We start from the raw sequence: 72089 nt of genomic DNA, 5'->3' as shown, positions 1-72089 counted from the left end.
CTGTTACATAAATATATTTACCGACACAATTTTATATTTTTATTTTCCTAGATTGTACCGTATGAAGAGTTTGATGAGAAAACTTGACTACACTCCCGAATTTTGAAATACAATTTCATGTTCGAGTCTTCCAAATCACAAGTTAAGATTGAAAGTTGGATTCCGGTTATGTTATTGAGAAATATGAATCAGCTCATGGGTTGTGCAATGATGTTATAGATGTTACAATTTAGTTTAGAAGGAAAAGTAATATTATGAAGCAATATAGGCGAAAAAGTTTTTATTCCATATTATCTTTGACACAATCTGACGTCAGAATCTCTTTCATTTGGCATGACTATTAACAATAGTCAAGGTCACTCACTGAAAAATATTGGAGTGTATCTTCCGCAATTAGTATTTTTACATGGTCAGTTATATGTTGCTGTGTCCAGAATCACATCGAGAAATGGTTTGAAGATTTTAATTGTTGATAATAACGACAACCTTATAAATACCACTTCAAATGCAGTTTATAAAGAAATTTTTCATAATTTGTAGTTGGACTGGGCAATGGGCCTAAAGGCAAAATCAAATTAGCCCAATTAATATAAGAAAGGAAACAGGCCCAAAACAATTAAATTCCAAACGCCCATTTGGCGATACAAGGCCTTGGCGAGGTGGGTAATGACGGATAACGCCCATAAGACGGATTTGCATACGACAATAAAATATCTTCATCCTTCCCTGTCTTAGCGATTAACTTGGGAACGAAGAAACCAACTCCTTGAAACCGCCATGGCTTGAAGATCAAGGTTTTATTCCTACTTTCACGCTACATCACCGGAAAAGACGCTGAAGACCGGATTTGTAGGAACCCTAGCTTGGAGAAGAAGGCTTTAATGGTCTATAAATAGTTTGATATTCTCATCTGTAAGCAGGAAAAAATTCTGACTTATTAAACTCCCAGGGTTGTTGGGATTGAACTGAGTGTAATCACACCATTTGATCAATAATACAAACCCCCTCGTTTTTTACCAGAACATTTTGGCGCCCACCGTGGGGCTGCGGTAAAATCATTTGATCCCAGCCTATCACAGCAACTAGACGAAAAATCAAACATCTTCACATGGCTGGAGAACACGAAAACCACGACAACTCTAACGTTAACACCCTGCAAGCCGCCGTCGTAGAGATTCGGCGCTTACAAACTCAGATTGCGGCCATAGAAGCCGAAAGAACTAATGAGAAAGAGAAAGCGAAGTTGATTTTGGAGGAGGAGGAGGGAGAGGGCGTCATGGATGTACAACCCTTAGCACAGCACCTGTGGGATGCCCAAGTGGTGGAAACAATCAAGGTTCCTCACCTTCCTACCTTCGACGGAAAGACGGATCCAAGGGAGCACCTGATGGCAATTGGGACACAAACTGCCATAATCAATGCTCCGGAACATCTAAAGTGTAAATTACTAGCCGGCACCTTCAAGGATGTCGCCCTGCGTTGGTACATGAACCTTCCAAGAAACTCAATTGAAAGTTATGCTGACTTTCATAAAAAATTTATTCACCAGTTCGCTGGATCGAAACACGTGAAAGTCACATCAACCAGTCTTTTCTCTATCCGCCAAAACCCTGGCGAGTCATTGCGTAATTTCCTCGCCAGATTTAGCGAAGCCACCATCAAAGTCTCAAATCCAAATCAGGAGATGTTTGTGGCAGCCTTCCACAATGGGCTAAGAGCGGGACATTTCAATGAGTCCTTAGCCCAAAAGCCAGCCTCGTCGATGCAAGAGGTAAACAAGAGGGCGGAGTGTTATATTAGGGGCGAAGAAAGTAACGCCGAGAAAAGGCAAAGAGACGTTAAGGAGAAGGAATATGTGGGACGTGCCACTAGAGCGCCCGAACACCCACGACCGAAATCGGGGGGCCACCAAGGAGACCCATGGCAGAGGCACCATGGGAAGCCCTACCGCCAACCGCCCAGAAGAGAATTCAGGAATCATCCCGCCAATGAAGACTTCACGCCATTAAACGCCTCAAAGGTTTACGTCTTAAATGAGATTCTGGCCACTGGTTTGGCAAACCTTCCCCCAAGGAGAAGCAGTAACATCCCCATGGGGCTGGACGATAACGCCTGGTGCGCATATCACAGGTGTAGAGGTCACTCCACGGAGAAATGCTTCCGCTTAAGAGATTTAATCGAAGAACTAATCAAAAGCGGACACCTTCGCAAATTTATTGACGACGCCGCCCAAGGGCGGGTTGTCGTGCCAAAAGTTCCCCGGCAGGAGCCACGAGACCCTCCTGGGCCAAACAGAGAGCCTCCCAAGGGGAGGATCTCCGTAAATACAATAGCGGGGGGATTCTCAGGCGGGGGCGAATCAAGCTCAGCAAGGAAAAGGTATGTACGCCGAGCCATCTCGGAGATATACCTCGTAAGTCAACCTCAGCCATTAGACGTACCGGATTTGGCATTCACGGCAAAGGATGGTTTGGAGGTAGCACCCCACGACGATGATCCCTTAGTGATACAAGTCCAAATTTTGAACTGTGATGTGAAAAGAGTACTGATAGATTCGGGAAGTTCAGCGGACATTATGTACTGGGAAGCTTTCAAGGCCATGCAATTAGCAGAAGAGCAATTGCAACCATACTCCGGAACCCTGGTTGGGTTCTCTGGCGAACAAGTGGACGTAATGGGTTACGCCTCCCTTCTTACCACGTTTGGAGAAGGCAGCAACGCCAAAACTATCAAAGTGCGATATCTGGTAGTTAAAACTCCTTTTACCTCCTATAACATTATTATAGGAAGACCCGCCTTTAACGCATTAGGGGCGGCCATGTCCACTTTATACCTAGCAATAAAATACCCCCTCGAGAATGGGGGAGTAGGAACAGTAAGGGGCGATCAGATTCTCGCCAAGAAGTGCTACGAGTCTAGCTTAAAGATACGACACCGAACTTCCAGCGCAAGCGGAAAATTCGAAAGAAGACAAGCCGCAACTCCAGGCGGCATAAACATGATAGAGAGCGCGGATATGGATCCAAGGGAGGAATTCCAAGATCGAAGGGTAAGCCCTATAGAAGACCTGGAGCAGGTTCAAATTGGCGATTACCCTCACCAGACAACTAGCTTGGGAACTGCGTTGCCCAGCGAGGAGAGGAGACGAATCATCAAAATCCTGAAGGATAACGCTGACCTATTCGCATGGAAACCTTCAGATATGCCAGGGATTGACGAAGGGGTGATAACACATAAACTCTCAATATCACCCAGCACAAAACCAGTTTCCCAAAGAAAAAGGAAGGTGGGAGAGGAAAGACGAGTCGCTATTGCAGAAGAAGTAGAGAAACTAAAGGAAGCAGGATTCATCGAAGAAATAAAATACCCCTCATGGTTGGCAAATGTCGTCATGGTGAAAAAGGCCAACGGGAAGTGGAGAATGTGCGTGGACTTCACAGACTTAAACAAGGCGTGTCCCAAAGATCCATACCCCCTACCTAACATAGACAGGTTAATTGATGGCGCCTCGGGGTGTAAGATGCTGAGTTTTATGGACGCCTACTCCGGATACAATCAAATAAAGATGAACCCCTCCGACGCCCGCCATACAGCCTTTATGTCGAATACCTGCAACTACTTTTACAACGTCATGCCTTTTGGACTGAAGAATGCGGGAGCAACATACCAAAGGTTGATGGACAGGGTTTTCGCTGAGCAAATAGGGAAGAATTTAGAGGTATATATCGACGACATGGTAGTAAAAACTTCCGAGGGAAGTCGCCATGATGATGATCTGTTGGACATCATGGGATCAGTAAGAAAGTACAACATGAGACTAAATCCAGCAAAGTGTTCCTTTGGGGTACAAGCCGGAAAATTCTTAGGGTTTATGCTCACCAGCAGAGGAATAGAGGCTAACCCCGAAAAATGCCAAGCCATCATAGACATGAGGAGCCCTACATCCGTGAAAGAAGTACAGACCTTGACAGGCAGAATAGCCGCACTATCCAGATTCCTATCATGTGCGGGCGAAAAGGGTTTCCACTTCTTCGCATCTCTTAGGAAAAATGAGAGATTTTCTTGGACGCCAGAATGCGAAGAAGCCTTCAAACAACTAAAAGAGTTCCTGGCATCACCGCCCATCTTGACACGCCCATTACCAGGTAACACCCTTTACCTATATCTCGCAGTCTCGGATAGAGCTTTGAGTTCAGCTCTAGTTCAAGAAATAGAGGGCGAAGAAAAACCCATATATTTTGTAAGTAGAACCTTAAGGGGAGCAGAAACAAGGTATCAAAGAATAGAGAGGTTATCTCTCGCGGTAGTTGTCACAGCAAGAAAGTTAAGGCAGTATTTTCAAAGCCACCAGGTAGTTGTTAAAACAGATTACCCTATCAAGAACGTCCTCCGAAAGCCAGACTTGGCAGGAAGGATGGTGGCGTGGTCCGTGGAATTATTGGAATTTGACATCACCTTCTCACCTAGAGGGGCCATTAAGTCACAAAGACTAGCTGATTTTGTATTGGAGATGTCTACTCCGCCAACAACAGAGAAAACGGCGTTTTGGACACTCTCAGTTGACGGGGCCTCCAATGTGCGAGGAAGTGGAGCCGGAATAGTACTGGAAGGACCGGATGGCGTGATGATAGAACAATCACTACGTTTCGCCTTCAAAGCTAGCAACAACCAAGCGGAATACGAGGCTTTGATAGTAGGAATGAAGTTGGCAAGCGATATGGAGGTAAAAGAGCTAAAGGCCATGAGTGATTCCCAGCTGGTAACCAACCAAGTATCTGGGAAGTTTCAAACGAAAGAGCCGCAGTTAATCAAATACGTGGAGAAGGTGCAGAACCTAGCTAAGCATTTCGATTCGTTCGAATTAGTTTACGTTCCCCGCGAACAAAACATGAGAGCAGATCTATTGTCAAAATTGGCGAGCACCAAAAAACCAGGAAGCCATAGAACCGTTATCCAAGAAACCATAAAAACTCCCAGCATCAACGGGGAAGAGGTAATGATGGTAATAGAAGAAGAAGACTGGAGGTCGCCCATTATCCGGTACCTCCAAAAGGACGAGCTCCCGAAAGAAAGGGAAAAGGCTTTTAAATTAAGGAAAATGGCGGCATGGTATTCAATGGTAGGGGATAAGCTATATAAAAGAGGATTCGCGTCCCCCCTCCTTTTATGCGTCAGTACTGAAGAAGCCAAGCGCATCATGAATGAAGTACACGAAGGATCATGTGGTAGTCATATCGGTTCAAGAGCATTAGCAGGAAAGATTTTGAGAGCAGGATTTTATTGGCCAGATATACATGATGATACCGCCATGTATGTAAGAAACTGTGACAAATGCCAAAGACACGCCAACCTGCATCACGTTCCGGGGGAGCCACAGAAGTCAGTATTATCCCCTTGGCCCTTTTTCATGTGGGGTGTAGATATCGTTGGTCCATTTCCGGTTGGCTATAAACAAGCGCGATGGATCATCGTCGCCGTAGACTACTTTACAAAATGGATTGAAGCAGAGCCGGTATCCAGCATCTCGGCGGAACAGGTAAAAATCTTTTATTGGAAGAAAATCATCTGCAGATTTGGATTGCCCAAATACATCGTATCCGACAACGGTACACAGTTCGCCAGCGAAAAGGTCGTTGAATTCTGTCGAAGCAAAGGAATCAAAAACACCTTTATATCAGTAGAGCATCCACAAGCTAACGGACAAGCAGAGTCAGCAAATAAGGTGATACTAAGAGCTTTAAAAAGAAGGCTAGATAGTAAAGGCGAAGCTTGGGTAGCCCACATCTCACCCATCCTCTGGTCGTATCACACCACTCCCCAATCCTCGACAGGAGAAGCGCCATTTACAATGGTCTATGGTTCGGACGCGATGATCCCGGTGGAAATAAATCCTCCTAGTTGGCGCAGAGAAACCACGACGCAGGAAGAGAACGACAGAGCTCTGGAAGAGAACCTAGACATGATCGAGGAAAGAAGAGAAAGAGCGCATTTCAGGGAATTCGCCATAAAGCAAAGAGCCGCTAGGCGTTATAATACGAGAGTCAAACAAAGGAGTTTTCAAGAAGGCGACCTGGTGCTGAAAAGACCTATGGGAAAGGATAAAGGAGGAAAGTTCGCAGCAAACTGGGAAGGCCCCTTTCGGGTGCAAGAAGCTTTCGAAGGAGGAGCATATCGCCTAGAGACCATGGAAGGAAAAATCCTCCCAAGGACATGGAACGTAGCAAACCTAAAGTTCTACTATAGCTAATCACGGAGCATCACCTTATCGGTGGAAGAATAAGTAAAACCATTCTCTTCTTTTAGCAGTATTTTTAAATGATGTGTAAGAACCGTTTTCATAAATGAATAAAAAAAACAATGAGACACTCTTTTCCCCTGTTTCAACGGGGGTTTTTATCGAGGCTCATTGAATTTCAAAATTCTAATAGTTTATATCTTCCTGCATATCCCAAAATATTTGCGTCAATAAAGGTCAACCTGATTAAGTTACGGGCTCTGAACCAACAAAAATGGTTATCTCAAACTTGAGCTCTGAATCTTTACTTAAAGATCAACTCAGATGTGAGCGCTGAACCAAAAACAAGGGTTACAGTGCCTTGGCGTCACCTACGAGTCGGGTACGTCAGAAAAAAAAATATATTATTAAACAAGGGTTACAGTGCCTTGGCGTCACCTACGAGTCGGGTACGTCAGAAAAAAAATATTATTAAACAAGGGTTACAGTGCCTTGGCGTCACCTACGAGTCGGGTACGTCAGAAAAAAAATATTATTAAACAAGGGTTACAGTGCCTTGGCGTCACCTACGAGTCGGGTACGTCAGAAAAAAAAATATATTATTAAACAAGGGTTACAGTGCCTTGGCGTCACCTACGAGTCGGGTACGTCAGAAAAAAAAAATATTATTAAACAAGGGTTACAGTGCCTTGGCGTCACCTACGAGTCGGGTACGTCAGAAAAAAAAAATATATTATTAAACAAGGGTTACAGTGCCTTGGCGTCACCTACGAGTCGGGTACGTCAGAAAAAAAAATATATTATTAAACAAGGGTTACAGTGCCTTGGCGTCACCTACGAGTCGGGTACGTCAGAAAAAAAAAAATATATTATTAAACAAGGGTTACAGTGCCTTGGCGTCACCTACGAGTCGGGTACGTCAGAAAAAAAAAATATTATTAAACAAGGGTTACAGTGCCTTGGCGTTACCTGTAAGTCTTACGAGTTGGGTACGTCAGAAAAAGAAAAATTAAACAAGGTTGAGAGGCCTTGGCGTTACCTGTAAGTCTTACGAGTTGGGTGCGTCACAAAAAGAAAAATTATACGAGGTTGCAAGGCCTTGGCGTTACCTGTAAGCCTTACGAGTTGGGTACGCCAGAAAAAGATACAGCAAAGAAAGGCGAGATTATCAATACCGCCAGAAGAAGCTTATACACAACCAAAGCAAGGCGATTCATTATAACGCCAAAAGACAACAGGTATAAAGTTATTGTTACTGATTTACAATTATTATAGAAAGTAGAAGATGTCACAGGTGCAAGGACGAAGTTTCCTAGACAAAGACGACAGAAGGCGTTACCTCACAACGTAATGCAAAAATAATTCGTAAAGTTATGAAAAGAAGAAATCAGGCAAATAAAGAACTTTATAAAGGACCCAGCCAAGGGGCAAAATTGTTCAAAGCCACAAAAGGGCATACAAAATAATTACAAAAAGCCACAGAAGGGCAGAAACAAGATCATTACAAAGAGATCATTCATTGAGGAGGAACATAGGGAACGAGCTTGCCGTCAACAATTTGATTCATTGCATCAGCTTCGCCAAGGCGCTTAGCATCGAGATCCGGGAAAAGAAGCTTGACCTGTTCTATAGCAAAAGAAAAGCCCTCGTCATATTGGTTGGCGGCATAGAGCTGAAGCTCTGTGACATCACTCTCCAATCTAACTTTCTCATCAGCTAAGGTCCCAATAGACTGTACCGCTTCATCCTTCTCCTTGGATAGTTTAGAGAGTTTCTCAGCCTGGGCAGCAGCATTCTCCTTGAGCTTAGCCTCCGAAGCGGCATAGCTTTCTTTAACTTTAGACAGCTTTTCTTCATACTCTTTCTTCAGTCTCTCTGTCTCGCCCTCCCTTTCTTCCTTCAACTTTTTAATGTCATCCTCCAGCTTCGCCTTGGTTTCAGAATACCTCTTCTCAATATCAGCGAGGTTATCATCAACCATCTTCACCTTCTGCCTCGCCTCCATAACCTCTTGCTCCTGGCGGTTTGTCAACAGATAATTGAGAAGAGTACCCTTGACTTCATACTCTAAGGCTTTCTTCCTCAGGTCTTCCGTCGAAGTGTTGGTGAAGCGAGTCATGTCACCCACCATGGTTACTCCTCTCTCAATGAACTCCAGAGGATCGAAGGAGCTCCAGGAAAGGGGCGCAGCGGTTTCAGCATCTTGAGAAGGAGGCTGAGAAGAACTGGAAGCCGCACCTTTGCCCTTGTCGGCACCCCCAGCATTTTGAATAGTTTTCTCTATCTTTTGTTTTTTGGGAGGAGGAGGAGCAGCACCCCCGTTTCCCTCCGCTTCAGCAGCTGTCTTTCCAGGGATCTCAACACGGATCCGCCCTTCATGCTTCTTCTTGCTCCGCCCTTCCTTCATAGCAGCTTCCTCCACTTGCAGCTTTTTCAGGGGATCAGTCACCTCGACAACAGGATTGGCTCTTTGCTGGCGAGCTTTAGCCAAGAATGCCAGTCTCTCCTCATTAGAAATAGTCCTCATTCTCTCTGCAAAAGTAAAAAGAGGCAAAGAAATACAAGTTAGTAACGAGGCGAGATCAGCATTAAACAAATAAAAGATACAAATTTATCACTTACGCAAATATTCTTCCAAGGCGCCACTATTACCCTCACATCTAAGAACGTCAGAGGTATCCATAAGGGCATAGGAATCAAGGAAGTTGACGGTCTCTTGCTCAAAGTCGCTCAGAGCCTCAAAGACGGCTCCTTTGATAAGCCTAGGGTTTTTGGTCCAATAGAAAGGAAATAAAGGATCCTCAACCTCATCATACATCAGGTCAGGAAATTTCTCATCATGGCGAACCCGAAGGAAAGAATCTTTGAAGTTTTTGAAATTGGAGGCATATAAGCTTAGGAGACGACGGTTGGGTTGACTACTTAGGGAAACCAGAGATTGAGGTTTTAGGTTCTTTATTTGGTAAAAAGAGAAGAAAACACCAACAGAAGGGTCTAGGTTAAAACCTGAACACATTACCTCGAAAGCTTTTATAAAGGCCCAACTATTAGGATGAAGTTGGGTGGGGGCGACATTAAGAACCCTCAACATCTCAGCCTCGAAAGAGGTGAAAGGCAACCAAATATTGAGGGGCTGGATCACGCCAGTATAAAGATAGAAATAATCTGGCGGGGTAACATTCTGGAGAAACACGAACTCGCCCTCCCTGACGGGCTCGGTTATAATCAAATCTTCACGAAGAAGGGAATCAGAGAGTTTGACAGCTTTCCTAAAGCTCCTCACCATCTCCACACTAGTATACTTTGAAGAAACTTCCATGGTGACTGGAGCGTAGTCGGCAACCACCAGGTCTCGGCAGGGGTTCTTCCGCTTTCCTGTGAAAGAGGGAGGGGAGATTATGACGCAATCACTGTCATTACTACTATCACTACTATCACTATCACTACTACTACTCCCAACATCAAAACCCCATAATTCCGAATAAAACCCCCGGCTATTAAGAACGCCGTTAGCCCTAGTATAGTGGGCTTGAACTTGTTGCGCCCACTCGAGATAACTAGGAGAAGAAATAGGAACTCTCCCACCATCATCCTCATCTAACTCCCTCAAAATAACCATTTGTTCTAAACCTAATTAAAAAATTAGGGTTCCTACTCAAGACAGACCAAATCGGCAAAAAGGAGTAAGGTATGAAAGAAAGAATACCTCAAAGGAATTGACAAAGCTTGGAGAAATAAACTGGAAGCGTCCTAATCGTTGAACAAAGGCTTGCTGGATCGAAGAAGGATATGCGAAAGAGAATGCTGATTCGCGAGAAGAAATAAGTAAAGGGAAAGAAGAAATGGAGATACTACTTATAAAGAGGGAAATCTTTTCGTTTTGGTTGAAGTCCAGAGGTCGAAGTAAGAAGTACCAAGTGCGCCGTCGGATTAAATACGCGTCAAAAAGCGTGTATCCCGAGAATAAGTTTTGGAAGATTCATCGTCAAATAGTTATCACCCTAAAAGGCGAACATGAAGTCGCCTCGAAACACAATGCGCCTCTGGAATGACCACGCCAAAAGTACAAACCTCGCCTTTTTGAGCATAATATAAATTAACAGGAAAAACGCTCAAAAAGAGAAAAAATTCAAGATTAAGGAGAAAGCAAAACGCAAGAACAATAAATTCAGCCCTAGACCAAAAATCTTTATTAATTTTGAAAAATAAAGGTACAACGACAGAAAGCAAAATTACAAAGAAAAACTAATCTTAAAAGTCCTATCAGTCGGACTCGGAATCTTTTGGCGCAGGCTCAGGGAAAGTCATCTTGGATTCCACGGTGACCCGAGACCCCTCTTCTTCACTAGACGAAGAAGCACGAAGCTCAGGAGGAACGTAGGTCTCCAGAAACGAAACGTAATCCTCATCGCCACTACCAGAATCGGAGGTATCCGAGGAAAGGACGATAACCTCCACCTTTTTGACATCCTTAGACCTTCGGGAGCGAGTGAAGTTGGAAGTAGACACCTCTACCCTTTTCTTCCTTCGCTGAGGCGGGGCGCTTCTGGCAACAGGTTTTTTCGCATTGTTATTTTCCATCTTAAAGATTCAAAACAAGAGGATGAAAATTCGAGTTTTGAGCAGGTGATATTTATAGTCAATATTTAACCTTAACATCGTTATTAACGGTAGTAATAAATGCTTGAGCGGTTGCAACCACCGAGCTTTGACCATCTCGAAAAATGTCACTTTTACGTTTCCAAGGAGTCAAAATTTGACCCATTTTAGTTATTAAAGACTGCAAAGGAAGGCGGTACCAGAAAGGACAGAAGAGCAACACACAAGTAAAGGAAATTGCTTAAGCATTCAAATTCGTACAAAAGAAATACAACGGAAGCAAAGAAACAGAATAAAAATAACAAAGATCCCAAAATCCGGAAGCAAATTACAAATACTAGAAAGCAAAGCACAAAACGGAAAGATGAGCAAACAAAAGACTTCACGGCATGGTGGAACTCCCCAATTCACCAGCATCGGCAACGGCGATACGGTGCATTTCCTCCAATGCCCGTTTCACCCTCTTCGCCTTCACCATATTCTCGTCAATGGGCTTCAGATCCTCTCTCAGCTCGTTCTGCTTGTCTAAAAGGTCCATCAAAGAATGGCGCCTTGAAATCAGCTTAGCAACATCGTCCCTAATCTCGCCTTGGAGAGCCCTCTTCCTCTTCACAAGCGGCTTCATCTCCTTGTTCAGCAGCACCAAACGATCGTCCACTCTCCGCTCCTCGTTGAAGCATATCCCTAAGATTTCCTCCTGCACACCCATGGTCTCTTTCGTGATCTCTATCTGGCTGTCGACAGCTTCGGTAACTTCGGCATGGCATTCTTTGACATTCTCCACAGCAATCACAAAGGATGCACTATCCTTCAACTCTTTCTCTAGACGCAGCACACTGTCAAGAAAATGCTTCTCTTCCTTGGTCAGCCTCCAGCAATAATCGTTCAGCTCTTTGACGAACTCTGAGAATTCGCCAAAATCATCCATCAAGTCCTCCGTGCTTAAGGCCAACATACGCCGGAGCCGCTTAATGACAGGGGAAGCCGGGGATTGACCACATTCGAAAGAAGGATTTTTGGAAGACATAACTCTGAAAGGAAGGCTTAGAGTTCTGCAGGTAAGAAGGGATGAACTGATTATTTCATCAAAGTACCACTTTTATAGACGGAGAGTCTCATCGTGGCAGCAGCAAGAGGGGAAACGGTTAATGAGAGTTGCTCATGAATGTAAGAACGTGCACCAAAGAGTGGGAGAGAAACGCGGTATATCGCGCGCCAAGAATTTTGGAGGGAAATTCGAATTGTACTTAAGCATTTCATTCCTACGGATTTCATGCTTGGGGGGCTGTGGACTGGGCAATGGGCCTAAAGGCAAAATCAAATTAGCCCAATTAATATAAGAAAGGAAACAGGCCCAAAACAATTAAATTCCAAACGCCCATTTGGCGATACAAGGCCTTGGCGAGGTGGGTAATGACGGATAACGCCCATAAGACGGATTTGCATACGACAATAAAATATCTTCATCCTTCCCTGTCTTAGCGATTAACTTGGGAACGAAGAAACCAACTCCTTGAAACCGCCATGGCTTGAAGATCAAGGTTTTATTCCTACTTTCACGCTACATCACCGGAAAAGACGCTGAAGACCGGATTTGTAGGAACCCTAGCTTGTAGAAGAAGGCTTTAATGGTCTATAAATAGTTTGATATTCTCATCTGTAAGCAGGAAAAAATTCTGACTTATTAAACTCCCAGGGTTGTTGGGATTGAACTGAGTGTAATCACACCATTTGATCAATAATACAAACCCCCTCATTTTTTACCAGAACAGTAGTATTATTTGTACTTTCACGTTTAAGTAAATTGGTGGAAATAATCCTTCAAAAAAAATGTTGGTGAAAATAAATTAGACAATAAATATGTTCGATTTCTACGCCATGAACCATGGTGACTAGTTAGTTGTATATATAATTTCTAAAATCTAAACAATCGATTGAAAAAGTGCCGTATACCAAGCAGAAAGAGACAAATTTTCCGGTTTACGTTAGCTCAATTCTTCAACTTCAACAGCAACTTCAACGTGCAATCTTTCGTCTCTGATCCCTCTAATTCTTCTCTCACATGAAGAATCATGGCAAAAACCAGATCTCTCAAGAAAAAACCTCGTGAACCAAACCATAACCCAAACCCTTCCATGGCGACTCTTTCACCTCCTCCGCGACGGCGCAAGCCACAAACACTTGGCACTGTTTCCGCTATTCTTGCTGTTTTACTTGTCATTTCTATAATCTGTCTCTTGCTCGTTTCGTCGAACACTTGGCGTGCGTTTCAACAAGTTGTTTCTTTTGAGACGATTACTGTTGTTAATCAGTTCCCTCATGATCCTCAAGCCTTCACCCAGGTTGATTTTTTTTTTCTTTCTGTTTTTGTTGTTGTTCCTGCATATTGTGTATTTGACATTTTTTAATGGTTAAAGTTTATTTTTTATTTTTTGTTAATGGAGTTGAAGATCAGTTTCTTTGCTTACTGTTTGATTTAGATGGGGATTGGTTTGGTTTATTGTATATTCTGTGGGTTTGGTTGTGAGGTGATGGAAAATGAGTCCCCCTAGGACGAATCGTTTTGGAGAACCCGAGTTCGTTTCCTGGTGGCCAAACTCTGAATTAACAGAGTCCCATTTCCCTAGGAACCAGAGGGTTAATACCCAAAAAAAAGAAAATGATTTTGTAAAGTTGACTTTGGTTTTGATTGAGGTAATGTAAAGTAATTTATGTTTGGACACATTCACAAAAAAGTGATTTTTATCATTTCATGTATAGATAGTTTAGATCAAAATTGCATTTTAGAGTGTATAGGTATATGCCACTTTTGATAAAGTTTGAGAATTGATTTCATGTCAATCCAACAACTAGAAGTCTAATCTTTTGTGTAGAATTGAGTTTGGATCTAGAATTAATTTTAGAAATGAAAGCCTAACATAACTAATTTATGATCAAACCACATTTGATTAACACAAATGTGTAGACCCAAAAATAGATGAACATGAGAGTGGTTAACGATTTGAATGCAATGCTACCTTTGCTTTAGTTTTGATGATGAGTTTACTTCAAGGCTTGTAATGCTACTATATACAATTTCCAAATGTTAATACATCACCTAGTTCTAGTTGTGAATCCCAAATGTTAAGTCATTAGTTCTAAGGAAACATACACATTAGTCTGTGAGTCCGTGAGAAAGATTGATATGGATGGTATTTGTTGTTTGACTAAGGTGGGGCATTTGAAACCTTATGACCCAGATTACAAGTCGAGCAGATGAGAAAACATACAAGAATGCAAGTAATTTAGAGAGAGAATGTTCTTTGAAGCTTATTCTATTTCTCATGAAATGAAATACAGAGTTCTTTGATCTATTTATAGGAGTGAAGCTTGTTTAAATTAGTTAGACTAGTACTAACAAATGTTGAAACTAAAGCTGCAAACGAGATAAATAGATCTGTCATATTACACACCAGTGCACTTTAAGAAAGTAATATGTTTGCTCTAATATTTTTCAGTAATGAATTTTGGACATTCACTGTAATTATTTTTGGTGCAACTCAACTTGTTTGGGGAATGATTATTTCAACGACAAAGGTTAGTAGTAAGATAAATAAGATAGGTGTCAATGGGCTTGTTTAAGGAAAAGAGGGAATTGCAAGTTAAATATCATGTTGTATCTTATATTTATTTCTCTGTGTATGAGGTGTCAACTTAGTGGTAAGAGTCTAGCCTTGTAACCTCAAGAGACAAAGATCAAATCCTCTCGTGAACAGTTGTAAAATGGCCACAGTGCCACTTTATTTATTATTATTAATAAAACTTATTTATATGTATTTCTCCTATAAAAGGTGTTAGAAAAAGTAGCCCATTGAAGGAACCTTAAAATAATTATTTTTTCAGCCAAAGTTCATTGAATGATCACTTGTGCAAGTCCAATGAGTTTTCAGTTAAATTTAAAAGAAAATTTTGTCTTCAGAACAAATTGACAATAAGGAATGACTTAAACACTGGACTAAATTTCAGTGACGGACATGGCAATTTGCTTAGATGCACTCGCATAAGTGGTGCATAATATTTTTGATTAATGCAAATATCATGTTTATGAGAGTAGATATATATTTTTAAAGCGTTTATTAAATTGTTGGTTGATGTCTGCATTGCTTAGTTTGTCACTCATTGAAGAGAAAAATGGCTTCTCTGCTTGTTTGATTTCAGGGACTTCTTTATACTGGAAATGACACCTTATTTGAGTCAACTGGTATCTATGGGAAGGTATGTTATTCATTTTCTTATTCACTGTTGCCTCTTTTGTTTGCCTTTTCCTTTTTTCTCTCTACGGCTGGAGTGGAATGGGAAATTTGGTGTATTCTTGAGTTTGAAATTTTTTAGCTGACATGAGTTACATCAATTGGTTCATTTTGTTCAAAGAACAATTATGAGATTTAGTTGAGCATTAATCCTTGTCTGTTAAGATTGTTATCTTGTGGCCTGGTGGTCACGGGTTACAATTATAGAAGAAATAATATCTTTGCTAATGGAATAGGGCTTAGCAAATCTGGTCCTCCCCAGAGCCTATAGTGGTAGGAGCCTTTTGCATTGACCTTCTGTAACGATCATAATATTTAGTTGGGAACTATGAACACCACCTACAGCACATATACTGGACATAAAGCATACACTGTGACTCAACTTATGTTAGAGTATCTCAGTTTATCTTGTAGGATCGATTTGTAATCCTAGATCATCTTCTTAGATTATCTCATAATATTAGTTTCTCCTAATAGAGAGTAGAGACAACATATTGCTCTAGAGAAATCCTTTTGGGAATTCAAAGCTTCTTCTATGCTCCGACCTGTTGTCCTGACTTCCATTGATACCAGTTTCTTCAAAACTATCCTATTCTTGTGATACTTTGCATTCAGTTTTCTCACTGCACTACTTATTCAACATAGTCATTTATGACAAATATGTTTAAATGTTAAGATGAATATGACCACCACTGGCGCTATCTATTGAAGAAGACCAAAATGTTTCAAACTTTTATCCGTTGTAAAATACAGTTAATCAAGATTAGATTTATTTAATAATTACATTCTTTTTTTTTTTTGATATCCTAGACATACAATTAATGTTGTTTTTGACGTGTAATATGTGTAACATTTCAATTATTTGTTGTTTCAGTCCTCTGTCCGTAAAGTCGCTCTTCGTACTGGGAAGGTACTGACTCCTGGTTCTCGAACTCTTTCATGTACATTGTTCAAGTACTCTGTTGATTATGCTTTTCAATTATTATAGATTTATATGGACGGCGACTGATGGAGAGCAATCAAACTCTGTAGTTGATTGATGCCAGTGCTCGACATTTGTCATTAAAAGCTTATATAGGCATAGTTGCACTGACAACAATCAATTATATAATGAATATAACTCTGTACTGTATGACCAATTTTAAACAAGATAGTAAGGTTAATGATTCATCAATGTATTCTGATTCTTAAACAGTGTTTTTTCTTTATTAAATTACCGGACCTTTCACCTAAGTTTGCCATCCCTTTCACTCAATTTGTTAAACACTGATTTCTATTTTGCTGAAATGATGCGTATTTCCTAATTTCAATGCAAAACTTGCTTTAAATTAAGTGAACATTTTTCATGGTAGGTACGTTTTTTCTTTTTTTAATTATTTTTTTATTTATGTTTTTAGTTTTATTTTTGCTAAGGTACTTTAATTGTGTTTTAGAAGGAAACACAAATTTCTAAGTTACATTTGCTTGTTCATTCATTCAGAATCTGCTGTTGTTGTAACCACAAAATTTGTGAATGTGTTTGGAAAAATGACTTCTCTGGAAAATTATCCCCACCTTTAACAAAATGTTTCCATTTCATCAATTTTCTAATTTCTCTATATCAGTCTTTCTATCCTATTTTTCCCCTTGTTTATCGAATTGAAATCCTCTATAGATAATAAACAAGCCTAACTAATCCTAACTACTCTGCATCTCCGAGAATTCGTTTCTTTAACACTATGGTATATACCCTACATAACAAAACTGATAAATCATATATGTCTATCTATATTTTGGACTCTTTGGAGAGCCACTTGGTTATCTGTGATGAACACTTTACATTTGTATCAGGGTATAAATGTTCATTTGGGAGTTCCTCATAAGTGGTGTACTTGTTATGTTTGATTATGCATAGTAATTTGGACACCGAAAGTCATTGCAAGAGTCATATTTATTCTTGGTGCTACTTGCAGGTTCAGAAACTTCAGAAGTTGGATGATTCGTTATTTGGGGAAGGTTTAACTCTCCTCAATAATAGGTGTGCAAGGAAAATTATGTTTCATTTTGTTTTTTTACTGTAGGCTGATTGGAAGGAAAGGGAGTTTGATTTTTAATATTGTTTTTCCGAAAGACAGGACTGTCTTTAATGTTTAGCATTTCCTTTTTTCGTATTCTAATAGCTTCCAGTACATCAGTAACACATAACAATACTGTCAAATGTCTTTAAACCACTTGAAAATTTAAATTTTCGGAGCCAGAGTAGTACTTGATGTTGAAGTTAAGGGCGAAGTGTTAGTTTCTTGTTTGTTCACAACTAAAATCAGAAACTGATGGCAAGCCAATTAGGAGTGAGCTTTACAGGAGAAAGAGGCAATGTTGCACTTTTTCTTTTTGTTTGAATGTGCTATGCTCTGCCTTCTGATTGTTTGGTATATAAAATAAGTTAGTAATTAACTCTAGAGTTTGGGCTGAGCTTAACTCAACTCTAGAAAACCGATTTGTAAATTTTTATAAGCTCTTCTATTTTAGGTCATATTAAATTCAATGCGGGACTCAGAACACTTCCCTTTTAGTGATTAATAATCAAGTTATTTTTATGATTATGGTTGATCTTTTTGTTTATTCTAATACATTATCTGGCACACTTTTGTAGGCTGATCCAAGTAACATGGTTGCAGACAGTTGGTTTCATATATGACCTCAAAAATTTAAGCAAAGTTTGTTGCTTTACCTTCCTACTCATGTAATATTTTGTCTTTGGTTTGAGAGACTCCTAACGTTTTGATTCAGTGGGACTCTACTAAGAAAAGTAACAGCAATGTCGAATTATTGTTGATAGGCAATCTTTTGTTACTATTCTGCATGACTGTATTATGCCTCTATAAGTGATTTTGGCTAACTACTATATCTGATTAAAAATCTCCATAGTAGAAAATGTATATTTTGTAGTATTGATCTCATTAAAAAAAATTGAATAAGTCTAATATATACACAAATTGTTACATGTGGTGTCATTTACATGCAAGGATTTTGGTGATACTATTCTTCTTTTTTGTTTGATTTTTTTTTTTCCCGTGAGATTTCTTCAGTGCTGTGGTGAATGCTTCAAAATTCCTTTTAATATCGCAAGCTAGATCTTAACAGCTTACTTTTGCAATTTCTGTAGCTTGGGACATTTATTCATGATATGAAAGATGGTTGGGGTCTTGCAACTGATGGAAAAGTCTTGTTTGGAAGTGACGGCAGTTCAACATTATACCAAATTGATCCTCAAACATTTAAAGGTCAGTCTCTCAAATCAAATGTTATTCGTTTCCTTTCCACCATTTTATTAGCAAAGCCCCTTATCTCAAACATTTTCTTTCTTTGCATTTTAATGAAACTTACACTTCTTCAATTTAGCTGTATCAAAACAAGTTGTCTTCTATAAGGGTCATCAAGTACACAATCTCAACGAACTGGAATATATAAATGGTGAAGTTTGGGCAAATGTTTTTATGGTATGTCGTTGCATGATCAACTATGATGTTAGTTGGACCTAATATATATTTCCTAAAAAATGTTAAAAACAATGACAAATCTTAGCCATGTATGCATGATGCTTGCGACCTAAGGCTCTCTGTTAAGCTGGATTTTATTTGAGGTCGATTTTTAATTGTGTAGACTGACTGTATTGCAAAAATCAATCCTAATGATGGTGTTGTTGTTGGATGGATTCTCCTCCCAAATTTAAGGTGCAATTTCTTATTCTTTTTCTTATTAAAGTATTTACTGAATGATTAGCAACATCAAAGTGGTCCTCAATGATTTTCAGTTACTGCCAGACATTAATTTTGTTGCTTACAGATGTTTAATCTATCATATGCAGGAAAGAATTAATCGAAGCTGGGTATAATGTAAGGAACCTGAGCCTTTTGATATATCTACAGATAATACTTTTGTTTAAATTTATATTAGAGGTAGCTGTAACACATGATTTTCTGCTTATGTGTTGATCTTTTATATTTTAGGCTATTGATGTTTTGAATGGGATAGCATGGGATGCTGATCAGGAACGAATTTTTGGTAGGCTCCAGTTGTTTTCAATTATATTGTCTCAATACAAAGCAAGCCTATTTGATTCTGTTTTCATTCTGTTTTCAAAGATTTGTGAAAGGAGACAATTTTTTGTTTTCCACGGTTTATTGTACAAATATTTTAATTGGAAAACAAAAGTAGAAACCGTTTTTTCAAACCAAAGATACCTGGTTTTCTTTTTTCCCATGAAGTTTATGTGACTTTTGTTGTTGTTTGCAGTGACTGGAAAACTGTGGCCAAAGTTGTATGAAATCAAAGTTTCACCTATGAAGTCAAAAATTAAAGAAGGGATGGTTGAGCAGCTTTGCTTGCGCAAACCTTTCAATTTTTCATAATTTATAAAAATGGTACTGACATGATCCTTCTCAAAACAAAACCAATTCATGCTACAATTTATAGTATCATTTTTCTGTAGCAGATTAACCAATCTTTCTGTATTTATAGAGCTGAGGTTTTAAGTAACAGTAAAATGCAAAACAAAACTCAATTTGAGATGTAATGTGTGCTGAAAAAGAATGGAAATACAACCCCAAATGAGTAACAATATTTAGTGTTTATTTTGAGGAGGTAGGTGCCATTGTTTGAGCCTTTTTAGCAAATCTTAGGCCTTAGATACTTGCTGTTAAAATTATCAGTTATGATATTTAGTGTTTTAAACTGCAAAATTGCTTATCAAAGTTTCATGATTAAATGTTTCTTTATAACATTGTTTATCTTACAAGTTTTACTATTAACATTGTTAATCATGTCTAATCGAAAATGGGTGAACTACCATTTTAATCCCTGTAAGTGTATCTTATTGTCACATTTGTTCCTGAATGTATCGAATTGTAATTAGGTCCACAAGTCTTTCTTCAAATGTGTTTTTTAGGTAGTCAATAATGTTTTGCAAGGGTAGTTTTGCGGGTAAAAAGAACAGTTAATGCATATAATTTGCATATTTCACCTATTTCGTGCAGGGTTATATTAAACTATAATAACACCATGATTTGTCCTTTTGCTGGTTCAATCGGTCCGTTTATATTTTGAGTTGCAATCAGTTTGACCAGCTCAGGGTTGTACAGAGACTTCATCAGGGAGTTCATTTGTTTATCGTTTAATATTTGATATATTGGATTTTGTACATTTTTCCCCCAAGTTTTTCAGCATTTTATGCTTAATTTCTGTTATGTTTTATTTATTAAACAAAAGTAAATATATTAATTTTATCAAAAAAAAAGAAGTAAATATATTAATTAAAAAAAGGAAGAACAAAAAGTTGAGGGGACATAAAATTGACTCAGTAAAAAATATTATATATATGCTTATTATCATTTAATTTAGTCAATGAATGAAAACGGATTAATTAAGCAAATTAGAGAATATCTTATTTTTTTCTGTTTTTGTATGAATAATTTGGTTTTAATTGTTGACAAACTTATCTTTATCTCATATACAATGGCTTCCCCACTAATTAGAAGAATTATTTTCTTACAACGTGATAAATTAATGTTTAAATTTAGATGAAAAGAGGTGTTCACATTTCGTGTGGCCTGTACCACAAATTAAAACAAGGATAAAATATATCTCTATCCTTATCTTAAAACACAGTTAATATGAGGATGCAGTCTTAGCAAAAAAAATATGAGGATGCAGTAGTTTATAAATTTTTATTTAAGAGAAGTAAACAAGAATTAAATTTGGGGAAACAATGGGAAGGCACACTTTTATTACATCAAGGGATGGATCAATGGAAGCAAACTATTACATTAATTATTGATTATTGATGCAAAGAAAGTAAACAAGAACAACAACAATCTATATTCTTTATTATTACCATACTACTGTAGAATTATTCATATCTCTAGTTTAAAACTTCAATGTGTTGTTGTTGAGGACGACCATCACCAGCTCAAGAACAACTCTTACTTGGTCACAATCCGAAATAAAAATAATTTTGGCACACACATGAAAAACATTTAATTTAATTTTTTTAAAAATCATTTTTAGCTTTTCACATATGTGTGCGTATTCAAATCATTTTTATTTGAGATTGTGATCAAACAAGTGTTGTTATTGTCACGAAGTGCAATATTTGTTAATTCTTGAGAGGTATTATGTCTTGAAGAGATTTCCAAACATCAAGAGTTTGCCTCACACCCCCCATAATGACGTCATGTGATTCGCCTGGGGTAAAACTGATACGTACAAAGTTCTCTCCTTTGAAAAGGTAAGCTTCATTCGAGATGTGAGAAGCAAAAGCTGCATCGATTCCCTTTTCAAAGATTGTATCTTTGAAACAAGTAAACCCATCGCTAATATCCCTAATAATTTGGACGAGACTATTGGTGCCGTAGTCTATACGAGCATATTTGTCTCCTCTGAACAAGTAAACTTCTTTGTTCAAAGTTGACCTAAATGCAGCGTCTATTCCATGTTCAAACCCGGTTCCTTCTAAAAAAGGAAACATTTCGGCAATTGTCATAGGACCAGAGATTATTTTGTCTTTGTCAGTGTGCGGAGCATAATCTATCTTAGCACAAAGGCTTTGATAAAAGATGAATGCCTCGTCGTTATCAGTGTCGAAGGCACAATCTATTCCATAGCTTCCAAACTTTGTATTATCAAGTGATGGAAACCCGTGACGAACAAGAACAGGCCCGTACAAAATCTTATCGTTGCTGGTTCCGGGAGCATAATCTAATAGCAAGAGCTTATCATTGATGAAAAAGTATGCTTCATTGTTCCTAGATGAACGAAATGCAGCATTTATGTAACCAGATTTTGTCATCTTCGGTATAGTAAGGTTAGTGATAATAGAAGTTTTTCAATTCAAGGAAGGTTATGTTGTGAGCAAATATAAGGAAAAGGAAGGATATATATAGATCCTTAATTTCTTCCTCCAGCATTAGAAGTGCATTTTAGATAAGGAACAATATAATACAATTGATCACTTACAATATAAAATATATCACATGCTAAATGCATTTGCATATATTAATTACTCCTTCCTCAATAGTGTGCTGGCACATGTGAGTTAAGATATAGGATAATTAACTAAGATAGGATGAAACAAGTGCTATATATTTTATTGTGTGTATGTTATATTTATAATGCAATTAAGAGTTTAAGATAAGATAAAATAACAACAATTATTGCACATGATTTTCAACTCATGTGTTGATCTCTTATATTCAATTTGAGACTTAATTCATGTTTTTTATCATTAAATTTTTAAGTATGTGTCATGTAATAAAATTCAGAGGTAGTGTTAATCTGGCATGCTGTTATTTCGTCGATTTGGAAATGACAAAATGAATTAATCTTTGAAGGGAGTATTTCATTTGTCGAATATCTTGTTAATAGGTTGAAACTTCTATTTTGAAAGTAGTATATAGTAGAAAATCCTGACAAAAGTTGTATATGAAAAAAACAATTTGAAAATCAAAGTACAACTCGAGTTGTGTATGTCTTATCTATTCTTTTTATTTTTTAGCATATCAAATGGATGAATATATTAATACTCCCTCCGGTCCTATATATAAGAAACACTTTGGAAATTTTTCTTGGTCCTTTTTATAAGAAACACTCTTTAAATTTTTCTTTATTAAATAGATAATCCCTTATATACCCTTAATAAATTGTGTAAAGCGCAACATATTCCAACGTTATGCATTAATTACACAAACACATTCTCAAGGTTAATTTTGGAATAACACATAACATTTTAGAAATTTTAATAAAAAAATAAGCCTTCTTGGTATGTGTGTTTTTCTCAATGTGTTCCTTATATATAGGACCGGAGGGAGTAACTTATTTTGCACTTCTTCCAATATCTCTCCTCACTTAAAAGACCAAATTTGTAATTGTTAGATGCATTCTCATGCTTCTAGATAAATCTCACATGTGGGACAACAGACCAAAATAATTGGAAAAAAAAATAAAAAATACTCACATTGGACAATGAAACTAATGCTATATCGATTCCACATTTAAATTTTAGCTGGCAGTATGTGTTTCAATGTACGATTGGCATAAAGAAATAATAAGAGTTTAAACAATCCAGCTTAATTAGAAACATGGTCATTAAAACAATGTAAGATTCAAATTAGGCACATCACATGCAAACATGTGCACCGTATTATATATAGAGTAGTGCATATGCAGGAGTCAGGATTCGAATCCTAAACACTTTATTTATTCACCATTTTTAAGGTGAAATTTCTAACAATTAAACTACTAGACAAAAAAAATCAAAATGTTACATTAATGAATTGATCAAAGTAGTAAGAGTCTAGGTTCTCTTAAGCATGCGGTCAGAGATTCGATTGACTCACACATATGAAAAAAATTCAATTGACAGAAAATAACTCATCTTGTATGTCCTACAGATTTTTCGACGAAGATTAGTTATCACTAACGTTAATGGAGACTTCGTACCAATATATAAAAATAAAAAAACAAAATGAAAGGAAAAAGAAAAAACTAAAGAGATTACAATGTATAACCAGTATATATAAAGGAACCAAATAAAAATTAAATAAAAGATATAAAATTATAATTAGTAATATAGACAACTGTGTTAAGTGTTCGATGTCGTGCGCGTGTGACGAAACAAACTGTAGTGCATTAGCATTTTTCTTACAGTTGTCTATACATGTTATTTTTGAAATTTGAAAAATCGTCTTTGAAAATATGCCATTGAAAAAATTACCAGGTCGAGTCACAGATTAGATCCCTTTCTTTAAAATGTTTCATGTAAGGCAAACATTTAACCATGAAGTTCCTAGATAAAATAGTCTAGTTTTATATCGATGTCGAATAACTAATGCATTGTAATATATAAAGGGTCATGTTAATTTGTGCTCTAAGACACATGTTAAGCTACTCAAAAATAGAAAATATATCATTTAGTATACCACAAATTCAATAAATTTGTTCCACATTTATCTTCTTAATATGTGTCCTTAGGATATATGTTAACATTCTCCATGTATAAATATAATCTGTTTCTTTGATATCATGATATACAACCTGTATATAGCATCTCTGGTTAGTTCTTTAATAACAAGCTAGAATAAGTTCTTCTCTAGAATACTGTGACTGCAATTGCAAACCACTATTTGAAACTATGATTGTGATGGTGTCTTTTGGAAAGAAAAAAAAATCACGTATAAGATGATAAGAGATGAATAATAATTTTCGCTAGAATCTGGTTATAGCTGGCAGGGACTATATAATATTGGACAAAGAACAAGACCATGGAGAGAATGAGATTCATATATATCTACGGAGATGATAAGGGATAAGGTGGGAACATGTCTATTATAATGACTTTGAATAAATGCCAATACCTTTGCATTTCTTCTTCCAAAATCACATTACTAGCTGAATTGCTCCTAGAGGAGATGCATACATACACACACACACATATATATATATATATATATATGGTGGGATCAAATTACACGGATGTAACATTTGAGTAATGGTTACCGCTCAATAACGCTTTAACGAATACAAATTTTATAAAATCCACGGTTGGATTGAAAGTTAATGCCGTATAGATCATTCATGTTAAATTTTACAAAAATCTAAAATCGGTTGATATGTTATTGAGACCGATCAAGATTAACGGTCGCACAAACCATTAACCTTGATCTATCACAATAATATATCAAACAATTTTAGATTTTTATAAAATTTAACATGGATGATCTATAGGATATAAAATTTCAATCAAATGGTAAATTTTGTATTCGTTAAAGCATTATTGAGTGATATAACATTACTCAAATGTTACACCGATATAATTTGATCAATTATATATATATATATATATATATATATATATATATATATATATATATATATATATATTATTGAACCAACACGTAGAAGAATTAAAACAAAGAAAACTGTACCCTTACAACGTAACCAAACCAACTAAAAAGCAAATAACAAATATCACTATCTTATATTCTTGGACGGAATATTTTGGAGTTTATGCATGCATAATTTTCTGATGGTAAAAGAAAAAAAGTATCATTAGAGTATCAAAGTTACTAATTTATCCTTATTACTTTTAACCACGTTGCAGGTTTTATATCATTCATTGTAATTTCACTAAAAAAATAAAAAAAATATATGGAAAAAATATAAGATAAATACAAAAAACAAATGATATGCTTAAAAATAGAAACAAAACATATTATAAATTGGAACAAAACAGAACAATTTATACTCATAAAAATAGCAATAAAACAAATTAATATGATCAACTCAATAAGATCAATATGCATAAAATTAGGAATATAGAAATAGAAACATAAATAATATTTTTCATAAAAAAAAATAAAAAATAAAATATTAACGATAAATAATAATAATACAACAAAGTTAATTACTATTAAATCTACTAAATTATCCTAAATATACCTAATCAAATTTCTAATTTTTTATTAAAAAACTAGTTTAAAGACCCGTGCATTTGCACGGGTCTATTGATATTTATTTAATATCTAAGTTTGCTATTATATTAAGGTAGAAAATTTATTTAGAATTAAATATTTAAAAAATTATTATATAATATTGTTAAAATACAAGTGATTATTGTGTTTTTCTTGTAAATTTATTTATTCAAGTTTTTTATGTTTCAGTGATAAATAATGGTACAGTCCCGTGTATATTTTTAATAAAAACAATTATAAATTTTATTAGGAATATTGAGGGTAATTTAGTATTTTGGTTTAAAAAGGCAATTTAGTAAGTTTGATACTATTTAACTTTATTATTATTGGTGGTTAATTATTAGTAAACTTGATAGTAATATTGTTTATGTTTCTTTTCTTTTTTTGATGAAAAATATTGTTTATGTTTTTTCTTAATTTTTTTATAAAGTATTGTTTTTTTATTAATTATTTCTATATTCTTATTTTTATGCGGTTTCTTCTTATTTTTTCTATATTCTTTCTATAATTTTTTTATTGACTAAACTTTCTATAATATGTTTATTTTTTTTCCCTATTTTTATACTTATAGATTGTTCTGTTTTGTTTCTATCTATAATTTGTTTTGTTCATATTTTTAAGTATATCATTTTTTTTGTATTTATCTTATATTTTTTCTATATATTTGTATTTTTTTTTGTATTTATCTTATATTTGTTTTTTTTATTTATCTTATATTTTTTTAATATTTTTTTAGTGAAATTACAAGGATATGAAACTTGTAACATGGCTAAAAACAATAAGAATAATTTAGGACTTTGGTGGTAATTGACTTTAATATATTAGTAATAGATATACATGAGACTATTATTTGTGGCAGATACATAAAAAATTGTATAATTTATCATTAATAATTATAATCAAATTTATTCATTTAATAAGTTTTACAAAAAATAACACAATAATTTTACTTATATTTTAACAATATTATATAATAAATTTTTAAATATTTTATTCTAAATAAATTTTCTACCATAATAAAATGACAAAACTTAAATATCGAATAAAAGTTAATGACCTGTTAGAATGCATAGGTTTTAAACTAGTAAATCTTGCAGGTATAGAGGAACAAACCACAAACCATCAAACCACCCACCCAAGAAACCGGCTTGAATATGGTTATTTATTTATTCATGTTATAACAACTTGCGTGCGACTCTTTCATTCTACAAAATCAACAAGAGATTAGCTTTCATGAATCCCTCATCAACGAGGCAACATTACTTGTGTTGTGTGGCTCGTTATTCTGGAAGAGATTTGTGAGTTTCTAATCTCTTTTCTATTCTCCAATTGCATTATTCTTCTACTATGTATGTCGAAGAAGAATAAGTTTTAGTTTTTTTGAGTGGTGTGTTAATTATTTTATTTTTTTGAACAAGTGTGTTAATTCTTTTTATTGTATAGCTAGGTAGTTTTTGTGGTTTGGGTTGAGTACTATATGTACTTATCTTAGTGTGGTTGGTCGAGTACTCCTTGTACTTTTCTTTTTAAATATATGTATTCTTCACTGTTAAAAAAAAAAAAGTTTTTCTAGCGTAAGAAGCAAGGGATTTTGATATTTTGGATGGAGATTAGTTCATTTTTCTTTGCCTTACCCTTCAAAGAAACCCTAGCTAGGTAGTCTGTCAGACTTTTTACTGCACCCTCTATTTTATTGCATTTGATTATATTGTTTTAGAGTGAATATCCTTTTTAATCAGTCACAATTTTCCAACGGCCCAATTTAATCTCCTGACAAAATAAAACTTAAATTAGTTCCTATTTTCATATGGGCCACAAAATAGTCCTCGATTCTTGTAATAACAGACTAATTTGTCTTCGATATAAACATGTTAGGAACTAATTTTGGTTCTATTTTTGTTCGGGAGTATATTGTCCTTGATATGACCCTTTTACGTCCATATTAAATAAGATTTAACGGAGGTAGAATCCTCTTCATTTCTGAATTTGGAGATAGAGAGAAAAAAAATTAGATATAGCATATTCTTAAATAAAACTAATTTGGGTCACATAATCATTAAATGTTCTTTAAAATAATTCAAACTCATTTGTGGGGTAGGATGTGTAGCTCAGCTGGTTAAGCTAGTTGAGCTAAGGGTTAAAGATCAGGAGGTACAAGGTTCAAGTCCTGACAAAGGAGAAAAAAACTAACATAATATTGTAATACTAACGATTAACATTGATTATAAAAAAAAATTAAAAATTAAAACTCAGTTTGTGTCTTTCTTAAAATAGAATTGTCAATTATTTTTGAAAAATGGAGTCGTTTGATGCGCTTACCATACCATTATACAAATAAAATTTATAAACTATATAAATATCATAGATATTTAAATCAATACTAATAATTTTATTGTTTTTACCCTGCCTGCTGCGGGGTCATTATGTAGTTCACATTAACAGTAGAAGTGAGCCACTACTCACTGGATGTGTGGAATATATCGAGGAGCCACACATTTATTACATCGAGCAAACGACAACACACATATATTACATAAAATAAAGGAGAAAATTAACATGCGCCAAACATATATCAACAACCACGAACTTTATTATTCATGATACTAATTGCATGATGATGATGATCACATCACACTATACCAGTCACGATTAGTTCTGTTGAGAAATTATGCCACGGAGGGAGGGCCAATAGTCAAAAGTACGCTTCACCCCACCCATAATTTTGTCATTTGTTGCACCGGGCGTAACACTGACACGCGCATAGTACTCTCCTTTGAAAAAGTAGACTTCGTTAGTCTTGTGAGAAGCAAAAGCTGCATCAATTCCAATTTCAAAGATTGTGCCGCGGAAACAAGGAAACCCATCAGCAATGCGTTTGATATTTTGAATGAGACTGTTGGTTCCATAGTCTATACGAGCATACTTATCTCCTTTAAATAAGTAAACTTCTTTACCTCTAGTTGACCTGTATGCAGCGTCTATTCCGTTTTCAAACACCGTTCCTTTGAAAAAAGGAAACATGTCAGCGACTTTCTTAGGACCCAAGATTATTTCGTCTTTGTCGGAGTGTGGAGCATAGTTTATGCGAGCACAAATGTTTTCATAAAAGATGAATGCCTCGTTGTTATCAGTGTCAAAGGCACAATCTATTCCATAAGTTCCAAATACGGTATGAGCAAGTGATTTAAACCCATCGCGAAGAAGAAGAGGCCCATACACAATCTTATCGTTGCTGGTTCCGGGAGCATAGTCTAATAGCACGTACTTATCATTAATGAAAATGTAAGCTTCATTGCACCTTGATGAACGAAATGCAGCATCAATGACACCGGATTTTGTCATCTTAGGTATAGTAAGAAATAATTATATTTGCTTTCAAGAAAGGTTATCAAATAAGAGAAAACGAAGAAGGATATATATAATGATGACAACATATTAGTATTCCTCCAACATTAGATGTGATATAATATCACTTTGCATATATCCCATTCCTTCCACTATCGTATGTCTATAACTCTATATCATTGCATATATTCCATTTTATTCCTTTATTTTTCTATATTTATCCTTTTAATTTGGACAAAATATTGATTTATCGTATCTTGTTTGCTCCAATAATAATTTTAAACTTAATTATGAAAATGGCCTATGTAAATACGAATCACTCTAATTTTAATTCTATAATAACAAATGAACAAATGATCTTTATTAAAAGAGTTTGATTTTACCGGACCTAAATACACGATTGTTGGAACAAAATTGAGTTTTGTAAAATTCCCAATTAGAGGTACTAAAATTCCCGATTGAGTTTTGTAAAATCCACTATTAAAAGTTTTGATGATAACAAAGTATTAAATATACAATTGGAGGTACTAAAATCTAATTTCAAGTATGCAGATTTATTTTGAAGATAAGTTCTGAAGATATGCCAGAAGATGACCATTCAGAAGTTCTGAAGACTTAGAGGTTATCAACATTCAGAAGATGTAAGCTTCATAAGTTGAAAGCTCAGAAGATAATGAACCTCTGCACAGATCTATGATCTTTTCGAAGAATATGTTTGTTAAATTGGTGGTCAACACGTTTATCAAAGACGAAAGCGACTGTACCAAAGGTTCAGGATAACTTTCTTACACTATCCCTAGTCTTAAGGGAGTAACGTGATATGTCTGGTCTTCTTTGCTAAGAAAGGAAAGTTTCTCTGCGTCAAGGAAAAGTTGTGGAAACTCTTGTTCAAAATTGGATGGTAATTCAAATCCATGTTAAGACAATTTAGCTAAGACCAAGATGGCAATCTTATCTTCATCAACGGTCAAATGCAACGTCTATATTTCATTCGCCTATGTATACAAGACGAATTGCATCTCTGCATAGAGACACACGCACATACACCCGATTTGAAAGAACTCTGCACAAAGACTTAAAAGCTCTGAAGCACTGACTCTGTCATATTCTGAATATTGCTCAAATACTTTGTAACTTATCATATATACTTGTGTTTGTTTAAGTCTTAGGTGTCTTTTACACTTTCATTTGGAAAACTTTGTGTTTGTAAGAAGTCTCTTGTTTAGGTAACTTGAGCATTTGAGTAGGAAGTGTCTTGTTAGTGATAACTTGAGCAAGTGGTTGTAATCTTTGTGATTATTTTAGTGAAACTCTCTTGAAAGTGCAAGAGGACTGGACTACTCTCGATTTGTGAGAGGAACCAGTATAAAATCCTTTGTGTTCTTCTTTCCTCTCTATCTCCTTACCTCGTGTTTTAGTTTTATCCGTTGCTACTCGAAAAAGTTTTTTAAAATACTAAAACACAATTCAACCCCCCCTTCTTGTGTTTTTCCACCTTCAACCGGACAATAAAAGAGTTTGCAATCAGAAACAATTGAATTTATACCAAATTATACAAAATCAAGCATTCATAAGGGAGTTCCTCGACTCAACCTAACCTAGGAAAATTAAATTACAAAGATAGAAAGAAAAGAATCTTATTGGCATTGGAGTTCCTTGGCCTCCTCCTTAGAGTTCTATTAACTCTAGAATGAATATTCAATGTCTCTGAATATTTTTCACTGAACTAGAATATTTTTTTGAATGAATAATAGTGAAGGAGGAATGCTCTATTTATAATTTTTCAGCTGGGTTATGGCTTTTTCTGCGCGTCCATCGCACCTATTGTGGCCACGATGACGTGTATTTTCGCCTCATCGTGGCCACGATGGATCATATCATGGTACGATGGAAGATTTCCTCAAGATTTTATGCGTTCTTTTCCCGTCATCATCGTGCCACGATGACAAGTCATCGTGGTATGGAAAAGATATGTTGCAGATTTTTCTTCAATTTAAACCGCTTTCTCATCGCGCCACGCTGAATCTTATTGTAGGTACGATGGCTTGCGCTGTTTATTACGTTTTTGCCATTTTTTGCTATTTTTTTTCACTTTTCTTGCTTCTGAGCCAAGTAACTTTACTTTTCCAGGTATTTGCTTGCTTTTGGGCTTCAAATGCTATTAAAACTACCCTAAATTACTACTAAAAACATCATATAATTGACTGTCATCAGGCCTCCTTCCAGGTCAGGTGGAGTGTGGTGTGCGGGTGCTTCTGATGTGCTTGCCCTTGGTGTTTTTGGTTTGCTATGTTGTTTGCTTTCTCCCTCCCTTCCCTCTCTTTTGATGTATTTGAGGAGTATTTCTTATACTCTTCTTTTTGTTGTACTGGACTCGATTGTCGTTTTCTTAATTTATATTTTTATATATATTTTGCCATTAAAAAAAATAAAAAAAATAAAACAACGGAGCACACATTTTAAATTGATTTTCTGAATGTTAACTTTAAAAACACAATAAAACAACTGCAAAATGTGGCGCGTATAAGCAAAGATAGCTTATAACCACACTTATCCACACATGACAATACAATATTTGAAACAACATTTAGCCTATGTAGACACAGCTAGAGAAGAATTAAATTAATGATGAAGATTTAGAAAGAAAATATGAAATCTCTTGATTCTCTTCCTTCTCTAGAAGTGTTGTAGTTTTATCATATTATTGTAATATGCCATGAAGAGCGGGCCAATCATCATGGATTCCCTTTACGGTACCATTTAAAAACTGCAGAGTTGATGTACCAAAAAAAAAAAAAAAACTGCAGAGTTGAAAAATCATAACGTGCATAGTATTGGTCTTTGAAAATGTAAACTTCTTTATTAACGTGAGAATTAAAAGCTGCATCAATACCCGATTCAAAGACAGTACCGTAAAATTTAGGAATAGCAGCGGAAATCTTCGTATATACCACACGATTCGAGTAAAAATCTAAATCTGCCTAGTCATCTCCTTTGAATAAGAAAGCACAATTGTTGTTTTTACCACCTAGGCTTAGTTAGCACTTAGTTTTTTTTGTTTGTTACCAAGTAACATCCTATTGAATGCTCCCTCCTATTGAGTAACGCACACACACAAACTAACTCGGTGCTTCAAAGCTTAGGAGTAGTTCACAATATTACAACTTAATAACGTATACAGTCCTAAGCTTGCATCAATTTGACACAAGAATGACTCACAATTAAAACTCTAAAACTCTAAGACTCAATTTGTGATACACAATGTTTTAGATAATTAGTCTTGGTCTTAGTCTTCCACATTTATACTGAGGTAGGACGCTCCTGATCTTCAAGATAAGCTTCATAACACAGTTTGTCTTTGAGTCACGTCTAGCTAAGCAAATCAGACTTTAATGAAAACTTTCCTAAAATAGTTGATCATCTTTAGGAAATAAACAATGTGCCGAATCATTTCATTAAGTCTTGATAAGAAAATATCTTGACAAATGATAAACATACACGTTGTAGAGTGGATTTCCATATATAGATGCTACGTGTAATAAATGCGCGAGATTTGGGCAATCAGACTGTCGTACCCAACATGTTGAAACATTTGATCCAACATCTTGCTTGTATATTTGTTTTAGCAAAATGAGGTCAACACACAAATATCCAACATATACTATTTCAACTAAGTGTTAGAGTTAATTGTTTTGGATCGAAATAGACAATCCTTGTGGATCGACTTTATTTTACTACTCGAGATTATTTTGTACATTTGCAAAATGTCGTCAAATTCATACGAAATAATCATATTTTGTAGATTCTTACATATATTAATTGCTGAATAGAAAATAGTTAAAATGATTACATATTTATTAGATTCTTACATAGAGAAAAAAGGAATCAAACATCCAAGCAGAAATTTGGGGCAAACAAGCAGAAGCTAGCTTACAACCACACTTATTCAAACATAACAATACAAGGTGCCGAAATTAAACAGCGAAAACATGAGTTTCTGCATATTATTGTAAAATTCCATGAAGAGCAGGCCAATAGTCATGGATTCGCTTTATGTAACCATTTAAAAACTGATTAGTCCTAATATTATAATGTGCATAGTATTGTCCTTTGAAAACAATAACTTCATCTTTAACGTGAGTATTAAAAGCTGCATCAATACCCGATTCAAAAACAGTACCAACAAATATACGATAATGAGCGGAAATCTTCATTCGATCTACAAGACTATTGGAGTACATATCAAAAACAACCAACTCATCTCCTTTGAATAAGTTAATAGTTGTGTCATTATTGATGGACCTTGTTGAAGATTCTATTCCATTTTCAAACCCAGTTCCTATTAGAGTAGGAAACATGGCGGTGATTAACATAGGACCTGAAAGTAACCTGGCATTTGTTGACTGTGGAGCTGTTGTTTTGACACATTGATTTCCAGAGAAAATGAATGTCTCATTGTTTCTGGTGGTGTCAAAGGCACAATCTATTCCATTTTCAAATATCGTGTCCTTCAACATCGGAAATCCTTCAACAATTTTTCTCGGACCAGTCATTATTTCTTTCTTTTTAAATCCAGGAGCATAATTCAAAACCACATACTTATCTTTCACAAACACAAAACACTCATTTGTTTTAGATGAAGCGAATGCAGCATCTATGTTAAAATAATTTGGCATTTTTCTTATTGGAGGATTATTTATTTAATGTTATATATCAAGGTAAAGGATATATATCAAATGTTATACTTTCAGTTCGTCAAAGCCTATGTTTATATAGTAGATGATAATGGGAACGCCAAATATAAATTAATTAAATCAAGTTGCTCAATATGTACGTATTAAATTAAAGAATGACCAAGAAAATTAAGGCTTATATTAGAGTTGGACGCTTCTAAATAATCAAAATAAAAAATTATTTATTGCAAATATAAATTAAAGAATGACCAAAATGAAAATTAGTTTAATCTAACTTCCTCTTGTACCAAAAAAATAAAATAAAAATCCAACTTGCTCAATATGTATATGTATTAAAGAAGGACCAAGAAAATTAAGGCTTATATTATATTAGAGTTGAACACATGTAAATATTCAAATTAAAAAACTATTTATTATTAAGAATATAGATCAACAAGAAAATTTGTTAAATCACGTTGCTCAATATGTATTAAAGAATGACCAAGAAAACTAAGGCCTCTCTTAGAGCCGATCGATAAGCTAGCTGAAAAGCTACCTGATTGAAATTAGAGTGTTTGGTAAAATTAGCTTTTAAAATGATTGGTAAATATAAAAATACATAAAAGGACAATTATATGTATTGGGTAGTTTTTTTCTTTAGTTGGTTTTTTTTTATTTTATAAAAAATAATAAAATTAAATTAAAGATTAAAAATGGAAAAAATTATAAAAAGCTATAAGCTCAAACGATACTGAAATAACATCTCAAAAAAACCTATAAACTAATGAGAAAAGCCTTTTACCAAACACATTATTTTTTTTAAACAAGCTTATAAGATCTCACAAATGCAGTGTTCACAATGTATAGGATTTTATAATATCTGCATTTTTAGATCTTTACAACTGTGCATTAACCACATTTATGTTTGAATTCACAGGAGGATGCATGAATATTCTGCATATTAAATAAGTTCTCAGTTAGTATTTATTACACATACAAACATGGTTAGTACTTAGTAATGCAATACAATTTGATTTTCTTGGTTATATAATTTGTTTGATATATGAGGCTGCATTGATTTCATGCCATGAATATGTATTACATTTATCATGGAAGATTAAGACTTTAGTTATATATTAGATGTCATATCCTTTATGAAATATTAGACTTATATATTGTTTTTGTTTTTATGGATTGAACTTTGTTTTGAGTTTTTATGAGGATTTGATGATAATGACAATGATGCGAATATGATGCATTGAAAAATTTTGTACTTACACTTTTGTTGTGTCTATGATTGTGTGCAGGTGTGGTGTCAAGGATCTCTATGTTGAAGAGTTGGTGCTATTTGGTGTACACCAAATCTGGAGGGTAGCATACATAATTTATATAAGCTAGGGATGATGGGGACAAAGGTTTTCCAGTTATTGATCTTGCTTTCATTTTTCAGTTTGCTCCTTGGTTCCATCATAGTTAAAGCTTGAATCTAAGAGAATTTACTGTTTTCATTTCACCTATGTTCATTATTGTGCCTCAATGACTTGCAATTACATAATTTTCTTATTAGTTATGGATTGTAATGTATGAATGATAGTGTAGTGGAGGTTCTATCCTTATTTCTGTTAGTCATTCCAAGAGACTCAAGTAATTTGTTTTGAATTATGAGTTGCGTATGATTTTGGAGTATTTTGATTTTTTGTATAGCAGCAAAAAAATGGTTTTTTAAAGCAACAGCAAAAAAACATTTTTTTTTAGAAGTAATAGATTCCACGTCGGTTGTAATATAAACCCGACGTGAAATCCCAACTTTTCAATTCGGGTAATACATAAAACCGACGTGGAATCCCCATTATTATTAATAAAAATTAATTGAAAAACCAAGATACCACTTCGGTTATAAACCGAACCGACATGGAATCCCCAGACTTACAACGACGATGGTCTTACGTCGGGTCAGAAACCGACGTGGAAAGTGGTTTCTGCCAGACTTGGAATCCCCATTCTATACTAGTGCCAAACCGGTATTTCTGCATCCATATTTGACACCGGAATACCTTTGGCAATACAAAAATTTGGACACTGACAAATAAATCATCCCAACCACTCTCTCTCAATGTGGTCAACCGAGTTTTGACATCATTAACTAATTCCATGGCAAGCACAATATTAAGATCTTTTCTTTGCAACATTTTTGAAAGCTCATTTATGATACCAAACAACTTTAACATTAACTTCAAAATGAAAAGCAAATTTAAAACACTCCATTTTTTCTATCAAGCCCACCGCTTGACTTTGAACACGTCCAACTTCATCAACCGTACTAAGCACATCTAATGTGGCTGACCACATTTGATCCAAACGAATCAAGGTAATATAATGTGTACCCCATCTAGTATCTCTGGCTCTAGCAAGACTAGATTGTTGGTGCAAGCCCCTTCCTTTAGATATCTCACCAGTTTCAAGTTGAGTCACAATATTCTTGTGTTGTGCCTCCCTCAATATTCTTGTTGTGGTTACAATCACGGATGTGTATCAAAGAAATCATGATGAATAGATATGCAACTACTAGCAACAGACACAACCACCAATTGCAAACGGTGAGCATAACAATGGACATATTGCAAACCATTAAATTCACCTCTCATATTTGAAGCCCCATCATATCCTTTCCCTCTTAACCTTGAAATAGATAACATGTGACGATCAAGAATACCATAAAGAGCTTCCTTTAGTGCCTCAGATGTAGTATCTTTGACATGATGTACAACAAGGATTCGTTCCACAACTTCCCCTTTGTCGTTCACAAACCTAAAAAACAAATTCAACAAGGTTACATAATTACATGGAGGCATGGAGAATAATAGGAAATAGAAATTGAAAAATACAACTACTAACCTAAACATCACCGCCATTTTCTCTTTGACGGATATATCACGTGACTCATCAATAATCACGGAGAATTGTTTATCACCAAGCTCTTCCATAATCACCTTGGTAACTTCATGTGCACAAGACGTTGCAAAGTCCTTTTGGATGTCACTGCAAATCATTATGCAATCTTTTGCACCACGGTCAAAAGCATCTCTCACTTGTTCATTATTAGATTTTACCCAATCTATCATCTCTCTAAAATTGCTCTTGTTTAGAGAAGTAAGGGATTCATTATGGCCACGGAAAGCCATGCCTTGTGCTATGAGATATCTTGAACAATCTAAGGAACAAGTCAAACGGATCTTATACAATTCTTCCGATTCTCTAGTTGCTCTAAGAAACTTACTTGCTATACTTTGTCTTTGATTATTATAATTATCATAGTGCTTCATACATGAGTTGTGCATACTACCATGACCACCAACATGATCTTTCAAGCCACTGGATGCATGCTTCCAATTTTTATATCCGCCTTTGGTGAAGACTTCATAACCAAAGTGCTCGGCCCTCCCGGGTTGTTTAAAGAGAAAGCAATGGAAACAATAAGATGTAGGGATGTACATGGATTGGAAAAATTTGGTCAATCCGGTCAAACCCACCCAATCCAACCCAAAATAGGGGGTTGGGTCGGACAATTGGGTGGATATGGATTTCAAAAGTGAAAAACCCATAAAAAAAATTGGGTTCCGGAAAAAACCGGACCCAACCCAAAAAAGCCACTAATCCACTAGTGTGTTATGTTTTTTTTTGAAATATTTTTTATAAAAATACTAAAGGTTTTTTCATTTAATCATTAAGTATTTTATAGTGAAAATAAGTTATACTACTTCTTAAGAAAATAAAAAGATTGAATAACTTTTATATACAAATATGATAATTCATCGCACTATTTTAAAAAAATAAAATAAAATGTTTGAATAATTTTTATAAATAAATATGATAATTCATTGCACTATTTTTAATAGTGAAATAAAGTTACGATATTTTTCAAGAAAATACAATGGGTGGGTTATTTAACTTATATTTATGGAAAAATATGATGATTCTTCATTTACATATTTAATATTAAAAAAATAGAAAAATAAATTGGATAACTCACGACCCAACCCATTACTGAGGGCCAAAAACTTCCTCATCTCTGAAATTAAAGGATGTAAAATTAAGAAAAAACAAACAGAGATAAAGGAGTACCTTACCTAAAAGTAACATAAAAACAGAGACAAAGGTGTAATTTGGATTTCATCTAAAGCAATGGACGACAGCTTATTTATATAATCACTTAACAATCAAAACATCTTAACAAATTTAAAATTCAAAACAACTTAATAGAAACAGAAAATAGAGTTTGTCTAGGAAATTTAAAATAAAAATTAAACCAAAACAACATCAAGTCTTCAAACAAAGATTCTACATTGAGAAGGTTTTAGGTTCTTAAAAATTAATTGCAGTATGTTGGATTTTAGGTTTGCAGTTTGCTTACCTCAAAACCTTTGCGAGTCTGCGAGAAGAAAGAGTGAGAGCGGTGAGCGGCCGTGCAGTGCGGCAGATAGGAGATTGAGCGGCGTGGGAGAGAGATTAAGAGCGTCGAGAGAGAGTTGTGAGACTGAGAGAGAGAGAGATTGAGAAAGTGAAGCGTACGAGATGCCTTCTTCTTTTACTTTTTTTCTGTTTTTTTATTATATAAAAAAATTAAAATTAAAATGGGCTAGCCCGGGCAAGCCAGGAGACATAATCGCCTCTGGTAAAACCAACCCAAGGCGACATAATCGCCTCTGGTAAAACCAACTCAATCCAACCCAAAAACTTGGGTTGGTTCGGGCAATTGGATGGATATGGATTTCAAAAATGAAAAACCCATAAAAAATAGGGCTCTGAATAAAACCAGACCCAACCCAAAAAACCCACTGACCCACTATTGCTATGGTTCTGAAATATTTTTTATGAAAATACTAAAGGTTTTGTCATTTGATCGTTATATTTTTAAGAAAATAAAAAGATTGAATAATTTTTATAAACAAATATGATAATTCATCGCACTATTTTATTAAAAAAATTATTGAATAATTTTTATAAATAAATATAATAATTCATTGCACTATTTTTTAAAAAATAAAATAAATTGATTGAATATTTTTTATAAACAAATATAATGATTAGTCGGTTTTTTTTATAAGTAAGATGATTCATCATTTAGTCATTTGATATAAAAAGACAAAAAAATTATTTGGAAAGCACATTATACAACATGTAAATTAGTGGATTTACACAAATCATAAGTGATTATTTTTTATATTGAAAAAACGTTACACTATTTTTTAAGAAAATTCAAGGGGTGAGTTATCTTTATGAAAAATATATATGATGGTTCTTCATTTAGATTTTTAATATTAAAAAAATAGAAAAATAATTTAGATAACCAACGACCCAACCCATTCCAACCCAGAAAATAGTGGATTTACCCAATCCGACCCAATGTTGTAACGGGTGGTTATTTTACTATACTCTATCCGGAGTATCCTAAAAGGTTCGGGTTTTGGTTTTGGTCAAACCCAATTCAATGCGGCCCATGTAGACCCATTGTTAGACATCATTTGGCCCAAGGCCCATTAAGTCTCCATTATTTAAACAAAAACATTTTTTCAAACATATAAACCCTAATTGCCTCCTTCTCCATTTTTCTCATTCTTCCTCATTGTCTTTTCCTTCTAGTTTTGTCAATCTCTCTGGTAAGATGTCTACCTTCATTTCGTCGTCTTCTCTCCTCTTTACTTCATATTTTCGTTCTCCGATAACTCATGAAAATGAAAAATTCTAAATTTTTTTAATTCATAGGTGATTTGTTGAAGATAAGAAGTCAGAAAGGTACATATTTTTTTGTTTTTAATTTACTAGAAATTTATTAAGCCTGGTCATTAGAAGTTATAGATCTAAGAAATTCAAAATTTTAAATGTTAGTAAGATGATGGTGTTGGTATGTAAGAAAGTAATCCAACATTTTTCATGGTGGTTTGGTTAATTTTTTTAGGGCAAATATGTTTTTCCCCATATAAAGTAGGTTACTTTTGGTTTACCTTCCTGCAATTTTTTTTTTTTGGATTACCCCATTTTCTTGTCTACCCCTCATGAAAAATGTTAAGTTACCCCTATAATGTTAGCGAGTTTTGGCTTACCCCTTAACTGACCATGCCACGTCATCAATAAGTTTGAGAACAACATAGATCTTGTATGACATATTGTGTGTCTGAGTGTGTGTGTTTTAATGCTAGCACTATTATTTTTCATAAGTTGTGATGACTATCACTATTATAAAAATAGATGTAATTGTCTAACAATTACAATTGCTTAATTACAATGTAAAAAAATCTCTACACAGACAGTGTCTATAAATAAAATAGTATTACCAATATATTAATAAATATCAATAATAGTCAACTTAGAACTTTTTTTTTATTCTATTAATATCACTTTTATTATGTTATTTATTGATTGTATTTAAATATTACCAAAGTTAGTTATATAAATTAAGAATTCATTTAGTGTTTTGGTAAACTCATCAAATTTATATAAAAAGAAACATTGCTAAGGTACAATCATCAAATTAAGAATTCATTTACTGTTTTATTAGAATTATTTTAGTATTATTTTATTTAATTTGAAATTCTGTTCGCCAGGAGACATATGTCTTATATGTTGTCTGGGACAATTGTTCCCTTTGTATGATGTCTGAACAACGTGTATAATAATTGTGATGCACGATATTAATGATAAAAAGCAGGTAAAGAACAAAAGTAATTGTTAATCTATTTTGGTAAAACTACACCAATCCACCACTACGTCGAATTAATCCCTACTCTTACAACGAACAACAGAGCTTATTGATGTTTATGTCTTTTCTTAATCCTAGTGCACCTTATACTTAGAGGTTTACTCCCCCTAAATATGAGGACCTACCCACTTCCCTACAATCACCCAGTCTAAGTTATCGTAACTTCTTTATGACGAAGATAAGTTGAACGACCTGTTCAATAAGAATACTTCCTAACTTTAATTCTTAGCACCTAAGTTGTAGTGAAAGCTAGTACGACATTACAAAGTGGGCACAAAATCATTGACTCGAAAATTCTAGCTTTGATCTAGAGATTCTTCAATTTTTGCTCGTGCTGAATATGTTTGCTTGAGTCTTCTTATATAGAGATGCATTTGTTGTTGATTTGCTTGAGTTTGAGTTGCATCATGATAGGAATTAGTTTTAAAACAAACTTAGTTAGCAACCTATATCTTGTAGAAGTTGCCAGGAAAAGACCGCCACTTTTGAAAGGGCCCACGTTTTTCAAACTATTGGAAGCATCTTTTCTTCCTCTACTGAGAAGATCACCTTATCAGGTGTGGAACGACTAAGCGCCAAAAAAGTCGTCTTTATTTAGTATGTTATTTCTTGCTATTGTTTATACATTTATCTTGTGAATATAATTTCACCATGTTTGTTGTTTGTGTATGGATTCTTTGGAACCCTTCCTTTTCGTTTATCTTGTATTTAATTATGGTTTGTAATCAGGGTCGCTCTGATATATGTAATATCGTGATTGGGAGTATAAATCTTAGACCTTATTTGATGTTTTGAAACCATATTGTTGGCATTGTATTAAACTATGTTTGTTTGGTTTGCATGACATGAAATTTAATGATGAGTGTTAGGTGTTTATTTTGTATGTTGCCTCGATGCATTGAGCCTATGTATGTTGCCTCGATGCATTGGGTGCATGCGCAGGCCTGTCTGCCTTGGCCTGACTTAGCTTGCATTATGACTTGTATCTTAAGCCTTGTACCCTTGCCTATATAAGGCACATCTATGAATGAATAAAGGTGCTGACCACCATTTGATAACTAACAAGTGATATCAGGATCTCCACACGCCGGGGACATAGGAGTGAAATCGCAATTTCCTAACCAAAATCAGTTACAACCGTTTCTGCAAATTTTGTTTCTCTGTTCTTTCTTCTCCGTTCATTCATGGTGGAAGAAACCAAATTTCTTCACACTCCTGTTCCCAAATTTGATGGATACTACGAACATTGGGCAATGCTTATGGAAAACTTGATTCGTTCCAAAGAGTTGTGATCTTTGATCGAAACTGGTGTCACAGTGGCTCCACCAAACGCAACGGCTGAGTAACAACAAGTGTTCAAAGAAAGTAAGCTCAAAGATCTGAAAGTTAAAAACTATCTCTTCCAATCTATATGGGATGCTATGAAACGAAAGTACCAAGGATCCACAAAGGTGAAACGTGCTCACTTGCAGGCACTGAGGCGTGAATTCGAGGTTCTTGAGATGAAAGAAACTGAAACTATGAATCAATACTTCGCAAGAACATTGGCTATAGCAAATCGAATGTCAACACAGGGTGAAACATTGCAAGAAGTGCAAGTTGTTGAGAAGATCTTAAGTTCAACGCCTGCAAGATTAAACTATGTCGTTTGCTCGATTGAGGAATTGAACGATGTAACTACTATGTCCATTGATGCTTTGCAAAGCAGTCTTATTGTGTAAGAAAGTAGAATGAAAAAGCAAGTTGAATCAGGAGAGGAACAAGCATTGAAAGTTTCCAATCCTGGTAGAGGATCTGGGAGAAGAAGGGCAAGAAATAATGCCTCAAGAGGTCGTGGCAGAGGAAGATTCAATAAATTATTGCTGGAATGCTTCAAATGTCACAAATTGGGCCATTACCAAAGTGGATGCACTTAGGAAGAAGGAAATGCTCACTATGCTGAATATAATGATGATGAAGAAATGCTTTTAATGGTTAATAATGGTCAAAAATTATCTGCCAATAAAATTGAACATTGGTTCCTTAACTCTGGTTGTCGTAATCATAAGATAGGACAACAAGATTGGTTATTTGACTTTGATAGTACCAATAGGGACTCTGTGAAATTGGGAGATGATTCTAGAATGGTTGTAATGTGAAAGGGTAGTGTAAATTTGAAGATTAACAACATTGTTCATATCATCACAAATGTGTACTTTGTTCCTGGTTTAAAAACCAATTTATTGAGTATAGGCCAATTGCAGTAAAAGAAAATTACTGTCATCTCTGCTACAATCATCAATCCTATGTGTTTCATATAATGCTTCATATGTGCAAGATTTATCATGAAAAGAAAGGCTTGTTGTTCAACACTGCTATGTCAAACAATAGAATGTATGTAATCTCTGCTACAATCACCAATCCTATGTGTTTGATTACTGCAAAATAAGAATCTACACTGCTATGGAATGGAAGAAATGACACCTCAGCTTCAAAGGTTTAAATACCTTGTCTAAAAAGCAAATGGTTAGAGGATTGCCTGATTTGGAAGAACTAGAAGACAATTGTGCTGATTGCTTGGCTGATAAGCAATCCAGAGACTCGATCCCAAAACAAGAAAATTGGAGAGCTACTTCAAAATTGGAACTTGTACACTCAGATATATGTGGCCCTATAAATCCTCAATCCAATGGTGACAACAGGTACTTCATGACTTTTACAGATGACATGAGCAGAAAAACATGGACATATGTGTTAAAAGAGAAATCCAATGCTTTTGAAAACTTCAAAGTTTTTAAGGCATTAGTTGAAAAAGAAGTTGGATGTGGCATACAATGCCTTAGAACTGACAGAGGTGGAGAGTATACCTCAAATGCTTTCAATGAATTTTGTAGTTGGGAAGGGATAAAAAGACAATTGACTGCAACCTACACTCCACAACAAAATGGAGTCTCTGAAAGGAAGAATAGAACTTTACTCAACATTGTTAGAAGCATGACCAATGCTAGAAGAGTTCCAAAAAGTTTTTGGCCTGAAGCTGTGAAATGGGCAACATATGTGATGAATAGAAGTCCTACCCTCAATGTTAAAAACATGACACGAGAAGAATCATGGATTGGAAAGAAGCCATATGTGCATCATTTCAAAATGTTGGGTTTTTTTGTATGTTGGCTAAATTTTGCAAAAACATCTTTTAGCTAAGTGTTGAGACATATGTGCATACATCAAGTGTTGAGACAGATGTACATACATATGGAACTACACCTGTGTAGTATGACTGTGCGCCTGCTAGCGTTATATTTTTTTATGCAATCTTTTGAAGATTTGCTTGAAGAATTATTTCGTGCTAACTTATACAACAAGGCGCACATGGTTTATTAGTCTTCAGAAGGCGGCTATATTAGGTTACTTGGACCTCAAGTATTATATAAAATTAAAGAATCGAAGATTTAATTTTATAATATAACCTCTGAAAGTTTTCTTGGAACAGGAGATTAATGGTTCAAGGCCCACGAAGGTTTTGCTATATAAAGGGTGCTGTTAAACCCTGTTTTACTCACCGAATCCATTGTTCATCAAAGATATAGTCTTTTAGGGTTTCGTGTCTATGTAAAGCCTTGTGCTTTACTTTGTATACCTCTCTAGGTGTTGCCCCTGATTATCATAGCACAGAGATGGTTTGTTGACTGAAGCCGCAATTGTCAACGTGTCAATTAGGGATTAGTCTATTCATTGTTATTTGTGAGCCACTCTTGAATCACCTTGATACTAGAGTTGGATTTTAGTTGAGTTGTAAATGTGAACTGCTCATAAGCTGTTAAGTACGAAGTTAGGATGTTTTTATTTGTGATTTACTCAAGAGATTTTAAGCGAGAGTAGAATCTGGTTTTAAAGGAGTGTGTCTCCACCATACTATTTGTTCAGAATTGTTCTGTTGTTCCAATCGCTGTATGTGATTGAAGAGGGAGTTGAGGAGGGCCTTATACCTAGGTGAGTCTTAGGTAGAAAGTATAGCATCGATAGTGATTAAGTGAGAAGATCATAAACCGGGGTGTTTGCTGTGTGGTCTTGGAATTGATACTATTTTGTGGACTTTATCCCTGGCTTGGTATGCCCCTAGAGTAGGCTGTTATGCTAAACTTGGTTAACAATTCTGGTGTCACTACTAAAAAAAATCAAATTAGGACGGAATTTTGGGACGGAATTATTTATAAGCAGCTGATTTTTGTTATACATACTTTGATACATATATGAATTTTTATTAATAATTATTGATGCTTATAAGAAAATTAATTTAATAGAAAAAGCCTACTTATAAATTGGGACGGAAATTTTAAATCTGTCACAAATTTTGGGATGGATTGAAAGGATTACGTTATAAAATTATTCATTTTCTGTCTCAAATTCCGTCCCAAAATCGCGACGGCGTAAAAAATTTGGTCCCAAAAGATTTGCGACGAGCGAATTGCGACGAAATCATTTTGTCGCGAATTCCGTCCCGAAATTATTTTCGGACGGAATTTTCAACTATCGTGTGACGGATTTTTTCGTCCCCAATGAATTTTTTTCTAGTAGTGTGTGTTGTTTATGCTTTTCAGTATATGTTTTTAATGTCCTGCTTTATTGTTCTTACTGCTAAGACAAGTGTGCAGACAAGTGTTGACACACTTTGCTCAACACCTGTCTACTGTGTTCTAGAAATTTCACAAAACTTTTGGCTGGTTAGCTCATGTGCACATTCATGACATTCAAAGGAAGAAATTAGACAATAAAATTAAGAAATGTGTGTTACTCGGAGTAAGTGAAGAGTCTAAGGCATACAAGCTATATGATCTTATTGAAAAAAGGATTATAATTAGCAGAGATGTATTGTTTGAAGAATGAAAGGGATGGAACTAGGAGAAAGCAAAGAAACAGTCTACAGCTAGTGATAATTGAGAGGAAATTGAATCACTAAATGAAGATGAAAATGAAATTGAAGAGCAAGCAAATGTAGATGCTCATGACAATGCAAATGAGGAAGAGAACACAATCATTAATGATATATATCCAGTGATAGTGAAAATGAAAGAAACTCACCTCTTGGAGCAAGAATAAGAAAACCATCTGTGAGGTTAAATGACTATGTGATTGGAAGGGCTGCAGAGGAGGAATTAGATGATGAATTACACAATCCAATGATGACCCTCTTACCTACCAGGAAGCAGTAAAACTTGAAATATGGAGAAAAGCAATGGATGCTGAGTTAGAAGCAATCAAAGAAAATGATACTTGGGAGCTAACTACATTTCCTGCAGGATGCAATCCAATTGGTGTTAAATGGATTTACAAAACTAAGTATAATGAAAAGGGAGAGATTGACAAATATAAAGCAAGATTGGTAGCTAAAGGCTACACTCGAAAACATGGTATAGACTACAATGATGTCTTTGCACCTGTTGCAAGATGGGACACCATCAGGGCTATATTGGCATTTGCTGCAAATAATGGATGGAAAATTTTCCAACTTGATGTTAAAAGTGCTTTTCTACATGGTGAGTTAACTGAAGACATCTATGTGAGCCAGCCTTTAGGGTATGTCAGAAAAAATAAAAATATGGTCTATAAATTGAAGAAAGCTTTGTATGGATTGAAGCAGGCTCCAAGAGCTTGGTATAGTAAGATAGAATCCTACTTTACTGCAGAGAAGTTTGAGAAATGTCCTTATGAACACACTTTATTTGTGAAGTATTTGTGAAGTTTGAGTCTCTATGTTGACGACTTGATCTAACAAGAAATGATCAAAGGTTAATGAATGAATTCAATTCATCAATGAAAAAGAAATTTGCTATGACTGACCTTGGAAATATGAGATACTTTTTAGGAGTTGAAGTAAATCAAGGTCACAATGGAATATTCGTGGCTCAGCAAAAATATGCAACTGAGATATTGAGCAGGTTTGACATGGAAAGCTGCAATCAAGTATCTAGCCCCATAGTTCCTGGATGCAAATTAGTTAAAAATGAAAATGAAGAAGGAACAGATGCAACAATCTATAAGAAAATGAAAGGTTTCTTAATGTATCTGCTAGCTACTAGGCCTGTCCTGGCTTACTCTGTTTGTCTAGTTGCAAGATTTATGGACAGGCCAACTGAAACTCATGTTACTGCAGTCAAAAGAATAATGAGATACTTGAAAGGTACACTAAGCTTTGGGATCATGTATAAGTCAAGTTCAAGGATTGATATGTGTCTTAAAGGATGGTGTGACTCTGATTATGCTGGGGATTCGGATGATAGGAAAAGTACAACTGGATATGTGTTTATATTGGGCTCAGGTGCTATTTGTTGGTGTCACTCTTTCAACTACTGAGGCAGAGTATGTGTCAGTTGCTGCTTGTGCCTGTCAAGGAGTTTGGCTGAAAAATGTCTTGAGTTACTTGAAAATGAAGCAAACTGAATGCATTAAGATTTACTGTGATAACAACTCTTCTATCAAGCTTTCAAAAAATCCTATCATGCATGGTAGGTGTAAACATATTGATGTCACGTTCCACTTCCTTAGAGACCTCACTAAGGATGGTATAATTGAACTGGTGCATTGCAAGAGTGAAGATCAATTGGCTGATCTGCTTACCAAACCTTTGAAGTTGGAATCTTTTTGCAAATTAAGGGAGGGGCTAGGAATGTGTAATGCTAGTAATTTTCTAGCTTAAATTGAACCATTGGGCCTATGTATGTTGCCTCGATACATTGGGTGCGCGCGCAGGCCTGTCTGCCTTGGCCTGACTTGGCTTGCATTATGACTTGTATCGTAAACCTTGTACTCTTGCTTATATAAGGCACATCTATGAATGAATAAAGGTGCTGACCACCATTTGAAATTTGACTCCGAATTTAACATTCTTATTTAACTGTCGTTTTGATATTTTAAGAGTACGATTTGTCAATTATACACTTTGTCAATTACTCATATCTTTTCAATAAAGCTAAAAATGATTTTATTGGTGTATTAAAATGAAGGTATAATAGGAAGAAAATGTGGTATGATTTGTTTGGGCTTTATATGATGTGTTTATGATTTGTTTCTATGACACTTTGTAAACTTTTGTAGCCTATCTTAGTACGTCTTGTGCTGGGAAGACTATAGTGTTAATATATCTCATTTTAGTTTTTTCCAAAAAAAAAGGAAGAAAATGTGCTAAAATACACTTTGTTAATTCAGTGTTATTATTCTAAAATGCCCCTTAAAAATGAGCTGCGGAAGTATACGATATCTATTCATTTAGATTTATTTAATTTAAATAGATTTTCCTTTGGTATTATACACTGGAAAGAAAGTCATGTTAAATTCTTTGAATTATTATGTAGATTTTCCTTTGGTATTATAATACCAAAACAAGTTGAGCTTGATAAATTCTTTTGGTATTATAAAATCTTAAGTTGAGCTTGATTTTCCATTGGTATTATCATGCCACACAATGTGGAGCTCTGCAATTGAGGGAAGGAATGGTTTGTTGAATGTAAATTTTTTTATACACATTTTATTTAATTAATTAATAGGTTTATAAATAGTACTTATTAATTTTTACATTTGTTGTGATGGATCTATTAGAATTGTACATTTGTAATATGTTTACAAATAATATATATTAATTTTTTTTATATTGAATATTATTTGTGGATCTATTAGTATTATACACCTCAATAATGGATCGGTATATATTCAAATAAAATGTGTACTCATTAATTTGCAATAGAAATTTACAAATACTACTTGTTAATTTTTCTATATTAAATATTATTTATTGATCTATATATTAGAATTGTACATCTCAACAATATATTGGTACATGTCCAAATAAGATGTGTATCCGAGTATTCAGCTTATGAATTTTCTCTAATAGATTAGTTTAACGATAGGGTTTTTATAGTTGTAGGTATTCTAGTTAGCTCGGAAAAATATCTCTCCCCCAATTCGATTCGTACTTGGAAATTTTTACATAGTATTGAAATTTATTGTTTGAGTAACTGAAATATGCTAGTTTATAGTTTATATTATATTGGTTTATAAGTTTGTTTCATAAAATTAAAGGTGTGTATGGTAACAAACGTTTTTCACTAACTTATAGCTTTTTTCAAATGCTATTTCCAATATCGTTTGAGTTCATATAGCTTATAGCTTTTTACTTTTCATTAACAATTTTAACCTTATTATTTTAATAAATAACATTATTCACTCACATAAAATAATCATGTACTTTTATGTTATTTTATACTTATAATAACTCAATTTATCAAAAACTTTAATTTTATTTACCGATAGCCGAAAAGTTAACTTTTCACCTATCAATTACTATCTTATAGCTTTATTTTTCAAACATAATCTTTGACTACTTTAAATAAAATCAACTGTAAATGATTATTTGAATGACTAGTTTATTGATTTTTTTTTATTGATCTAAAGTTTATTGAATTTTGTTTGCTCTTATAATTTTTAGATGATACATTCATATGTGTGGCTTCAAACTACGGATGGTATTCCAAAAAAAGTAGAAGCAGTAGCTGCGATGTGTTGCCCTGTGATTTACCAGGAAGTTATTGATCATGGCAAGGGGTTTTCAGAAGAAACTGCAGTGTCACTTCCATTTTCTACTTCAATATTGAATTTAATAACAGATTATTGTGGGTTCTACCATGTACCTGGACGTTCTCAAGAGGTATGAAATCGTTCCCAATTTTCACATGATCCATTTTAATTTGCTAGTCATATATATACAGTGGCGGAGCCAGAAAAATTATAGAGTATGCCAAAATTTTACATGTCGCTGCAGTCATAGCAATTGCTGCAATTTTCATTGTGGCTATTGCGGTGTGAAACGATTTTAAATATTTCACATAAACCATATTAAGTGGAATCATTATGCCATTTCACCATTATCCATTATAGCAGAGATTAAGTTTGTTTTGCAAATACTAATTAGTATTTGTGGTTCATAAATTTTAACGGGTTGATGAGATAATTTAAACAAACATATTGATGAAATCGTCTGATGCAATTTCAATGTAGTCGTACATGTGATTTAGGATAACACCATAATTTTTGTGCAATGTGGTTGCAAAGGCTACTGCATTATCTGTATTGTAGTCGCAATTGCGGATGTGGGGCGCAATTTGAAACCATGCTAACATATCATTTTTGTTGATAGTTTTAGTTTTTCTATTGGCAATTGATTTATACCATTGTAGGAGTGCCAAGTTTTTGATGCCAGATTTATTTACAAAGATACAAACACATTACGTGAGCTTGGAACTGCTGCCATTAGCTTGGGATTGACTCGTTTGGTTGACTTAACACTTGATGAACTAGATCGGAAAACTAAAGGTCAATCATCTGAACAAGTTTCTAAAATTTTTCCTATGGTGTGTAATCATTGCCCCTAAAATCTCAATCATTGAAGCTTAAAGACTTCTATGATGTTTCTTTTATTAACATTTGGTTCTTTGACAGGACAATTATAATCCATATATGATGAAAGAATGTTCTCGTTACGAATTTATGGATAAATTTTTTGCAAGAAAGAAGCAAGAACAACAAGAGAGATTGAAGGCATGTTCAAAACTTACAATTCCATCGAAATTTCTTGTTACAATGTTTTACAAATTACACTAAAACATTTATTGTTTTTCAGAATGTGGAGAGACCGGAAGATAATCGCGCTATTGATGATTTAGTTGAATTTATTAATGGCGAATATAGTGGTAATATTTGAGTCTTTCACTTGGGATTGAATAATGTTGGATTATCCAAAAAACAGATTTATAACCAATTGTTATAAGCGGATAAGCAAACCAATTGTTATAACCGATTTTGTTTTCACAAATCCGGTTTAATAACCGGTTATGTCACAAAACCAGTTTTATTTTCATATAACCAGTTTTATAACTTTTTCTTCTTTGCATGGCTTTCCTAATAGATACATATAATTTGGCAGATAAAAAAGGAGCTACAACAACTAAGAAGAAAAAGAAGAATAGGAAAAAGAAAGGAAAAACAAATGAACTTTGTTCAAAAAATACAATTGATGAAAATCATAATAAGGTTAGATTTTGGCAACTTATCTATTTTAGAACACTATATATATATATATATATATATATATATATATATATATATATATATATATATATATATATATATATATTTGTGGGTCTTGATATAAGGTTAGATTTTATTTTTAAATATTTCAATTCTCACTATTGAATATATTTTGATATGTGTAGGAGTATATGACTGTTCATGCTTCAGACCATAATGAAAATGAATCTGATGATGATTTAGAGCCTTTAAAAATGGAGATCATTGACAGGTTAGTTACATGTTTCTTTTAATTAGTTCTTTATTATTTTTTTTAACAAATAATATCTTGTATTAAATAGTGGAACAATTAATAAGTATAATAGCTCTCATTCCAAAATTTATGACTAAAGTATAAGGGGTATGGTGGATCATCTGCTGCAATTCTATCTACTGCCACATCTGCTGCAATGTATCAGCCATGCGATTAAAATATTGATAATCCTTTAGATTACAAATAAACAGCAGATTACAAATAAATATAGAAAGGTTTCAATCCCACATTTATTAACGGGGTCACAGTATTTATTGAATTACTTTTTTCTTCTTTTCTTTATTTTTATAAAAGAAGGAAGTATTTTTTTTCTCTAACATTAGCAACGATGTTTACATTAGTTTTTTTTTCCAAATAAGTAAAAAACACATTGTTACATTAGACATTAGTTGTTTTTTTTTTAATTTTATTTTAATAATAACATTGTTACCTTTGTTACATTAGTTAAATTGTTGGAGTTTTTTTTTTTTTTTAGCTTGCTAAATTGGTAGTGTTGATTGGACAAACAGTTTGTTTGCATTTGACTTATTTTTAAGCTTATGAAAATATAACTTATACAAATAAATAAATTTTTATGTTAATTTGTACATTTTCACTAACAAAAATTGTATATTTATAAGTTGTTTTCTCGTAAACTACCATAAAAAATTTATAATAATACATAAAAACTTATTTATTTGTATAAATTGTTTCGCATAAGTTTAAAAATAAGTCAATTCAAACATGCACTAACTGTGGTGTCTATTGTAGAGTCATTAAAATATAGATCAAATGCATTTGTAAGTCCTTTAAGTTTTGTGTTTGTATACAGTTAGATCATTTAAATTTTTTAGGTAATAAATAAGTCATTTAAGTTTTCTAACTAAAAAAATCAATTCTTTTTATAAAATGTCGGATAATCGGAAGGGTAATTGTGCAACAAATTAGAAACTTAAAGACATATATTTGTTATTTGAAAAATTTAAAGACATATATGTTACAAATGCGAAAATTAAAATACCTCTAAATACATTTGGCCTAAAATATCTAAGCCACTAGATTCCGTCGTAAATAAAATAATTTTTTTTTGGTCTTAGATGAAATTAAACTCACATTTGTGAGATTCCGGGTTCGAACCTGAGTCACGATGTTCGGCCTAACAATTTCGGTATTTTTGTCGGTTGAGTTAGGACTTATGGAACTAAAATAAAAATATTTTATTGTTAAGCAAATTTTTGTTTGACTTGTTAAAATTTAAAATTATAGAATATTTTGTATAAAAATAAAAAATATTCAGCATAGCACAGCCTAAAGTATGTAAAAAAAAAAACACAATCTAAAGTGGGAAAAAAAAGGTGTGGTTGAAACTTGAAAGAAGCAATGAAGCGAGGCAGACAGACAGGCGGTATATATCATTGTATACAATTACATTACACAAGTCAATTCAATCCAACGGTGGAGACGTTGCAGCATGGGTTGCAGCAGGGATAACGCAGCAGAGGATCCGAATCGGTATTGTAACATGCAATCGCACTCAAAAACTACAAATACACGTAATAAAATTTCAAGCCCTAACGAAGAATATATTCAAATATGGGTAATTATTTCACTCATGAAAAATTCACTACCTCCTCCACACTAGGAAAATTTTAGCAAAATATAATACCATTCTGCGATCCCGAAATAGATCAGACGCATGTGAATATAATTATATGTTTATTTGATACTACTTTTCTTTATATTTCTATATGGTTTTTTTATTATCTCTATACCATAGTCAATTTTTTAACAAAATTGGTATGGTCATAGTAATATTTAGCTTTGGTCCCATAAGCATGTATTTATTGTTCTATTTTTAGGTAATGCATGAATATCCAAAATATATTTGTTTTTTAGGCTATGTTTTTTAGTCTTTATTTTGCATACAGATTATATTAGGGGAAAAGAATTAGTATATTAGATCCATTATAGAAAAAGAATTATTATCAATTTCCCACTCTAGCTAGGGTTAACATGTATATTCATTATAAGGGTTAAGAAATTTTCCGATCAGAGTTTGGATATAGAGTTGGTCATATGAGTAGCTGGGTCTCTGGGGTGAGTGGGAGGGAGTGGTAGTTTATGTGAAGTAGAAATCTCAATGATTTTGACTAGGATCTTCGACGAGACTTCTTGACTCCCGCGAGGTTCATTTATCGAGTAGAAAGGATGAATGGAGTTGGAGGTATGATCCAAGTGAGTCTTACATGGTAAAATCAGCTTACTTGGTTCTGGTTGATAGAGTTAGGTCTGACCAGACTCTCCCAAGTGAAGTTATTAGAAATCTAGCTAGCGTCTAGGAGTGGTGGACTACGTCCAAAGTGATTGTTTTTTCATAGTCGCTCCTGCAGGATAGGGTCCCAACTCGTCAGAACCTAATTATGTGTCGGGTCGTTGTGGGGACGAATGAGTCTTTGTGTGTGTTTTGTGGGACGGAGGAGGACTCAGTTGACCACCTCTTTACTGATGAATGTAATCCATGTTTTAAAAGTGTTTTATCTTGCTTATGGTAATAGAAATTGTGTGGATTAAACAGATTGTAGTATAGAGTCCTGGCTTAAGTGAAAGCTGGATTATGTCTTTTAGCTAAGCGAAATTGTCTTTGCTAAACGAAATTAGCAGTTTTTAATTTTTTCTGTTTTGATAGTTAAAGTCAGTAGTTACAAGGTAGTTAGTTTGTTTTAGTCCTAGGTAGTTACTGCAGTTATGCTTAGAACTTGTATATAACTATCTTTGCCCCTTGTGGATGAATGCAATTCTTTTTTTCTTTTTTTTCAAGCAGCAAAGAAATGATATATTTATATACATAATAAAAGGGAAACCGAGAGGAAGAAGTACAAGAAGTACTCAACCCGCACCGGGGGAAAAGTACATAGAAGTACTAGAACCTAAAACCAAGCCAAAAAACAAAAACAGGCCAAAATTCTACCTTTTCCCTTATTCTCTTCTTCACTCCAAAATTCATCTCTCTAAAAATTGTTCACACATTTACTTCCTCTGATCGGATTTCCCAAGTTTGATACAATATCTCGGATCAGGATCACCTGCAGTTGAGTTCAACTGCAGGCCCACACAGTAGAGCAAACTGTCCTGTTATAATTTAAATAATTTATAAAATAAATAAAAAACAATGTACAGCAGGACCCTGCAGTTGATTTTTAACTGCAGGCAATCCAAACTCCAATATCTCTAGGTGGCTGGGGAGTGAGGTTGTGCCCCCAATAGGTATTAATTAAACAGTTATTTGAGAGCTTCCTTGGGAGTGGTGGGGGGTGCCAGGTGCGGTTAAGTTTGACTTTAGTGTGGCATGCTCTTGTGTGGTAATATTTTTCAGTGGGCTGTCTTTGGTCTAGAAAATTGTGGATAGGGCGAAACTCTCTTCTTGAAAATGGTTTCTTGGTAAAAACCCTAATAGTCCATGCACTTTCTACAATTGTGAGGTGCAACCTTTCTTCTGTTGAGTCTGATTTTTTTTTTTTTTTGACACATCTTTTCGCCTAATAGTTGAACTCTTTATTAATCTCTTTTATATGCATTAACGAGTTTTTTTTTTCTCTTTTTACAGAGATGTGGAAGAATTCAAGCGAAGATTGAATTTGAGTTGGAAAGAAAGAATAAGTGAGATGATGTATATGAAGTACAAGTAAAAATTCTAAATTACTTGGATACTCTTAGTCTATTATGGGATGATCCTCGCAGACTCTCCTCATGAACCAATTTTATTATTAAAAACCAATTCAACCAACTTCTTATATAGAATGCTGGTCATGTAAAAATTCTACATTACTTGGAAACTCTTAGTCTTAGACCCGTAACTATATTGTTGATGGAATTATGTCTTGCCGTCTACTTTGAGTGATCCGTTTGAATTATGACTTGTTGAGAATGTACCTGTTTTGTGTGTGATATTTGCTAAAGTATGAAATAATGGTGTCATCATGGACCTGTTTGATATAAATTTTTTTAAAATAGATTCTTATAGCGTTACAAAATTTGGTGTAAAAAAATTTTACAAGATATTTTTTTATAAAAACTTTAAATGAAAATTTGTTTTGAATAGTTATTCTTAAAATATTATTTTAGGTATTTGATATTTTATTTAAATTTTATTTGGATATCAAAATTTCGAAAAATCATTTAATTTTGAAGCTATTTCAAATAGATTTTTATAAAAAAATTATTTTTGAAATACAACTTTTTGAAAAAATTGTGATTTTGACTATGTTTTGATCTTCAATAATGTGTGTTTATGTTATATGATGTCAAAATTAGTGTTTCAATTTAGAAAAAGAGAATATAAAAAAATTTGTAATATTTTGAAAAACGGTTTTAAAAAATTTATTTTCAAAAATACAAAGAAAAAAATCCATTTTTCTAAAGTTGAAACAAACACGCCCCATATTTTATGTCTTTGATATAATATTTCTCTCTTATTTTAAGTGACATTAAATATTTTTGTTTGTGATATTGCGTAGATTGTCTAATTCCAAGATTTGGATAAATGACTTAAATTTCTCTTGTTTCTCGCTTATTAAGAAAGTTGTTATTTCTCTTGTTTCTCGCTTATACAACAATGTTAAAAGGTAGAACAATTAATTAAAGGTACTTTTGGAAGAATATCTTTAAATATAGTTGCTATCGGTAACTTATGCTTATATCATTAAAAAAAATTTACTTTTGTTTATATTTATGACCAACTTTTTGTCTTTTGTATATATAAAAGAGTCACGCTAAACAGTGTCCCGCGATATTTGTTAAGCATACCAAAACAGAAAATAAAAAATAAAATTAATATTCAAAAGACAACTTTTTATAGTTTTGAGATATTGAATACACGTATTTCGAGATGGAACTTTTATTTTAATATGCTTAATCATAGCTTAATGTTTAGTTGATGATTATGGGGTGCCAACATAGTTGGGATCGATGTCATAGTTATCATGTGATCCCTATGCACGCTAATGTTTTAAAAAAAAAAATAGCTTAATGTTTAGTTAACCACAAAATTTATCTGGGTGCCTCAAAAATACAAACATGCTCATCAAGAGACCGTAAAAAAGAGGAGTGCTAGCAACACACTCTTTAACAAACACACTCTAACACACTCTCTTCTATTGGTTAAAATTTATATATGGGTCCTATAAAAATTATATGAGTCCACATTTTTTTATGGGACCCATGTGAATTTCAATCAATAAAAGAGAGTGTGTTGGAGTGTGTTTGTTAAAGAGTGTGTTGCTAGCATTATTCTAAAATGGATATGTGGTGCGTCGGGTACGATTAGGTATGGTTCTAATGTGCCATATTGTTGTGTGGTTTATCTGGACCTCCCGAATGATATTATTATATTTGTAAGTGGGTCATTAATGATTGATAATCTTGTGGATAGGGTGAAACTCTCATCTTGAAAATGGTTTCTTGGTAAAAACCCTAATAGCGCCTGCTCTTTCTACGAGTGGGAGGTTCAATCTCGCTTGTGCTGGTCAATAAAGCGAGGTGTGGATGCGGTGCTCGGATGTTTCTGGCTCCTATTAAGTGATATCTCTAGGGGTGTCCGCTCTTATTTGACTTTTCAAATCCCCTCTTTTTGGTCACTGCTTTGAGTGATTTTGATGGTTAACTTGTTGCTATATATTTATCTATTTGCCATTAAAAAAAAAATCATAGAATAAATATGTTCTTATAAAGTGTTTGATATGTTAAATCTTGCGAACACCCAAACAAACGCATATCAGACCAATTATCACTCCCCTGTAGCCTTGCTTCCCCTTTCCCTGCTTGTTTTGATCTTTTATCTTGTGGGTAATTTCCTTGGTCATTCTTTAATTATTATATATTGAGCAAGTTGGATTTTACAATATGTTTAGTTTAAGGAGACCAAATATATTATAGAGAAATCTCCTATGGGACAAATTAATATTCAAAAAGGTCTGTTTCCAAATGCAGGCCTTAAAAAATTAATATTGCCATTTTTGATTATACCCTTTGAAGAAAGAAGTTGTTGTTAAAACGTGTTTTGATATAAATTTAATATTTATTTTTTGTTCACATTATCACCAGTAACATCTATATAAACACCTTCACCAAATCAAAGAAAAACATTTCATATAAATCCCTTTACCTTTAAATAAAAAATCATTCAATAAACAAAATGCCAAATTATATCATTGGTCCTTCCTTCCGTTTATCTACGCATAAGAAATGTTACATGTTTGTGAAAGAAAAGTATGTGTAGTTTTGAATTATGCTCCAGAAGAGGAGAATAACTATATTATGAATGGGCCAATTCATATTTCCGACGGGTTTCCGGTGCTCTCGAAAACAATATTCGAAGATCGAATAGATTGCGCCTTTGACATTGAAGACGAAGACAATGAGGCATTCATCTTCTCTGGAAATCAATGTGCCAAAATAAAATACGCTACACATTCGTCAAACTTCAAATTACATATAGGTCCTATTCCAATTTCAGACATGTTTCCTTGTCTCAAGGAAACAGTGTATGAATGGAATAGACGCAGCAATCAATTTCGTGAAGAAGCATGTTCACATATTAAGGAAATGAGACTGCACTTCTAAACTATGACACGGGAAATTTTTGCGAAACAAGTAAGTTCTCCACATATCAATTTTGCCGGATTCGGGCCGAGAAGTGACTATATCGTCGGCGGTAGAATAAAAGGAATTCGTGATGATTGGCCTGCTCTTCGTGGCTTATTACAATAGTAGATTAATTCCTTTATTATCATCTCCACCATCCCAACAAAAAACATTAATCATCCTTTCTATACCATTTATCAAAGAGTCCGGTAAAAGTTGATATTATAAACTATAAAAATATATTTTTTCAGAGACCAATTGCCAACTGATTAATATTTTCTTTATAAACTAATATAATACCCGTGACTACGAATGGGTTAGAGTAAAGAGTAAAGAGTTGATATTATAAATGGACCAAACTTATGTACAGTTCCATATACACAGTTTTTATTGTGCCAGATATGTGGTAAGTTATTTTTATTTAAAAACATTTTTCTTTTTCTTTTTTTAATTAAAATATATAAATAACTACCTTTTTGTGAGAGGAACAGGAAAAACAGCATCTAAAAAAATGCATATAAATTTTGTCCATTATAAATTATATCATTTATCAAAAAGTCCGGTAAAAATTGATATTATAAACTATAAAAATTGATTTTTACAGAGACCAATTGTCAATTGGTTAGTATTTTCTTTATAAACTAATATAATACCCGTGCTGCAATTTCTTTTATTGTAGGACGATATTGTTAGAGTAAATTAAATAATGACTAATTTTACATTATATAATTTAATTTCAATCTAAATTTTATCTATTGAGATAAAACAAAAAAAAATATTAGTAAAGTAAATTAAAATTGGTTGAATATGTTCTATAGTGCAAAATTAACTCTGTGAAAAAATCCTGGTTAATGCAATATTATTGTTCCGTGTATGATAATTATCTTTACCTATATATCTATATCTATATATAATGAGGATTCATGACTTTGGGTTGGATTTTTTTTATACATATTTTACCCTCACTTACTTGGTCGGTTATCAAACTAGATCAACCCAATAGTAACAGCATACCATAAACTGGGATCAGGATCACCTGCAGTTGAGTTCAACTGCAGACCCACACAGTAGAGCAAACTATCCTGTTATAATTTAAATAATTTATAAAATAAATAAAAAAACAGTGTACAGCAGGACCCTGCAGTTCATTTTTAACTGCAGGCAATCCAAACTCCATAAACTGTACGGTTATGCTATTCAAGTTTAAAAAAATTGCACCTAAACAAACTAACTGAATATATTAAGATAATTGAAAGCACAACATGCACTATTACATGCACTAACCTCTAACCGTACAAATTCTGCTTCTTTGGAAACGAATCACAAGGTCTTCATTGAGAAAAAAATTGTAAAATTCAAACAACACTCAATTCATTGTGGCATACTATTTCATTGTGCAAGTAAAAGAGGATCAAATCAACCGACTTTATGTGCAAGTAAAAAAGAGGATCAAATACAACACTCCTCGGATATTTCAATATCATTAAAAGTTTGAAAGTCGTTTTTCCCAAACAACTTATGTTTGTTGTATGAATGAAATATTCGGTCACTTTAAATAAATAAATAAATAAATAAATAAAAATATATGAAAATTTAGAAAAATTTTAATGTATTCACGTGAAATTATGCATTCAAAGAATCTATGGTATCTCATTCTCTGTTTTTGTAGCATTTTGTAAAACAATTCATTTTCGGTAAGCGCAATTCAAGCGGTGGAAACAATTTCACAACGATTCAATACATGAATTTAGTTTACTTCATTCACTTACGTATGTAGGTATTGATTTTCCATACTGTATGTGAACACAATTTGCGTGTCATTGGGTAAATTCAGTTTACATACACCTTTGCAGTTGCAGAGTTGAAACCTTTGAAGAGTTAATATAGAATTAAGGACATTTTTGGTATTATAATTAAATTTTAAATTGATTTGGGTGCAATTAAAAAATTTTAGGGTGTTTTTAGGAAAAATCTTATAATAATATTATTTTATTAGAATTTAGTATAAAAGACTACTATTATCCCTAATTTAGTGAGTTGTCAAAAAAGGAAAAAAGCCAAAAATTTTATTTTATTAATATTTTCCTTTACTAAATATACATTATAAGATATATTCCAATAAAAAGAAAAAACTTTTAAGGACATATTTATTATTTATATGTATGCATTTTCAATAAGTAAAATAATTACTAATAAAAAAAGCAAAGAAAAGAATAACAAAAAAAAAAAGCAAAGAAACATAGGAGAGAAACAATAATCAATTGTATAATGCTGAAATTAAATAAACAATTGATCAATAAAAATGAAGCAACAACCATAATAATTAAGTTTGCCCAGTTAATTTCCCGATGATATATAATTGTAGGATCGATCCAATACATAGGTAGAAAAAAATAATATTACTGAATACTGAGGTGATGTCAACACTACTCCATGATGATTTGAAAGTATTTATTCAACAATTAATTAGAACAAGTCACATAAATAGATTCACATATGCTAGCAACGATTAACATTTAATTAACTTTTATTTTCCATGAAAGTTTATTTATGTGGCTTATTCGCATGCATTGTGATTGGATATATACCCTCAAATTATCAAAGTACGTGGTTGCGGATCAAACCTCTGCCTCCTCCACCTCCTCTGAAGCTACTCTGGCGTTTCCCCTAGCTCTCTTCCAGTATCCGACTAACCACCAAATGATTAATAGTGTCCCAAATGTGAGACTCACACTATCAAATACACATAGAGCTGTAACCACCCACCGGTTGTTGAAAAATCGAAAAAAAGGATTAAGATTCGGGGATGCTGGCGCTGGCGCCTCTCCTTCAGGTGCAGCTGAGTCAAATAGAGCGGATGAAATGAGAAGAAGGGTGAGGAGGATTTTGAACATATTGGTATGGTACTGTATGCACGTAAGGTGTTTTAAAGAGAATAGATAGTTTGTATGAAATGGATGGAGAGGCCGAATTACATTCTACTATATATATATATATATATATATATATATATATATATATATATATAAATGTCCTAAGCGCTTTTGTGTAGACTCGTTGAATTAGGTTTATGTCCCTCCCTTTTCTTATTTTATTTTATACTCCTTTTATTATACAGAGCGAGGGCAAAGCCTGCTTTATTTCCTGATGTATAGATGCTCTTCGTCTTAAGAAAAAAAAGTTGGGTAAGAAATAACAATTTTTAAGAAAATTATAATTCACTTACATTATCATTAGTGAATTATAATTTCCCCAAAATTATATTGAAATTTGTTTATATGCATTTGGTTGTGTGAATTTTATTTTCTGTCAAATAGCCTAGTGGTTAGAAAATTCACCTTAAAAGTGAATTAGTGGAGTGTCTCGAGTTCGAACCCGGGCTCTGCACATATAGTGCGATATCCTACCAACTGAGTTAAGCTCACGGGGACGTTGTGTGAATTTTTTTACTCATGTGTTTAATTAGAATATATAAATAGATATTTGTAGCGAAATTTTTAGAAATAATATATAAATATGTATTTAATAAGTGATTTAATTGGATATGCATGTGTAAAAAACTTTTACACTATTATAAAGAAATTTAATTCTTAAATAGTTCTATAGATATTTTAAGAAAAAATATCATGTGTATCTAAATAATGAAATGAAATTTGATTAGACATTTATATAAAATCATTTTAAACAATCTTTTTTTATAAATTATTATACTACTGTAAGTGCATAAAAGTTAAACACAATAAAGTAATCCTTTTTTTTTTTACTAAAAAGTAATCCTTTTTTTACCATTAAGCCAAGAACATTTAGACTTCATGTATAAGGGAAGACTAGGCCTTATCCTAAAGGCAAGAACTATGGTTTAGAAGTAAAATAAGTAATTAGTATAGGTATAACATTTTTAGTTTTATTAATTAAGAACTAAAAGAAGAAATAAATTAGTTTATGGTATGGCATTTTTAGTTTTATTAATTAAGAAGTAAAAGAAGAAATAATATTATTATGGTATGACATAATTAACGTATAACCAATTCCTTAAACATGAGATAAGGATTTAATTTAAAATATGCCCGTGAGCTATCAACTATTAGTTTGTACGGTTGTGATTGGTGTTAGACTTATAGTTAGTGAGAACCACGGTTCGATTCTCTGCAATTACGCTCGGAAGGAAGCTGAAATCACTTAATGTCAGAACTGACCTCCAAAACAGATTAGACGGTCCAGTGAGTCGATTACTGGTGGCGAAACAACAAGAAATCTCTGTGAAATATGCTTAGTTGATAGCTACGTCGCATTTTATATGGAGAAGATGAGATTCGAAATCCAAACATTCCAGTTACTAACTAAAAAAAAGTTAATTTAGAATCGAATATAATATCCAACCATAGATAACAAAAGTGCATGGCTCAAAATATTATATTTCCTTCTATCTATTTTGATTCTAAAATTAAGAAAAAAAATTAATAAGTGTCTTTCTTTGTTTTCAAATACCAAATAAGTTATAATTCTTTATTTTATTTTTTTGGTTCAATGAATATAGTGGCATAATTTACACACAATCTGTGCATAAAATATGTGAAGAAGTCGGTTTTTTTAGTTTTTATTTTTAAGCAATTCACATGTAGTCTTAACATATTTTAATTGGGTTTTCGTAGTTATGTTCATAATATTGTATCTCGCGTTATTTTTATATACAAACAATGAACATATGTAGTCCATTGGTATTGTATTTATTTGTATAAAATCACATTTTTGAATGAAAATATTAATTTAAACAATTTTTGTTTGAGGTTGTATTTTATCTAACAATTGTGTTAAATATTATTATATGAGTTAAATAAGTTTTTGGGTCATATAAATATTTCAAGTTTCGATTTTAGTTCCTATAAAAAAATTCAACAAATTTGATCCAGTAAAATATGTGACGGCACAACTTTTAGTATCTCCTTTTAAACAATCTATATGTACTCTTCACAATTATGAATCTTAAATCCTAACTGGTGTCAAATATATCGAAAGATCTTAATTTTATGAATCTCAACTGGTGTATTTCAAGCACCTTCAAATCAGTATTTATTGAATAAACTAAGACTCTGGTTAAACAGTGCAATGGCCGTGTCATTTTATATAGTTTGTGTGGTTATTGAATAAACTAAGACTCTGGTTAAACACGGCAATTTAAAACTATGAGTATATGTACAACTAAGTATAAATACATGAATAAGGAAGGTAGAGTTTGTTTCACTCTTGCTGACACGAAAAGAGTTAAAGGTAGTTAGGATATAAATAGTTTTCACCTCTTGTAGCAACTAAGCTGGTATCATTTTGATAATGCAATGAATCATTCAAAGATCAGTTTCAAAAATTCTAACCAATAACTCATAATTTAGTAAATCATCAATAAAACAACTTAAGCTAGATTTGCTTAAATAACCAATAACAGCCCCAGAATGACACATTCTAATGAGATGAGGTTTATATTCTTTAAGTGAGGGAGAAGCCATGGCACTACAGGAGGCTATGAAGGAAATGATGCAAACAGGTTTCACAAATGTTACATTTGAAACCAATTCAAAAATTATAGCAGATGCATTTCACAGTAGGAATACCGGAGTTTCCGAATTTAGCTCTAATATCTCTAATATAAAATGTATCTTAGCTCTAAATTTTGAGGTGAAGTATATATAAAGTGACAAGCGAACATGGTTGCTGGTATGCTCGCACCGGCGGCCATTTTTTGCTCTAATCGCAATCTCTTATATGATGAAATGGTATGAATTTGCTTTTGTCATAAAGAAATACAAATAATAAAGAACGTACTCAACAACAAAAAAAATTCAGGAGCAAGGGCTTTTGTTCAGAAGAAACAAAGCACAAAATGGAGGTAAAATCAGAGCACAAAAAAGGATGTGTTGTGGTTGCAAAAACAGGGCATAAGGGTGAGTTTTGGATGCTAAATCAGAACACAAGAGACGGTTAGTTATGATCGCATAAATAGAACATCACAGATTCAGTCACGAGACAAAGGGAAAAAAGTTTTTAGTAAGTTAAACGAGTGATGAAGCGGAAAAGGGTTGTATATCCAAAATGCAAAGACTAATTCCTTGAGCCAGGTAGGACAACAATGGACGCGCATCTGCAAAGTAAAAGGGTCATCAGAGATTTCATCAAGTCGTGCGGAGGCATATCGAAGGTTATTTTTGAAACGGATTCCAAAAGCGTGGTGGATGCAGTTAATCATTTATGCAGTGGTAGTTCAGAATTTAGTTTTCTTATTTGCCATAATAATAATATCCTGTTGTGTAATCCAAACTTTAAGGTTAAGTTTATCAAGTGGCAAGCGAACATAGTTGCCCACACACTTGCTAGGACGGCCAGTTCTTGGCTCGTCGCTGTCATTTTAAGACATTACCTATTTGTATCGCTCCCTTATTGAATAATGAAATAATATAAGTTATTGTTCGTAAAAAAAAAACAGCATGAGTTATTAATGATTTTGATCCATAAGAATAATTTATTGAGTTATATGCTGTTGTGACATGAAAAATGTTAGGTATGCCTGTATAGAAATATTAGGAAGCCCTTGTTACATCACAGTTAAAACAGGCCTACACTGTGACGCATTTTAGGTATACAACAACTCAAATTCAAATTTATAGAAGGCTTAAATGCAGTTTTGGCCCCCCAAGTTTCACAATTGCTTGATTTTGGTCCCCCACATTTCAATTGCTTGATTTTAACCCTCTAAGTTTCACAATTGCTTGATTTTAGCCCTCCAAGTTTCAATTGCTCGATTTTGGCCCCCCAAGTTTACCCCCTTTTGCATTTGCTAGCCCCCATTGACTTTTTTGATTAAAAATTGGTTATGTGGCATTTTAAAGCATTGTTTACATTAAATTCAAATTTCATTACTCCTAAATTGCATCCCTTACATTAAAGAAACTAAATCAATACTGCCTACTATTTTATTTTGTGTTAATCAGGTATGTTTGCACGCAAAAATTGCGAAGACTGATTCATCGAGCCAGGTAGGACAATGTTGGGCGCGCATCTGGATATACTAATACCTCAAAATGTTTGACATTACTTATCAGAGCTGACCCTCACCGTCTCATCCAACTGTTCTTAATCTACTTAACATAAACATGACTTAATACCACATAATATTCATTATGGTGTAGATCAAATGCTAATGCAACCTTAAACAACATTTTTGTTCTAATAAAAGCACAGCTTTAGTGTATAATTATTATGATAACTTATTTTCTAATAGTTTTGATACATGACAATAAAGCCATTATGTATATTACATTCAAAATTCAACTACTATTCTTAATCAGAAATATGAAACACTTCTAAAAGAACAAGTCTTCAACTCAACACTCTCAATAGGCAATTTGTCATCAGGAAAAGGGCAACTAAATTTCTCTTCTTTTTCTGGCAGCAAATCACAAGGCTTAGGTACCACATTGCTAGTAACTCCTTGAATATCAGTGCAATTCCATTGCAACTTTTTCCCAACAGTATGAATTGTCACATCGGAAATACAAATATCAGTAAAAGGGTCATTAGAAATTCCATCAAGTCTTGCAGAATATGTAACATTTTCTGCATTAACATTACTATAATTTATTCCAGTAATATTAGGAAGTGCTTTTGGATCAAAGTTAGGATCAGGGTGTGATCCATATGAACCTGTCATCCAAAACACATATTTCATTGTGTGCAATTTCAAACCTCTAACAAATATATCTTTCACATATGCTCCACGACCGACGGCAGTTTTGATTCTAACTGCTGATTGTGTATTGATGGCTGTGAGATCTTCAACTCTAATATCTTTGATTCCACCTGACATTTCACTTCCTAATGCAATCATAGCACTATCAGGGGATATACATTTAAGTCTTCTAATTACTATTTGTTGACTTGGCATTCCGAATTTTATTCCATAATCATCCCAACCACTTTTTATTGCTACACAATCATCACCAGATGTTACTTGACAATCTTCAATCCTTACATTGGTACAAGAATCTGCACAAATGGAAAAAATCATCAGAGCAGTTACAATTGGTCTTAACCTGCTGGTTTGCGGGGTAGGTTCCTCGACATAATCCAGGGAGGTAAGTAAAATCAGGTCAAAAATTGGTTCAGGAACTTCAGGTAGAATTCGAACTCGGGAACTCCCGAGTAGTTCATCTTTAGTTAAAGCTCATTGACCACATGAATCTAATTAGCATTGAGGTATAATCTATGTGGCACAGACACATGTAGTTGCATGCAAATATTCTATTTCTCTCATATTATTATCGAGGTCAACGTGTCAGTGTTAATATCATGATAGTCTCATAGGTATAATATTTGTTACCTGGATTTATTCCATCTGTGTTGGGAGAATCAATTGGTGCAACAATGTTCAATCCTTGAATGATAATGTCACTGCAGTAATGGTAGAATATCATTAGTATAACAGAAATCTCAAGTTTTAATATTAATCATGAATGCATGAAAATGAAAATTCTTATCAAACCTGCTATAAATTGGATGGACAAACCAAGATGGAGAGTTAATCAATGTGAGATTTGAAATTTGGATTTGGTTAGAGAACATAATCTCAATCAAATATGGCCTAGTGAGATTCAATTTATCTTTGTGAAATTTGTCCCACCAATAAGATCCTTGACCATCAATTGTCCCATTGAAACCTAATTAACAAATTAAAAAATGTGACATTAAAAATATTTTCAATTTTTCAATGAGACATCATCTTACTAAATTTTAATAATAAGTCTGGTAATTTTACCAGTGATAACAACATCTGTGAGATTAGTTCCGAAAATGAGACTACTAAATCTTCCATCAGGTGCATCCCTTCCTTTCCCATATGATGGTAAGACAGGAAGTGAGGGCCAATCTGACTCATCCTGTCAATTTTGACCAATGATCGTTGAGTCAAACTATATATTGATGTCAAATTTTGTTGAACTAACATTGGAAACTAAAAATATTAGTTAGGTATTCATAATTGTATTATGCTAAAGACCGGTGATCAGAGAGTGTGTGTATTTAGAAGAAGGAAAATGTTATGTAAACACATTTATTTGATAAAAATACAACAAATATACGTTTTGCGTACTTGTGAGGGGAAAGAGAGTTATGTTAATTTTGTGTCTCAAAATTTGTGTTTGAATAACACACCTTTTAGAAGAAATATCAAACTATCCATTTATGTCAAATGTGTATAACTAACATGACAAAAAAGTTAGTTAGGTGAGATTTTAGTGATAAAGCATATTTTCTAATATTTTTACTGTGCTATTTATCTTTTAAGTTATGTTTTCCAAAATAGGGGGCATACATAGCTAGGATTAATGTCATAAGATCTAATTCAACTGATAATGTCTGATAATGTCGTTATTGTTATGTTTGGTCACCTACACCTAGGTTCAACATATAGGTGGTTGTTGAATCAGTATCAAATAGTCAAGTTTTCAAACCAAGTGTTTCGCAAGAAAATTATATATGCATCTCTTTTAGACCAAGAGATCTTTGATGAAATAGACAACAATGTAATGACTTTGTAAATGCATGATTGAACATGTGTATCCATGGGATCAACATATCGGTAGCTGTTTGATCAAGATTATATGGACGGTATTTTTGAAGATTAAAATTAAATAATTAAAAATCTGTGTTTCTAGACCATCTGATGATCTTCATCAAACGGCCAACCAATGAAAGCATAGTATATTAATCGTATCTATTTCGATCAAACCTATATTACAATAATTTTACGGCACAAAAAAATTGAGGTAAATAGGTACCTGAGATCCAAGAATGACAGCATTATTTTGGAGGAAAAGAGTGAAATGACTTGTAAGATTAAAGCTACCAGTTAGCCATTTTCCTGGTGGCACCACAAGTAAAGCTCCACCATCATTAGCATATTGGCTAAGATTTCTAATTGCAGATTCAAATGCTTTAGTATTTGAAGTTTTTCCATCACCAACAGCACCAAAATCTGTCAAATATGCAATGTGCTTTCTGCAATTAATAGCAGGGTACTCATGCTGATCATTTCCCCTAGTAACTCTGCTTTCTGCTACTTTCACTCCTGTTGATCCTAATAACACAACTAGGAAAAGAACCCCAAAAACCTAAAAATAAAAAATATGTGAATCTTCTAATTAAAAAAATATTAAAAAAAACATAATCAAGGCCAAGTTTCCTTGGACTACACAAACAAAATAGTAACACCGACATAACAATCAAGAAAACAAAAGCTCCGACTTCAATCGGACAACCTTGAATTGATGTCTTTCAGATCAGTTGGTCTTTGGACCATATACTGATTTTTTAAAAACAAAATTCAAGGAAGATAATGTTCAATTACATTAAAAAAAAAACAAGAAAGAGATTAAAAATTACATGGGGGATTTTGAGTTTTGGACATGACATCATTGTTAGAGTGTGACCAAGATTTTGTTCAGTTTTCATTTGTGACAAACTACAAAAAAAAAGGGTCATATTTATAGTGATGGTTGATTAAGGAAAAATGAATGTGATTGAGTAACGGCGTTATATCTAAGGAGAGATTAACGGAGAATTTAAAAAACGTGGTGATTTGAAAGACTTAGGAGTTAGGAATGTGAAAAAATAGTGATGGTCACATAAAGTATATAATTCCGTGTTAGGAAATCTTAGTATGGTCTTGTGTAGTGGCGGTAATATAGGCATGTCTTCATTCGTGAAAATTAATGTATCATTATGTATAAAATAGTTTCCTTTCCTTTCTTGGCAAATTTAACCGTCATCAAAGAAATTCATATGTTATCAATCTTTAATTGGTACAGTGCCGATTATCGTTAGGCTTAGTAGGGAGGAGTACACTTCGATCCCCCACAACTATGATCGGGAGGGGTTGAAACCACGTGATCTCAGAACTAACATCCGAACCAGATTAGGCGATTTAGTGGACTGAATACTGGTGGTGAAAAAAAAAAAATAAATATATATATATATATATATATATATATATATATATATATATATATATATATATATATATATATATATATTTTTGTATCCAAAACTAAAATTCATATCTCTTTCAATTTTAATATCTCTCTAAGGGTCATTTTGTTCAGTTTACTAGTTCAGTATGGGGTTCTCGTAATCTCGTGCACGACGCTCTTTCATGCAGCTCATATGGCTTGCTTGCGTGTGAATTGTGCGGTCTTAACGAAACCATAGATTGTTTACAGGCTCGACTACTTCAGTACATCAGATGTTGGACAATATCAAGTCTTTCTCTTATAGGTGGTTAAAAGTGACGAGTAGTACTTTAGCTTTGAATTGTCATATGTGATGGTCTAGTCATTTGCTTTGTTTGGAAAGTATAGTTTTCTTTATGGTTTTGTTATTTGTATTTTGAACTCTCTTGTAACTTTATAGTCTTTTGGCACGCCTTGTGCTGATGAGATTACTTTTTTCTATATATGCATATCTCATTTTGGCTTGTTCAAAAAAAAAAATCTCTCTAAGGGTGCTAGAAAGATTGCTATAAAGGGTGTTAGAAAGATTGCTTGGTTTAGATGTCTCAAAGTGTGTAAGTCATAGAGCGATGGAGGGTTGATGTGAGAGATCTTCGAGCCGTGAATCTAGTGTTGCTTGATAAATGGAGATGAAAACTAATTTCTGGATGAGTGGGTCTCTAGAAAGATACTTCCTCCGTTTCTTTTTACTTGTCGTTTTATAAAGGAAAAAAAAACAAATTATTAAGAAAGTGAATTTTTGCATCTTATCTTTCTATTATACCCTTATTTTAATTTACCAATAATTTTTTTTAGCACACACTTTCTCTTTCTAATAAATTTAATATATTATGTACCAAAAAAAATTAATATTTTTTTTGACAAAATAAATTAAAATGTTATGTACCAAAAAAAATTAAAAAAAAAAACTTTAGGTTTCCAAATATATATATTAAATATTTTACGGTTTCAACAACTGCTCCTAAATATTTCGAATTTACATGAGGGTATAATAAACAAAATACAACTTTAAGTTATCAAAACGACAAGTAATTTGAAACAAATATTTTTTTCTAAAACGACAAGTAAAAAGGAAAGGAGGGAGTATAATTTTGGTGTCATATGGATCTTTATTTCCCTCCCCTCGTCTTGGAGGGAGGCTTGAGGATCTCAAGGGGTCTCTTGTTGCTAGAGGAACGTGTTTTTACTAGGTGATCCTGAGGATGCTATCTCAGATTGGTTTTCAGATGGGGTAACTAAAAAGGTTGGTAATGGTTGCACGAATTTCTTCTGGTTCGATCCTTGGCTAGGGGAACCCCACTGAGGACTTAGTTCCAAAGGCTCTTTCAAATTTTAGCCCAGAGTACTATAGTACAGTGAGGGAGATGATAGTTGGGTCGAAGGTCAATAGCTTTGGACCGCTCAACAATCTCTACAAGAGATGATTTTTGTAAAGGTGTGAAAACACATGAAGGAGGGTTGAATTGTGTTTTAATACAAACTAAAACTTTTTCAAGTTTAAGCTTGGTTCTTGAAAGCAACGGTATCAAAGGTAAAGAGATCAAGGGAGAGAAGATGAACACAAGGAAGTTATACTGGTTCCTCTCACAAACTGATAGTAGTTCAGTCCCCTTGCAATTCCAAGGGATTTCCACTATAATCACACAAGATTACAAATGCTCAAGCACACAGCAAGAGACTTCTACACAATGCTCAAGCACTTAGCAAAAGACTTCTAAATCTTAGATGTAAATAAAGATTGTTGTGATAATACACAGCACAAATGAAACCTTAGAGCTAAAATACAATGAGTTGAAATAGACTTCAAAGTAATTTTTATATGAATGAAATTCAAAGGTTCAGAACTTGAGTGCTTGTAATATCGAAGTGAGTGTGCAAAGGATAAAGAACGTATTCGTTAGTTGACTTCACAATGGAGTGTTGTTTATATAGTCAAGTAGTACGCTCCATGTGTAGATGATCGTTGTGCAAAGACGTTGTATCCAGCTGATTTTGACTGCGCAGTGAAAGCAACATGTCATACCAAAGTGATAATGAGTTTCCACTACTTTGTTTCTTGAGAAACTGTATGTACCAAACAGAGAAACTTTCACAGTTTGACTCCACGCTCCTCCAAACTTAGAATGAGGTTAATAAGTTTGATTATCCTTTTTGATTCCTTATGCCAAAACAAGGAAAGATCCTTTTAGCTTAATCTCAACGTTCGCTGAAACTTCTGGCATGAAATTACTTATCAACTCAATATGCGTTGATCAGCTTCTGATGACTTCTTGCCGCTGATGGTGAGATGCTTCTGACGCGTTATTTCCTATGATAGTTGCTTGCTTCAGAGTCTTCTGAATGGACAAGAGCCTTTTGTTCATCTTTTCTTCTGAATCCCTTTCAGAGCTTGTTTCTTTTCTTAAGAACTTAGGAATATCAGAATTTGTTTATAAGATCCTGCACACTTGAATTAAATGTTAGTACTACCAATTGCGTATTTTAATACTTATTATTATCATCAAAACTTATAGATTTTACTTGGGGCTTTAGAACCAATTTTGTTCCATCATTTTGGTGTTGGAAGCACGACCCAAGTGGTCACTATTCAGTTAAGTCAGCTTTTATGGCGCTTAGTAATTCCACAGATGACGAGGTGATCTTCTTTATATAGGAAGAAAGGTTGATTTCAAAAGTGTGAAAATCTCTACCAGCGGGGACGTCTTGGAGATGCCAGTGCTTCTATGTGTGTGTTGATGAATCATTGTCAATCGCTATTTTTAGAATCTTTTTAATTAAGTTTTTAATATTGTGTTATTAGTTTAGTGTTTAATTTAGAATCATTTTAAATAAATTGTGGTTTTTTATTTATTGAGTCAATTAGATGTTTTTCTCTATTAAAATAATATTTTTTGTAGTTTTTATTTTCTTGGTTCAACTAAATAGATTTATGCTTGAGAACAAATATTATTAACAGGTGTTTTAGTGTAATGTGTTGGTGTGAATAGATATAATAAACTAAAGCTGACGCAATGAAACAAGATAACGTAATGCTGGCCCAAAAAGAAAGCAAGACTTTGATTGGCTTATGTGGCAAAAAGATAAACACTAGGTTTGTACGTAATCTTCGATGGTTGGGTGTGAAGTTTGTGCCTTCTCGTGGCGTTTTAGGGTTTTTTAAGGCATTCTTGGGCATGGCCGTGTGTAGAAAAGATAGATTGGGTGGTTGTTAATTTGACATACTATTGTGTGGACTATCTGAAAATCTCGAAATGACGTCTTCTTTATGGAATGAGTGTCGAGTGTCTGGTAGATAAGGTGAAACTTTTACCTTGACCCCAGAGGGGTTTTATGGAATGACTGTCGAGTGTCTGGAATGAGTGTCGAGTGTTTGGGTAAAATCTCGAAATGACGTCTTCTTTATGGAATGAGTGTCGAGTGTCTGGTAGATAAGTCGTTTTATGAGTGGTCCGGGGTATCCACCCTACTTTATGCTAGAACCAATATAGTTTGTTTGAGTGTCATCTTTGGTGTCGATGGGTCTCGATGGTATCCACCTCATCTTTTGCTTTGACCTACTTTGTACTTGATCCTTGTCTCTCTCTTCCCGACGGGTTTTCTTGTTGTCGTCGTGCCTTCGAGGAGTTCTAGTTTTGGTGGTGGTGT

At 33.9% G+C, this 72089-nt stretch overlaps 5 protein-coding genes and 1 pseudogene across 5 annotated transcripts; 1 reads left to right on the top strand and 5 right to left on the bottom strand.

The window, feature by feature from the left end:
- The first annotated feature begins 12712 nt into the window (after window positions 1-12712).
- On the top strand, window positions 12713-19844 carry LOC123909507 (glutaminyl-peptide cyclotransferase-like). The gene is made up of 11 exons (XM_045960351.1): window positions 12713-13176; window positions 15032-15088; window positions 15998-16033; window positions 17076-17140; window positions 17756-17819; window positions 18269-18386; window positions 18505-18602; window positions 18766-18836; window positions 18971-18998; window positions 19113-19167; window positions 19399-19844. Exons 1-11 carry the CDS (start codon window positions 12907-12909, stop codon window positions 19512-19514), a joined length of 978 nt encoding a protein of 325 aa, XP_045816307.1. The 5' UTR covers window positions 12713-12906; the 3' UTR covers window positions 19515-19844.
- Window positions 19845-20895: 1051 nt separating this feature from the next.
- On the bottom strand, window positions 20896-22003 carry LOC123908920 (albumin-2-like). The gene has a single exon (XM_045959659.1). It carries the CDS (start codon window positions 21947-21949, stop codon window positions 21257-21259), a length of 693 nt encoding a protein of 230 aa, XP_045815615.1. The 5' UTR covers window positions 21950-22003; the 3' UTR covers window positions 20896-21256.
- Window positions 22004-27996: 5993 nt separating this feature from the next.
- LOC123910088 (albumin-2-like) lies at window positions 27997-29034 on the bottom strand. The gene has a single exon (XM_045961132.1). It carries the CDS (start codon window positions 28968-28970, stop codon window positions 28278-28280), a length of 693 nt encoding a protein of 230 aa, XP_045817088.1. The 5' UTR covers window positions 28971-29034; the 3' UTR covers window positions 27997-28277.
- Window positions 29035-32977: 3943 nt separating this feature from the next.
- LOC123904805 (albumin-2-like) lies at window positions 32978-33649 on the bottom strand. Its single transcript, XM_045954416.1, has one exon. The coding sequence runs from the start codon at window positions 33647-33649 to the stop codon at window positions 32978-32980; it is 672 nt and encodes a 223-aa protein (XP_045810372.1).
- A 2004-nt stretch (window positions 33650-35653) lies between these two features.
- LOC123904804 lies at window positions 35654-37140 on the bottom strand (annotated as a pseudogene).
- A 27481-nt stretch (window positions 37141-64621) lies between these two features.
- On the bottom strand, window positions 64622-67915 carry LOC123911257 (probable polygalacturonase). Its single transcript, XM_045962636.1, has 6 exons — window positions 67819-67915; window positions 67215-67547; window positions 66194-66314; window positions 65921-66095; window positions 65759-65829; window positions 64622-65424 (listed from the first exon to the last, which is right to left on the bottom strand). The coding sequence occupies exons 1-6, from the start codon at window positions 67885-67887 to the stop codon at window positions 64724-64726; spliced, it is 1470 nt and encodes a 489-aa protein (XP_045818592.1). The 5' UTR covers window positions 67888-67915; the 3' UTR covers window positions 64622-64723.
- Between the last annotated feature and the right edge of the window lie 4174 nt (window positions 67916-72089).

The sequence above is a fragment of the Trifolium pratense genome, linkage group LG2, assembly GCF_020283565.1.
Source record: "Trifolium pratense cultivar HEN17-A07 linkage group LG2, ARS_RC_1.1, whole genome shotgun sequence".
NCBI lineage: Eukaryota > Viridiplantae > Streptophyta > Magnoliopsida > Fabales > Fabaceae > Trifolium > Trifolium pratense.
Note: the sequence above shows the minus strand (reverse complement) of the source record. Positions and strands in the feature narration are given on the sequence as shown.

What these genes read in the sequence shown, in the direction of transcription:
- LOC123910088 (XM_045961132.1), bottom strand. Translation starts at nt 28,970, where the DNA reads ATGACAAAATCCGGTGTCATTGATGCTGCATTTCGTTCATCAAGGTGC.
- LOC123908920 (XM_045959659.1), bottom strand. Translation starts at nt 21,949, where the DNA reads ATGACAAAATCTGGTTACATAAATGCTGCATTTCGTTCATCTAGGAAC.
- LOC123904805 (XM_045954416.1), bottom strand. Translation starts at nt 33,649, where the DNA reads ATGCCAAATTATTTTAACATAGATGCTGCATTCGCTTCATCTAAAACA.
- LOC123911257 (XM_045962636.1), bottom strand. Translation starts at nt 67,887, where the DNA reads ATGAAAACTGAACAAAATCTTGGTCACACTCTAACAATGATGTCATGT. An exon ending in CTGTCATTCTTGGATCTCAG is followed by an intron (nt 66,315 to 67,214) that starts GTACCTATTTAC and finishes CAAAATTGACAG; the next exon opens with GATGAGTCAGATTGGCCCTC. An exon ending in GTCCATCCAATTTATAGCAG is followed by an intron (nt 65,830 to 65,920) that starts GTTTGATAAGAA and finishes CCATTACTGCAG; the next exon opens with TGACATTATCATTCAAGGAT.
- LOC123909507 (XM_045960351.1), top strand. Translation starts at nt 12,907, where the DNA reads ATGGCAAAAACCAGATCTCTCAAGAAAAAACCTCGTGAACCAAACCAT. An exon ending in TTAACTCTCCTCAATAATAG is followed by an intron (nt 17,141 to 17,755) that starts GTGTGCAAGGAA and finishes ACACTTTTGTAG; the next exon opens with GCTGATCCAAGTAACATGGT. An exon ending in ATTCTCCTCCCAAATTTAAG is followed by an intron (nt 18,837 to 18,970) that starts GTGCAATTTCTT and finishes TATCATATGCAG; the next exon opens with GAAAGAATTAATCGAAGCTG.